The following is a 70,500-nucleotide window of genomic DNA, read 5'->3' as shown; positions in this document are numbered from 1 at the left end:
AGTCTTTGCGAAACAGTCAATGCCATTTCCTGATTGAAGGAAAAAAAAAACGGTTTTTTTTTTTTTTAAATGAGAGGATTGTTACGTGCATTGCTTAGCAGCTTACTTATACAGTGGGGAAACAATAAATTAGAATTACCAAATTATACATTAGATTAGTTTTTAAAAAAAAAGGATCAAAAATCAAAATTTTCTGTAGATAAATCAATAATTATTGGGTATTTATTAAGTTAATTATTTTTATGTGTAATTATCTATTTATTCTATATGAATCAATAATTTCTATGAAAATGTTTTTATTAATGTTTTTAGAAACGGACCAAGACCAGATATTGACTCAATGGAAAGGCTAATCTGATCTAACTGGTGATTAGATCAGTTGATCAATGATTAAATCAGTTAACTATTTAAAAATAATAGTAAATAAATTTTTATATCATTTATAATTAAATATATCATTTGAATTATTTAACATTAAAATAAGTTTAATTTAATGATATATATAAATATATGGTAAAATAAGGTCTTAGTCCAAGTTTTCAAAACGAATTTAAAAAAAAAATCAAATTTTTATATTGATTAAATTGAACCTGATTTTATATATACTCGAATCAGTTTAGTTAATGTTTGTCGATTCTATCAGTACGATCTTATTTTTAAACCTATATTTTTTACGTTTAGTATTATTCAAAGAAAAAGAGACTATGTTTAAGCAAAGTAATAAACAAGACATTGTCAAAATTAACCTTATTTATATATATTAATTACATTAAATCAAAATTTATAACTATGAACTTTGCTCCTGCAATTTGTGAATTGTGATGTCATGTTGAGAGTTTAAGGTTACCAATTAGAATTAAGTCTGAATTTCCTTATTTGCTAGATTTGGCGTGCTGCTTCTTTAGGTGTTGACTCATCAGGGATGGCTCATTCTTGGTGTCGATAGAGACAATACAAATTTTTCATACCCACACTTTTTGTCTAGTCTTTGAATGTTGCATTAATTCAATAAAATCTTGTCATGCCTAAAAAATTTCTCTTTTGTTCCTCGTTAACACGGACCTGTTACTCATCTATGTCTAATTGGACATAGTTTTTGTTGTATTTTGAATCATAACAACTTGAATTTTAGGTTTTTTCGAATGAAAAATGAATCGAATATGTTCATTTATTTGGCCTTTTGGAGGAAAATAAACCCAACAATCATCAACGTTAAATTAAAAAGATGAATTAAAAAAAATCGATAAATTAAAAAGATTTTAAGACTTACAAATAACAGTAGATGTATATAAGAATGTTTTCGGAAGAGATGAGTTTGGGGGAATTTATAATTATGGGGTTTGGAGTGGAAAGTGCAAAAAAATAATAACAAAAATAATAATTTTTTTCTTTGAATTAAAAATTGTAACCACTGGGGGGTACAATATTAATTTTCTTTTAATTTTTTATATTTTTTAATAGTTTGGGCTCATTGTTAAGGCTCCTTATTCTCGGGGCCCAGACATTGAAGACAAGGCTCATACTTTCATTTAAAACACCCAACAAACATAGTTAAGATTGATTATTTTGTTTTATTTTTAAAGTATAATGATAAAGTTTAGTATAATTTTAATAAAAAATAATAATAATTTAGTTATTTTAATAAAAAAATTTGAAAGTTTCGTCTTGTTAATAAAAATTGTAATAATTTGATTTGTTTAATAGGAAAAAATAAAATTTGATCATTTGAGTAGAAAAAAAAGTTATTGTGTTGCCGTTTTTTAAATCTCTTTTATTTGTTTAATAGGAAAAATAAAATAGTAATAAGTCTGATTAAATATTACTCCAATCTGATTATAAAAAAAAAAAAATTGAATAAAAAGTTACAGAGGCAGATAGTTTAAAAACTGAAACCAAACCCGGGTCAAGTACCCGCGTTGCCGTTTAAACGCGGTATACCGAATTAAATATTTATAATAAAGGGTCGACCCTAAACCGACAATATTTATATATATATGTATATATATAGCCGGACCCACGCCAATTCAATTCATCGAGACTACGAATCAGTCTCTCCTCTTGAGGAGAGAAAGGAAACCAAAGAATAGAAGGTAAAAGAAAGGAAGTCGTGTCGCTTGCCAGAACGCTGTCGTTTTTTGAGATGGAAACGTTAAACAATCCCGTGGAAGATTGTGGAGAGGGAGCAAAAGGAGAGAACAGCGAAGAGGAAGATGGACCTCCTGCAGATGATTGTTGCCCTATTTGCTTCGGTGATTTCACCATTCCTTGTAAGGCAAATTGCGGTCACTGGTACTGCGGTTAGTTTTTTTCCTTTCTGAAGTTAAATTGTTGAAATTTTATTTGTTGGTTTTTTGGTTTGTGTGCTATTGTGTTTGTTCGCAGCATGGTCGTGATTTTCTGTTTGGTTCCTTAGAAAATGTTGGGGAAAGGTAGTTCACATTTTATTTTTTATTAATGATTTGGGGTTTAGAGTTGTAACATTTTAAGAACCAGTTTAATTTGTGCTTTAAGTTCATAGTTTATTGACGGTGGATTCTTGTTGTTTTGAATATAATATGATTGGCATTTCCTTTGTACATGGCTTGAAGAAAAGAATGGATGCTACTTGTGGACAATGTTAAACATTTATTCTATCTCGTAGTTATTTTCTTCTTTAGTCGTTATGTTTGCTTAAGTGCTTATTCTGGCTTCTGGTTTCATGAAGTATATGACCGACCAAACTAATTGGGATAGTTTACAAATTAGAAATTTATGGAGGCTTTCTATAACTGTTAATCTGACTAGCAAAATATTTGAGATATGGCTTTTTAAAGGATTTGAGGTAGGTGTTATCAGGTTGGTGTTTACTCTACATGTGCTTGAAGCGTTATTTATTGGTAATCTTCCTATGGGTGTTTTGAATTTTTTACCAGCCTCAAGTTGGCAGAGTACCTCCAGTAAATATATATTGTGCGGAAGTTGTACTTCCTTTTCCTTTGCGATTGATATATAAGAATTCATATTGCAGAAATGGTAGCTCTTATCCTGGTTGTCATTGCATGTTGTATATGCTTGTGGTCAGCTCTTCTTGAGTTCAACTAGATTTTGAGCTCATGTGTTGACCTTGTTGTTCAGTGCTGGTCCTTCAGGTATCTTGCAAGGACTTGCATCTAGAATGAGAGAGAAAAAGTTCAAGTAGAACGTAAACTTCTCTTTTGTTGCTAAGTGCTTAGAAGTGAAAGGTCTGGCTCCTTCATAAACTAGCTATGTAAATACATTTGTGAACAGGTTTTTACTAGTCTTTTCATTCTACTATGTAATGATATTTTGGGACATGAATCATTTGTTTTAAGATAGCTGTTTCTTCTTGTACAGGCAGCTGCATTTTGCAGTTCTGGAATTATTCTTCAGCGTCAAAACCTTGCAAGTGTCCCATGTGCTCCCGCTTCATCAGGAGGTTGACACCAGAGGCATCACTATGCCACCGGCAGGAACAGGAGGTCACTGAGGTTCTGAAAAATATTCTGAGGTACAACCGCCTTTTTGTTGGAGGGGCACGAGGCCTTTTACAGGTATTTTACTTGATAAACTTTATTTCTTTTAAATATGAAAGATTTAGTTTGGATGGATTACTGTAATAGGAATCTGTTTCAGAGTTGTATCTTTAAAACTCGGCAGATGCTATCTTTTGGTTGTGTGCAAACTGTTACATAACTGTTCAATGATCTTTATGGTATTTGGACCATAAATTCTATTGTTATCAGACCCTTTTTTGGGTCAAAGGTCTTAAAGCTGTTATTTTGTTCTTAATTTTCTTTCTGTATACTGGGAATCTTTTTAAATGAGGCATCTTTCAATTTTTTTTAAAACTAATCTAGTGTTTTATTAGGAAATATATTGATCATGATACGACGCTCTTTCTTCTTTTTAGGTGCATATCAAAACTACTTGTTTCAAGCTGAAACAAGATACTGTAGAATTAAAACTATACGTTTTACTAGTGCTTGTTGCATCAATCATAAGGCTTCCTTCATGTACTTATTAATTTGTTTGTGTTTCAAGCATGCTATATAATGCTATTTTCTTCTTTATGCTGGTTTGAATTTTATCTTCGATTTTTCTTTGCAGAAAGTACTTGAGCTGCCACTTCTCATGAAAAGAATTTTTTTAGAGATGATGGATCCTGATAGAGAAGATTATCTGCATGAAATGCGCCTTTTTGCAGTACGTTGATCCGAGTTCCTTACAGTGCCTATAATATATTGTTTAACAATATAGTGTTTCCTTATGGGATTGGAAAATCTGGTGGTTTTTATTTTCTCTTAATTGTCATAATTGCATAATTTATTCTGGCACTTATTTTGAGAATCCTTTATGAACTATTTATATATGCTTTCTGTAAATTCTAGCCCGGAGTTTAAGTATATCAGAGATCTAATGCTTAAAAAAGTTCACTCATAGTAGTTTATTAGAGTACACCACTTTTACCAAGTAGTTATTCTGTGCTTGCTTCTGTATTTTTTCATTCACAATAAATTTATTCAACTCGTTTCGTGTTTCTACTAACTGACCAGCACTGACATTGTTAACAGAATTAATAATAGGAAAACGTAGAGAAATTTTCATTTCTTTCAGTAAACTCTGATTGTCTTCATATTTGCAGATGTTCCTGAGTATCCTCTATGCTGCCACTCCTTTCAACTTCATTCCAACAGGTGAGTTGATTCATTGAAAATATTAGAAATAATAGGACTCACTCAAAAGGTTTCTTGTGTAGTAATATTAGGATGCACTGATATTTTGGCTGCGCTCTTCAAATGTTAAACTTAATGGTAAACAGTTGTGCTTGGAGTTTACTGTACTCTGTCCAGTCAATTGTCTAGTAATAAACAATTGCTCTTCCGCAGGGAGTCTGGGAATTGTAAGAGTGTTCGATTATTCTGCTATTGCTCTAGTGGTTATCCTTCGTTTGATTGGCATTTATCGGAGACGTCGACTGAACCAGCGCGTTAGGCGCTTGGCTGCTGTTCAACCTGAACCTGTAAATGAATGAAAGATGGCTTTCTGTTGCCTGTCGGCACCATGGTTGTCCTAGTGTTCTAAATTTTACTCAAATTTACCACTTTCCTGAATTGGAATTCAGTACCATACCATACAACTTAAGATGATGCTCATGTATATAAAAGTTCAATTTATTTCGCTGCTTTTTGTAAATAACTCAAAGCCAACTTTAATGCAAGGTTTATTTTTTTCTTTTTTTTGTACAATTTAGATATTGTTCACGTAAAATATTTTTAAATATATTAAAAATTCTGGACCAATTTAAATTTTTTAACATTATTTTTAGACGCAAACCAATATACTATCAAAATCAAACAATACCTGATGTATCGTCGATAGGCATGGACCCCTCCAATACCGGCTGGGAGATCTCGCAGGAAGCGTTGGATGAAGCTGTGAAGGAGAACATGGAGGATCTAAAGATGGAGCCGCCAAGGCCCTACAAGACGCCATTCACTCTTTAAAGGCGTTTTTCTCTCTGGCCTTCTTCTAACTGTCCGTTTGTTTCCCGAGAAACTGATTTTCTTTGGGCTGCTTCCACTGTCATTTATTAAACCGGAATTGCTAAAACATCTGTGTAGTTATCGTTTTTAGGAAGTGTGGAAACGACTAAAGTACTTTTAATATGCAAGACGAAAATTTTTCTAAAATCTTTTTTTTTTTTTTATAACACTTAAAAGCTCTCTTCTTTACTTGAAACAATGATTATTTATATTTTAATAACTCATTTCATCGTTATAAATAAGTTTATATATTTATTTTCTCAACATAATTTAATTTTCCTCCCATATTTTGTTTTATTTGATAATATAATATTTTAAAATCAATAATTAATAAATTAATATTAATATTTAATTTTTTAAAATTATATAGAATCAAAACTTGTTATGTTAAACTTAAACTCAAATTCAGTTTTATCAAAATTTATCAAGTTCAAGCTAAACTCTATTGAATCGTGTCAAATTCGAACAAGCCAAAGTTTAAACTCAATTGGACTTGAATTTATGCTTGTTTATGACTAATTTTTGTTTTAATTTTTTGTATTTGCATGAAAAACGTAAGGCCTTTTGTAAAAATAAAATTATATAAAGCTACTTTATATAATTCAAATTTGTACTCAACATATTTTCTTAATTTTTAATACAACTGAAGAAGAATATATTAAAATCAGATAAAAATGATTAAATAAATTATTTTTGCAATCTTAATAGTAATGCAAAAATGAATTTATCACAATATTCTTATTGACATAAACAAATAAATATTCGTGGTGAATCAGGTTTATATATTTTATTTTGGCCAAAAGGCTTATTCCCACCCAAGCGTTGATGTACCCCAAAACTCCCACCCTCATATTTTCGAAAATATAAATATTTATCTGTCAATTATTAAAGTTAACAAAATCAATTAAATTTAAGAGTAAAATTAATTTTTAATTAATAATATTTAAAAAATAAAATTTTACCTCATTTTCCCACTTTAATAATAATTTTCCTTCAAACCCTAATTTTTTTTCAGTTTTACAAAACTGACCTTTCCCCCCAATTTTTAGGTTTCATGCTTCTCAGTTTGGACTTTTGTAGCTGCCCTTCAAATTAAATAAAACTTTATCTGTCACTTTCTAGTGTCCAAAGATGAAACATTATTTGCTCGCCGAAGGGATTTTCTAGTCGATCATGGAGGAACATTGATGGAGTGGTAGGAAATTGAGCTAGGCTGATGAAGAAATCACGCCCAAACAAAGCAAAACTCTGACAAAGGAGGCTTTTGTATCATTGGTGAAGAAAGCAAAGGACAACAAAGAAGGAGGTTGTAGTTTCAGATCTCTGTTTGGGTGATATTTCTTCACCAAACGTCTTCGTCTCCATGCCCCAATAGAGAGGGAGCACCAATGAACATTTAAGGTGGAAAGAGATAATCGTTAGAGAAGGAAATGGTGATTGAAAAGGGAAGAAAAAAAAATGTAATGATAAAAAAAGTTATTTTTTCAAATTAAAATAAAAATAAAAATATAAAATTATACATTTTTAATATAACTAATAGAATGGCTTTTTTATTTTTATAATTATCCATTAATATTTTTAATAAGTCTTTTTTGGAAACCGCGCAATAATAGGTTACCAATAATGTGATAAAAAACTTTGTCGACTACTTACCAAACGACAGCCTTTTTAACTAAAAACGGCAGTAGAAATGGAAGACTTTATTTAATCCAATGATACCCTCAGACGAATCACTTCTTTAATTCTTCCTCGTACAAACGCCTCGAGCCTGAGCATAATCATTTCTTCTCTATCTTCTCTCTCTCTCAGCCCGCGAAATGTCGACACCCGATAAGGGTATCCGGCTCGGACCTTGTGAAGCGGCTCCGAGAAATACTCGGGAGATCCGACCTTGACACGGCCACCGCAGCCAGTGTACGGAGGCAACTGGAGGAAGAGTTTAAAGTAGAGTTGCCAGACCGGAAGTCTTTTATGAGGGACCAAATTGATATATGTCTCCATACTATAGAGGAAGACAATAAAGAAGACAATGTGGAAGATGAAAACGATGCCTTTGAAGACAAAGAAAGGTAAGCTCTTTATACTTTTTGTTCTTTTGTTTGTTTTTCTTTTTGCTGAAAAGAAAATTAGTTGGCAGTCATTCTTGAAAATCTTTTCTGTTCATTTTTGTAGTGAATATTGCACTGCCTAATTGAGATCTTATGCTTGAAAGATTTTACAGTTTCTTTTTTATTTTGTTGTTATTTTGGCACACAGATTGCCTGATTACTGTGTAATAGCTATCAAGGAAATTTGTATGCATTATTTCTAAAGCTTAGAGTAAATGTTACCTCCTTTCTACTTTATATTGCTCTAAAAAAGAAGGAAAATTATCAGTTGTAGACTTGTTTTAATTTGGGTTTTAGTGGTTGGGAAATGAAAGTGGTGTGTCGAGTTGTCAGGCTTGTAGTTCGCTCTTTGCTAGACTTGTATCAGTATGGGTTGAATATTTAATTTGGTTCATTGCATCAAATTTTTCCTGTGTTCATTAGTGTTTTAAAATAGTTGGTGAGTTGAAGGTCTCTCAATTTTGACATTTTAGTGTTGCAAGTTTCATGCTTTTTATCCTAGGGTAGTAGCATAATGGTAACATTATCTATGAAATCAATATTATTTTTCTCTACAGAAACTTTATGGTAAAAATAACTGCTGGAGAAGTGTGGTTGGATCTTTTGTCTTTAGTTGGGTTAAGTATTTCCTCTTTGATTCATGAATAATTATTTCTGAATTGTTCTGATTGTTCATTATTTGTGAAGTGGGATGTAGAAGCCACATAAAGACACAATCCAATTGTAAATTCACACAATCAATCAATATGCAAACGGAATGAATTTTCTCCCAATTTGTGTGAACAAAAAAAAAATATGAAAGCAAACAAAAACCAAGCAACACAAAACACAAGTAATTTTAACGTGAAAACCTCCTCAATGTGAGAGAGGAAAAACCACGGGACTGTAGTACACTCAAAAGTTTCCGCTATCAACAAGATTGAGTACAAATCTCTTTAGTTAAAACTAGAGGTATAAATCAATGACTCCTCAAGAACAAATCTTCTTGGCAAATGCAACAAGTTTCCGCAACAAATACAGAAAAATCTCATAAAAAACAGAGGTGTGTTTAAGGGCTGAAGGATGACTTTCCAGAACTCCAAATCTGATCTTCACCATTCAGAATGATGATTAATGAGTCCTGAATATGCTTATGAAATTTCAGCTCAATCGGATGATAGATTGACCTTGATCGAGGCTGTTGATCAAACCTGGACGGACTGCACTTACCCATAAAAACTGCACTTTTCCTTCTCTGTTTTCTGCTGTAGAACTAATTCAACCTCACGCCTAGGGCTGGATTCGAGCAGAGCCGAGCTCGAGCTCGAGCTCGGCTCGGTTTATATGTAGTAGAGCTCGAGTTCAGCTTGAGCTCATGGAAGTCAAGCTCGAACTCGGCTCGAATTTTGCTTGGCTCGTTCTAAACTCGAGTTTTTAACTATTTTGTTATTAAAACGACGTCGTTTTAATACATATTGATCAAAATGATGTCGTTTTGTATCAAAATTTTTAATTGAAAAATTTGACGAATAGCTTGAGCTCGACCGAGCTCGTATCGAGTCCAACCCTATTCACGTCTGCTGCCTCAAACTTTTATGGGTTTTTTTTTTAATCTCTTAAATTGGTTAACAAGATTACCAATTTAACCTTCCTCCAAGTGAGAAAAAAAACTTATTTGGTTTTCACTTTTAATCAGTGAACTTTGGATCATCCTCCACATGAAGGGAAACCCAACCCAACAGCTATATGTTGTAGTACATGCTAACATAGTTATTAGTATTCTACGATATATGATATATATCTTACGATACAATATGATACAAGTAAAAAACAATATATATCCTAAAGTATATTGAATTAATAATGTATCTTATGATAAGATATGTATCCTACGATACGATAGATATTATCAATACAGATAGATACACCATTTTTTAAAAAATAAAGATGTAAGATATGAGAAATTTAAAATTTCAATAGTGTTTGTGATATTTTCTAAAATGATGACATGTCAATTGGAATTTGTTATTATTTTATTATTTTATTTTTTAAAAGACATATCCTACGATACGATACACGATATAGAAAATTTGGTTTTCGATACATGATTCAAATACCCTAGATGCTAGAGTATGGAAATATGTATTGTATTGACGTTACTGAAAATATATATTATAATTCATCTATTAGGTCAAACAGTGTGGATAAAGAAGTGAAGAAATGAGGGGGTGGCTTCAACAAATTATGTAACCTTTCTCCACAACTTCAGAAACTTCTTGGAGTGTCTGAATTGGCTAGAACACAGGTAAATCTATTTTAATTATATGTAGGTACTTTCAGTCTTACACTGGTTAGGATAGAGTATTTTAAATGACAATATAACTTTTATCTTCGATATTTCTTTGGTTCCAGGTTGTGAAAAAAGTTTGGGAATATGTCGAGGAAAATAATTTGCAGGATCCAAAAAATAAGAAAAAATACTATGTGACAAGTCATTGCAAGCCATATTTCGTGTAAACTCCATTGATATGTTTCAAATGAACAAAGCCCTGTCCAAGCATATTTGGCCATTGATTGCAGAAAATCGTACTTGCTTTGAAAGCTGTTCTTTTACAATTTTTTGTTATTGAGGCTAGAAATGTGCTTATTTGTCTTGTTTTCATGTCTAACTTTTTACCTTGTTGTCTGACTTGATGAGCCTTTTGTGGGGTGTCTCTGTGCACACGTAGTTTGTTCTTTGTTTTCCTTAGTGTTACTTGTGTTTTTCCCATTATCAGGTGAAGAAATGGTTTTAAAGGTGTAAATTTATTGAAGCTAACAAATGGGTTCTATGGCTTTAGTTTATCTTTCAACATTTTGTGTAATACATCCTCTGTAGACTAAGGATGAGAAAAGACCATGCAGATTTAATATGATTAAATATGTAATATTACAGAAATAACTAGAGACACTAAATATGGAGAATGTTTTGGCTTTGCAAGCCCTCAATTGGGAGGCCAAATAAGGGTGGGATTGAACAGTTAAATTGGTTGTATATCTATTTCTTTCTTGTATAAAGACTACTTTAGTAAAAAATAATAATAATAATAATAATAAGGATAGAAAATTTTATGTAATGAAATACAGCTATTGATTTTCTGGTTTAGGACAAATTTGCACTTAGTAGAATAAGTGCTGTATTTTTGTAAGTAAATAGTATTTTAGCAATGCATATATACTTATTAATGGGTACAAGGAATTACTTTGCTATACCGTTATTTGTTTGTTATTTAGGAAAAATTGTTGGTTATTAATATATGATACTTAACTGGCTCATATCTTCTGAATATGAGTTTTCTTGTTTATTATTTCTGCACCTTTTCTTTTTAACGGATATGGTATAGTACTAAATTTTTTTTTTTGATATAATCTAATTAATTTTTCCAGTACTTGGATAACCATATGATGTTTACATTTTTCTGCAATTACAACTTCAACTCCCACAACACAAACTGAATTCGTCAATGAAATTCTGATTTATTTCATTACGGCATATACTATAAGCATGCTCAGCCATTCTTCTTTGGAGGAATCGCACCACAGCTGCATGCAATAGATATTTGGTTAAAATATTAATGCCAAGGTATTGATGAAAATCAGAAAAGGTAGAGCAGAAAATACGAGATCATAATAATCATGGTTCTGTGTCAGAGGATAACAAGCCAGAGGAAGAAGAGAAAGAATTAGAAGTAGGTAAAGAAGATGAAGACCAGAATGGTGATGATGAAGAAGAAGAAGAGAAAGAGGAAAAGAGTAATAAGAAATGAAGGAAGAAAAAAAGGTCAGTTCTTGGAGCACTTAAAATAGATTTTAGTAGTTGTTATCAATTTGAGAATAAATTATGCATTTTGAATTTATTAAGTCAATGTCACATATTCTTGGTCAAATAGGTGCATTCTTAAATTTGATTCTCTCAGAGATGCTGATGGCTTAGAAAATTGAACATAATTGATGTTGTTCTTTGAGTATGGATTGGAAAGGGATCATCTCTCATATTGACACTCATAATCCATAGAAGAATTTAAGATACTGAGAGCAGCTACTTCTTGTGGTTTGTTGGTTCTGCTTAGTGTATCAACCTTTCAATCTAACGAATAGAGGAGTGTGGGACACATCTGTTAGATTGATCTTTGATGTTTAGATTCCATCTCTTGAATTGATTTATGCAAATGAGTGCCTAAAAAATGAAGCCACTCTTTGAGAAAATGATCAAACTCAAGTGGTAAGGGGTAGGATAGGATCGAATATTTTACACTAACCTTTTTCCGATAGGGAAGAAACATATTTGGAACATCATTTTAGATGCATTTTCTTAAGCTTGTTGTCTGAAATTGATCCCATCATTCTTTTACATAAACTGCTTAAACTACATAGGCTATCCACGCATTTGACTTTTGGGTTGATTGGTTGCTGCTTGAGTTAGTGATTTGTCACTGCAGTATTTTTACCATCTATTTATCCTTGCTGTTAATTTCTGATATATTTTTAGTCAAGCTTTAGAACCAATAATTAATTATTCTTTTTATTTATTGTCAGAGTTTTAGATTTCATGTCCTTAAGGATTGATCGTAGTCTATTAGATATATCTGAGAATGTACTACATATGCTGACATAGGAAATTCGAAGAATAGATGAATGTCTGTTGTGTGATGTTACTCTGATCCACAGCCTGTTGGTGTTGATGCTTCTGAACTAAACCAATCTGTTCTGTTTACTAGATCAACTGAGGTGGATAAAGATGTCAAGAAAAGAGGTGGCTTTACCAAGTTGTGTAGTCTTTCTCCAAAGCTTCAGACATTGGTTGGAGAATCTGAATTGGCCAGAACAGAGGTATGTAAATAGTACTTCAGAAAATTCACTTGCAATTTTTTTTAGCTCATGTTTCTAATGTTGGATTTCTTCAAACTGTAATTTCAGAACTTGCTCTTTCAGTGTTTCTAAATCCCTGCTGTCTTTTGGTTGTAGGTTGTCAAGAAAGTCTGGGGTTGTATTAAGGACAACCAACTGCAGGATCCAAAGAATAAGCAAAACATATTATGTGATGAATCTTTACTCGCTCTTTTCCATGTTAGTTCTATCAACATGTTTCAAATGAATAAAGCTCTCTCCAAACACATATGGCCGTTAGACAAGGAAGATGGTATTTTTTTATTATCAATCATCTGCTTTTATCTTTATAAATCATGAATAATGAGACTAGAAATAAGACATAATTGTATTTGTTGGAAGATCCCTGCTTCATTCATTTCATTCATGTTGAGTACCTTACTTTGACATCACTGTTGTCCCTCTTGCATGAATATATTCTCAATCTCAATATATATTGTTTTAAAATGATCTTGTATCTTTCTTGGTTTGAGATATTTGGCTATGTTTGATTACATCAAGGTAGGTTTTAAACTTTCTCATTCAAGGAAGTTGGTCATAAATATGGATTGAGAAGTCCCTTTGGAAAAATCGAATGCATAAAAAGATATTGACTTGGGTTACGTAATTGATTCTTGATCAGACTTGGTAAAATTACCTAAAAGTACAAATATGTTACACAAACACTGAGCATTGGATTACCTTTATACAGCTAGAGTGCTCTACGCATATACTTCATACTCGAGTCCTTCTTGTGTCTAGTTAACACCATTTAAAGCGAGAATGCCGTATATATTTGCCTCAGGCCCAAGTCTTTGCTGTTTCTAGTCTAACATCTGGTATTGCATGTCTTATAGTGCTTACATGCATGTAAGAGGCTACTTCCTGCTTGTCATTTTTTATTTACTTTTTATTAATTTTAAGTACTTTTACCAAAATGTTCATCTGAATGATATACTATTTGATAGAACATCTAGCTAATAGATACCGCTAAGTTTTTTTATTATGTCTTAAACTTGTCATTTAAGCTTCTAATTGATGTTAAAACTATGATGTTTTAAAATTTTCTTACCCAAGAAACCGTAAAATTGTCTTAATATATCTTTTAGTCTCTTGAATAAATTGTTCAATTACTAATTTTACAGCAGCAGCAGACTCCACCAAAAAGAAATGCGGTGCAAGCAGGAGGCAGAAGGTGAGATCAATAACTTAAATTTTATGCTTTATGCATGTTGGTTGTTTTGGTCTACATCAAATCCTCACACGATTTGCTATTTTGATAACCTACGATGTAGACAATCAACAATAAACTAGGGTGGTTTTGACTCATTTTGTGTAAAATGGGAAATTTTTTTCTATTCAGGTGCAGATGAGCCACATCAGAAGGAAAAACGCCTGAAAAAAGGAGGTACTATAACATATTAGGCTGATAAACAATATTTATTTCGTCTTTAAGCTAGTGTCATTTTTCAGCCAAATTCAATTTTACTGATATTATACCTAGTATAAGGCAACAATCGATTTTGACCCTTGCCCAGCAAGCAAATCTAAGCTACATATAGTTGGGTTGCCTTGGCTTTGTCAAAACTTAATGTTTTTCTGTTCTTGCTTCTCTCAACTTTTCAAGTTGTGAAACTGATGCTTTTTGTGCTTGTTAAGCTTTAGGTTAGTTTCTATTCCTCTCTACTAACTGCATGCATATTGTTTGTTTCAAATTTGTGTAGTTATGGCACCTCAATTGATCTATTCTTGCGGTTTTCTGCTTTTTTCATGAAGGACTAAAATCATAGGAGAGATTTGTGTGTCATGTTAAGCTGAAAGAACTTTCTGAGGTTGACTCTTTCTGGTGCTTCTCAAGAGGAATGCTACTGACTACTCAATTTTTTCAAGATGGGAAGCTCAATGCTTGTGACTAAGTTTTTTCAATATGGGAGAGTAAATTGGTTGTCTGTACATAATATAAGCCCAGTAGAAGTGGGCAATTTTTCGCTCAAGTTCTACTTCTGCTTTTAGGGTGGTAAGTTGTATGCATCTAACATCTTAAACAAAACATCTTCAGTTAAGTTATTTTACTGTTCCTGTTATGATCCAACGTGTGAAGTATGAATTCTACATTAGAAAATATGAGTTTCTAGTGTGTGGTTAATATTGTTTTGGGTTTTTCAGTCTCAACAATTAGATTTTGGAGTGTGGTTCTTCTAATGTTTGTATCATTTGGTGTCGGAAACGCTATCGTAGTATCATGTCTTCTAGTTATAATTGTGCAATGTGAGTGGTAATGCCGACATTGCAATATTTACTCGGGGCTAGTACAAAGCTAGCCCGCGTGGGCTTTAGAGTTGTAGAGTGCGGTGACATATTATGATCCCAAGTGCAAAGCATGGGGTTTGAAACTTACATAGGAAAGTATGAATTCTAGTGTAAGGTTTATATAGCTTTAGGTGCTCCAATCTCTAGAACTAGCTTTTGATATATAGATCTCCCAATATTCGGATCATGTATTTACTTTTTTGAACTTTATACTTGATTTTCATGTGGAGGTGTAGAAAGATAAGACCTGGCCATCTGAAAACCAAGGTAAATAAAACTCTGATAGCACTCCATGAATTTCATCTGCCAAAATTGTTAGGACATTGATAATGTACTTTGTGCATCCAACCAGTGGGCTTTAAAATATTTTTCAGATCTAAAGATTTATGCAGGCACCATTCTGGGCTGAGAAGGGACAAAATTCTGTTCTAGGTTTGGTGTGGTTGCATGTGTGACACTTATAATCTTAACAAGCTTCTGTGATCTATTCATGTGCCATGCCTACCACATTTATTACTATCAACGCATGAATCACTCTTATTATTGCTTTACAGGTCAAAATGAGATGACAAACATCTATTGCTTTACCGGTGAGATGAAATGAATTACGCTTAAGCATGTCATGTGTTGTAGAAACCACTTATTATGAATGATTTCTCCTATTTTGTAGGTGTATTCTGCTGCTCAAAATCATCTGCTGCCTGTTTTTGGAAACATTTACCCAGATTATGAACCAGTGTCATAATTCCTGGTAAGTAAAATGATTATTGTGCCTGCTTTTCCTTGCATTCTATCTGTTAAATGTAGATGAGATTTCATTTGTTGAACATTTAAGGAAGAATAATTTTTTTCACAATACCAAAATGGCATCATATGGTCCAGCAATGGAGTAGCTTTCACATTGAATGTTCACATGTCAAAAATCTCATTCTGTGAAATGTGTTGTGCGTGCAAACAAAAGTCCAAGTAGCAGTAATGGTAATGGTAGAGGGTCAGTGGGCCTTTATTAAATTCGGCTTTTATCATAAAAAGAGTGGACCATAACCATTCATTTCTTTCAAGTGAACTTTCACCAAAGTTCATTTCAGTGATACATGTCAAACTGTTTGGTTGATTTTAGGTGTAAATAAATAAGCATTGCAGAGAAGGGTCTTCTCTTTTAATCATAAAGAAAGGAAGATTAAAACTTATAGGAAAAATCTTATTTAAATTAGATGAGTTATTTTTTTTTTTTAAATAATTGAACTTTGCTTATATTGGTTAGATGATAAATTCGAGTAAACACTCAAATCCAGACGTTCTTATTAAACGTTTTAATATTTTATTAGTTTTGTTAACTCTTGGAGTCTAGTCGAGTTACTATTGGATCACACTGAAAATAATAATTTGTGGCAAATTTTCAATGGTGATATTATGACAAGTCCAATAAGATTTGAAGGGATAGGCTTGAAAGAGATTGAGATGAGTGGACAAATTTGAAAGCTACTTGTTTTTCTGTTTTTGTGATTGCAGAAAAATTAGAAAATAAATAAATATTTATTTATGGGAGAATGAGGAGACGTTTATGAAAAGAGTGATATGAAAATGTGAAAAAAAATAAAGGGAGAATCTTTCCGTAGTGGGACCCCCCTCCGACAAAACTAATTCCATAAATTGTTTTTTGTAAAAAGGACCGCCGTTTCATATGCGGCGACCCGAACCGACTCCTCTGCCACCGCTACTCAACCCATCCCTTTTTCGTCTTTTCCACTTTTATCACAACTTGGAATTTATTTTCTATTTCTCTTTACCCTTTCTAAGTCAATTATTTAACTTTGTGAGTCCCCCTTTTTGTCATGTATTTTGTCTAAATATAATTTTGAATGTTTTAAATCACAAAATTTTATTTTATTTTTTTAATCCGTTGAATAAAATTTGATAAAATGAAACAATTGGTAGAAAAAAATTTATACTTATAACTCTAAATTGTATCATATCATAAGAAGAAACTTAAGTATTCAAAATAATGTTCTACTCTTTAGTTTTATTAATTTTATAAAAATATAATTTTTTGTGTTCAGACCCAATGACAGATCTAAGATGGGTAAACGATAGTCATGCCCACCTCGAGCCCTCTAAATTTTTCTGTAGGTGTGTCACTATATCTAATTTGAATGTTTCAAAATGAATGAATTCAATAAAAAATGGTTTTGTTTAACTTGAGAATTGGAATTTAAACAGTGTAAGATGTGAAAAGAGAAAAGAAAGGAGTAGAAAAAGTTAAAAAAATGATGATGTTAGAATAAAGGAGAGGGGAGGGCAGGAAAGGGAATTCATGTTAAAGAACTTACCAGGCACTAACAATAATGCCACTCAACAACTCCTCAAAGTAGACAAAGACACCCAATACGCTAAATGACAATAATACCCTCAACAATTACCAAAAACTCAAAAAAAAAAAAGAGATTCCATCCATCTTGACAATAGCAAAAGGATAAAATATATGAAAATAAGAAACAAAAGCAATAATAATGGGACAAAAAGACACCTTAAGGCAAATGGTCTCTCTCTCTCTCTCTCACAGTCACATAAATGCCATCAACATGAGCTTATCATCACGTGAAAGAAGGTTTTCAATCTGAAATGATAAGGATTGTATTTTATGTCCTCTTTCTTCTTCTTCTCAAAACTGAGTATCTTTTTTCGTTGTTTTGGATTCGATAGAGTTGGTTTGTATCTTTCTTGAAAGTGAAAGGGCATGGCATGGCCTAACCTCCCTCTCTTCATTCATTGAATTGAGTCATATGTAAGATTTTTATATTACGTTTTTGTTGTAAGTAAAAACTTATATATTAACTACTCTTAAAATTTCGACAAATTAGTCAAAAACTACCGTCATTAACGTATGTTATTAATTGAAAATTATATTTTGAAGTTTTCAAAATTGTTAGGTAGGTAATAATTTTAAGATTTTTAACTAACAAATCACTCTTATTAACATATTCTAACGGTTGATTGTTATAATTCAAACTCTTGAAAATTATCCATTTGAGAATAAGTTAGACGAGTTTATTTTATTTTTTAGGTCAATTGACTAATTCCCACCTAAGTTTTGATGAAATAATATATTCTTACAAATTATGTTAACTTTTTTATAAAATTACTCAAAAGACCCAAAAAAATAACTCTTAAGTTAAATAACACTGTACTACGGAAATTTTATTAAATAATTTTATCTTTAATTTATATTAATTTTAATTAAAAATAATTTTAAAAATTGATACAAATATGGATATGGGTGTTAATAGCGTATTATCATATGTTTGAGGATAAATTATAATTTTTTAAAAAATATTAGAAATGTTAAAAAAAAATTAACGGTTTTTTTAGTTTGAAAATTTTTGGGGTGTTTTGGAAATGTTTAAAATTTTAATATGTCCCTTAATAATTTCAGAATTGATAGTTACATCTATAAAATGCACAATAAATAAGGAATATAAATGTCATATTTTAAACTATTGAGATTATATTATATTTTTAAAATATATGAAGTGAATATGTAATTTCTTAAATAAAATAGGGTGAATATTCATTTACCCCTTTAATAAATTTTTAAAAATAACACTGACACCCATCATGCACTTTTATTATAATATTTGAATAAAATTACATAAGTATTTTTTTACTATTAAAAATTAACAATTGATTTTGATATATAAATGAGACATTTACTTTTTCAAACTTAACAGGTAAGAATTTTTCATTTAATCAAACCTTTAGTGGGAAATAGTTGTTTGGCCAATTTTTTTATATATTTTTGGTGGGTTTGTATATATTTAGATTCTGGTTGCACTATGTGTGTCAAAAGATGAAAATGTCTTACATTTGTTTTCACTTTGATATTCGAATTCTCGTCTTATTTGTCTTTTACTTATGAAAATTTCAATTGGGGTTTTTAATTTTTAGAAGATTGAGATACACTAATTTTTATGTTTTGGTTTAAGTGACATTATATCATAATTAGGGTTACTCTTTTATTTTTGGAGGGGAAAATATAAATGTTACCTAAATTTAATATAATGGGTTACAATACAAATAGACCTTCTAAAAAATAACATATAAAAAGCATATGCTTGGTAAATGAAAATTTAGTATTTAAAAAAAAAAAATAGTGCAAAGAATGACAACTAAGATCATAGAACATTTTATCTATTAAACATATTTTTTATTAAATAATTTTCTTATTTTGTGTGGTGTGAAATTTAACAATAACATAGGTCTTGCCCATATCATATCTAGAATCAACTATTAAATCACATAATATTTAAATTAAAAAAATTATGATTGAACATACAACCTTACTCAATTGTTAGCCTTGTGTGGAGTGTAAGTATCATTCCTTATATTATTGTAAGAGCATACACTTTTATTAAAGAAATAATAATAATATTACATATATCTAGTTTTTAGTACTTAATTAAATATTCAGATGATGTGTATCTTCATGTAATTAAATATTATTTTATTTTTAATTAAAAATTACTTAATCATATGGGTCTTCTTTAAATGTAATTTATGAAGTTAAATTTAAAAAAATGGCAATTAAAAAAACATTTTACTGGGAGGGGTTGTTGAAAAGATAAGAAAGAACAAAAGCAACTTGGGTGGGAAAAGATACCAAGTCTTGGATTCCAAGAGAGTAAGTAAGTATCCTTCAAACAATCCCAATAAAAAAGAGATGCTTTTTTTTTTTTTAAAATTTTATTTCTTTACTTTTGGCATCAAATTAATTGGTTGGCTTTCATTTGGTTTTGGTCAAGTCAAGCCCCTCTTTTCCCCTTTCTTGCAAGAGTAAATTCCACACCTCCCCTTTTATTTTTCTTTTTTCTAGAATTTGACCCAATTATTTAATTTTTAGGTATAAAAGGAGACTCATTCTCCCATCTCCATCTTCAAAATGACCTGCCTACTTTCTATTCCATGTTATCATCACTTTGAGGATTAAGGGAATCTTATTCCCTTTGACCCTTTTTATTTCTTGCTTCCCAAACAGCAATGCCATTCATCTGGATCTACCTAACTTTCCCCTTCTTTCTTCCTATAAAATTATTCTAACCCACAATTTGAGTTTTACTTTTTTAGGTTGACTGACCTCACACCAATCCCATTCACATTAACCTTAGAAATTTAATAGTACAGTTGACAATTTTCAAAACAATTTGTTAATATGATATACTAAAATGCAAAAAAATTAAATTAAGGTTGAATTTTTATGATACAAAATTCAGTTTAAAACAATTTAATATGGTTCGAAACTAAATTGGGTCAACTTAAAACAACTTAAAACTAAATTGGGTTGTGTTTGAATTGACGCAAGACAACTTTGAATTAACTCGAATTGATCCAAATGTTATTGTAAATATTAAAGAACAAACACCAATAGTAACTAAAATCCTTGCATATTGTATATAGTTTTCTTTACTATGATTATTTTTTATTTTTATTGAAAATTTTATTTTATTTTTGGATAATGATAATGAGATTTGGTTATTAAAATTGTTGATTTATCTTTAAGGATACTGGTGTGTAATTTTTTGAGTAATGTATCAAAAAGGCAAAGTGTTATATTATATGTTTTGTTAATAGTAGATTTGGTTAATTTGAAAAAGAAATTGAAATGCTAAAACACTTAGGAAATTGGATACAATGAATGATTTCGGGGCAATTGAAGTTGTGTGAGATTAACCTGAATATAATTAAAATGAGAATAGAGTTATGAAATTTTGGTACGATTTTAATTCAAGTCGTGTTAGGGTTGAGGGTCTTTGACCTGAAACCCAAACTGACATAATATGAATATAATTCAGTGATACAAAATATTGAATTTATTTAACATCAATGCCCTAAAAAGTATATGTTATACTTCTTTTTTTTTTATAATTTACAAGATTCTTACAAATATGGAATAATTAGGACAAGATCAACACTAATATTTAAATTTGACACGTCCATTATCCTTAAGCTATAGTATATTTTACAGAAGACTGACTAAAACAGAAGCTTTGTACCTTATGTTAAATTTTTTAATCCCAAATCCAACAACTAGAAAAAAAAAAAATTAAACTTTTAGTGGAAAAAATTATTAATTTTTGAAATTAAAAAAGGGAGGGTGGGAATGAGATAAAATTTTAATTTATTAATTTTTTTGATAAATGATAATTTTATCTTTAATCCTAACTAAAAATTTTAATAGAATGAAGGATATTTTGAGTTTTTTAAACTTAATATATGACAATTTGGACATACGCCAAATCTTGGGTGGGAATAAGTCTTTTGGCCAAAAAAATAAAAAATTAATTTATCAAATAAAAGGATTTTGTTAAGACATAGTAATAGAAAATGTTGTATTAATCCCTTAAAGAGTCACCCTTTAATTATTCTTAAAGGATCAATAATGCTATTAATTTCCTAATCTGGTGTAATCAATGTAATGGTTTTTATTTATCCATTTAATCATTTTGAAAAGAGCAATATTTTATGTATATCTATATAAGTATACAAATAAAAACATAATTTTATATATCATTATGTAATTAGGTGTTATTTTATCTTTAATTTAAAATCATCAAATCACGTGTAACACATAGGTCTGACAATTCGTGTCATCGGATCGTATTCGTATTTGTCAATTCATATTTCGTGTTAAAGACCTTCAATTCTAATTAGACCGATTTAAAATCGTGTCAAATTTTTTAATCTTAACTAAACCTTTTAATATTCTAGTTGACCCGATCCGACCCAAATTGATCCGAAATTCTCTATTTTTTTCACTCTCCAATGTGTTTTTATTATTTTAATTTTTTCACTAAATTACTTTAATCTACTATTAACAAAACACACAATATAAAATTTGTCTTATTGACAAACGCTCTAAAATTTATATGGTATGACTTTTAATACACGTTAATAATTTAACTAATTAAATTAATTTTTTACTATTTAATAATAAAATAAAATATTTAAATAAAAATAAAAAAATAATATGAGTAATTATAATTATACAAAGATACAACTATATGCAATTTATAAATATTTAAAATTTTGACTATAAAGAAATAACATGTAATTATAATATGAATAAGATCTTTAAAATATATTTATAATTTTACTAACTAAATTAATTTTTTTCTACTTAATAATAAAATAAAATATTTAAATAAAAATAAATAATAATATGAGTAATTATAATTATATATAAATAAAATTATATGCAATCTATAAAGATTTCAACTATTGTTAATATTGTTTTTCAAAATTTCTATAATTTATCTCTAATAAATTCTATTAAAATAATATTTCTCTAAAATATTCAAATTAATACGTGTCATATCGAGTTACTTTTATATGAACCATAACACTATCTGATTTATTTTCGAATTGTATCAGATTGACCAGAAATAAATTTTATATAAAAAAACTCAATCCTAACTTGATATTTTTCGTATCATATCATATCAAGTTAACAAATGGTATTAAATATTATTAATTTTAATAACACATATTAACATATATTTATTCATATACTCAAAATGGATACGTATAGTATTATGTTATGCAAAACTAAATTTGAGAACCAAGAAGCAAATAAAATACTAAAAATTCCTCCTCTTATCGCATATTCATTTAACAAGATATTTATACAATAAGTATTGTCACATTATAACATACTGTCAAAATTCATCACAACCGTTTATCTAAACATACGATTAAACTGAAAATTGAATCTAGTTTGATTGTCCAACGAGGGAAGATCACTTCCATCTCCAGTTTTAGTAGAAAGAAGGCATAGCACATGAGAGAATCAAAGCAACCTTAATCTCTTACGATTTTTCTTGATCTAGAAACAATGAAAAGATTTTTTTTTTTAATTTGAAATGAATATTAAAGTGAAACGGTGTGATTTGTGTTTTATAAAAACGCACCGTTTATACTTAACACCTTAACAAAATTTAGTGAAAGTTCTCATATACATACACTCTTATTCTTCTAAAATTTGAAGTCCTATTTCTAATGACATTATATAGGAAGAGTTCCATTTCAAGTGAATTGTCATGTTTTTCGAACTAAAAATTTGATGTTTGCATTAAAAAAAGAAAAAAGAAAATACAACAGAAAATCAGTATTAATTTAGTATTGAACGATTTGAAAGTGTAAAAATAAATTATATCTATAATTATAAAAATTAAAACTTATATTATATAAAATTAATTAACCTGTGTTAAGATCTAATCTATCATACTTATATACCACAAGTACAACCATTATATTCTTCTATCAGAGTATCCTCTTTTAAATACACCCACTATAGATTGTTAGAGTGGTCTTATAAATATAAAAATTGAATTATACAAAACTAATTGGTTTGTGTTAAGATTCAATCTATCACACTTATATTTTTCTATTAGACTACCATCTTTCAAGCATAATCATCATAGACTGTCAAGTCTGTTCAATAAATATAATAATCGAAATTCATATTACACAAAATTAATTAATTAATATTAAAATTTAATTTATCATATTTATATATAATTTATTTATATTATTTTTATTTAATGTGAGACGGTTTAATCCCTACCAGAAAAATGGGTATTGTTGTTAATATTCCAAATCTATCCAAACACGTAAATAATTATTTTTAAATGATAATTAAAGGGGTATTTATTACAAATTTGTGCAATAAAAATCAAAATTCTTTGATTATAAATTACGACAAGAAAAAAAAAATCATGGAGATGCGAAAAATTGGGTGGATCCAATCCGTTCTACACGTTTGAGAGACAGAATAAACGCTTCTTTAAGACATTGAAAAAAAATTGGATCCCATAAAAACAAATAATAATATAATTTAAATAATTAAGAATTTGGTGGAGATGAGAAGAGATTCTCAATTATAATAAAGAGGAATGGAATCTAACGGCTGTAAAAGGTTGTCTTTTTAAAAAAAAAAAAAAAATTCAGTTATTATTATTATTAATTTTTTTTGAAAAATGAAAAGGCATCTTTTCAACTGTCTTGCTACAACTCCAAATCTCAAATGGGTCCCCCAAGATTCTTTATCTCTATTGAAACCACTCATCGTGTTCATTTCTTGGAATTTTCCGATTCCACTCCACGCGCTTTTCGGGTGTGTGTTTCACCTTCCAATCGGAGAAATCACGGGTTAGGGCTGGATTCGAACCGAGTCAGCTCGGGCTCGAGCTCGGCTCGGCTCGGTTCGAGCCCGAAACGAGCCGGGCAGAGCCCGGCTCGATCGAGCTCGAGCCGAGCCCGAGCTGGCTCGGGTTGGCTCGGTATATTTTTTTAAAAATTTTTTATACAAAACGACGTCGTTTTGATCCTCATATATACACAAAACGGTGCCGTTTTGATATGAAAAACGAGCCGAGCCGAGCCGTTACCGAGCCGAACCCAAAACGAGCCGAACTCGAGCCGAGCCGAATCCGGCTCGAGTCGAGCTCGAGCCGAACTCGAGCCGGCCATTAAAAAACCGAGCCGAGCCCGAGCTGGCTGCGAGCCGAGCTCGGCTCGGCTCGAATCCAGCCCTATCGCGGGTCAATTCAGACATTCTGCTTTCTAAGTTCGGCATCGTAGTCTAATTTTTTACTCTTTGATTAATTTTCAATGCCTCATTATTATTATTATTATTATTAAATCACTTTATCTAATTTTCTTCTTTAACATGAAGGCTTTTATTTTTTTATTTTTAAAAACAATAATTTTGAGTTTATCAGAAAAAAATTTATATTATATATTCAGACTCTATATTACCATATTACGTGTAGTTTTATTATCTTCTTACATTTTTTCTTTTTTATAAAATCATAAAAATACAATAAAATTTTATTCATCCTAGATATAAAAAAGATTAAAATTATATAATTTAGGGATGCATAGTTTGAGATAATTTTTAATTATCCAATTATTTGATTCGTCAGATAGTAAAAGATTTTATAATATTTCATTATTAAAGTTAGTTTGATAGATATATAGTAGATCGGACTATCATCTTGTAGTAAAATATTATCAATATAATTTTAATTTTTTTTATAATTTAGTTTTTATTAATTAAATTTTTTAAATAAAAATATTCTTATTTTCAATTAAAATAACAAAATAGAAAAAGTAGTTTAGAAAGACAAAATATATTAATAGTATGACAACTTAAAAATATAACCCAATTAATTTATTTCATACTTTATAATATGAACAAAATTTTATATATTATTAACATAATGAATATTTTAAAAAATACACATAATAAATACTTTAACATAAAACACGTTAGTTTTACCAAATATAATAATAAATAATATGATATTTTGATATTATTTTATTATTGTTAATCAAATATAATAATTATATATACATATTAATTTTATCAAATTTTCTGTTTTTTATAAAAATTATTCGAATCAAATACTATACTACTATGAATCATTTTACGAGGATAAATTACAGACCAAGAATATATATTGAGTCTTGTTTTTAAAAAGAATATTGACACAACAAAAAAAAAATTGAGGAATTCATTGACCAAAGACTAAAAAATGAGGAGGATTAGACTTAGAAGATAAAAGATGCCAAAATAGAATTGATTTTCCAATTAGGGTCATTAGATAGTGAGAGCTCAGAAGACAAAGTCTTCAAATTACAAGAACCCTAATTGCGTATAGGCGGCATGGCGTGTGGCCGTTGATTTTGCCAAGATAACAGAAAATAATAAAAAGGTAAATAAACTCAATAAAACTATATATTAAAAATAAAATAATATTTAATTACATGATGACATATTATTATATACTTAAAATATATACACATATTATTATTAAAATAAAATGAGTTCTTGGAATCAACAAAAGGACCCAATTTTCTAATTCACCCAATAACCCACAAGCTTTGAAAATTTTGCCATTTTGATTCCCTTTGAAATTGGCAAAACATCATTAAGCCGTTTCAACAAGAGCAAAGAAGAATCTTTGCCAAATTGTAAACAAACAAATAGATATAATTAAAAATCATAATTGAAGTACACGTGTTGGAATCTCAATGGTCCTCCATCCCTCTCAACATTCCATCTTGGTGGCCTTCCTCTTTTTCCCATCAACCAAACCAAATTGATTCTTGACCGATCTCATTTTTGTTGGCTCTTTCTATTATAATATTTTTCTTTAATTTTGACTGCAATCTTTTAATATTACCCATTAAAAAAAATAAAAATTGTCAATTGGGTAAGTCGGATTTGACTAATCTAGAACCTCCGTCTCAGAAAAATAAAACAAACTTCAGAATTTTATATATTAAAGTAGGTCTAAAACCACAAGGTTGTTGATAAAAATTACTGTATTTTCACATGGGTTCATTTTTAAACTATTTAATTTAATTTATTTGATTTAAGATAATCTAAACATAATTAAACTTAGTATTTTTAAAATTAAACTAAATCGATCGATTTGATCAGTTAAATCATAAACCAATATATAATCTAGTTAAATTTTACAATTCAATCCGGTCAATATATGAATATTAATTTGCTTGAAATTCAATTAAACCCATTAAAATGAAAAAAAAACTATTTAAAACAAATAATTTGTAATTGATTTTTCTTTATTCGTGTAACAGAGTGTCAATTATTAATTAATATATTTAAAATTATATTTTATATTTAAAAAGTGTCATAAATATTTGATATTATTAAAAAAATATATAATAATTTGATAATAAATTAAAGTAATTAATTATCTTATTAAATCATATATTAGTGAAATAACCATTTCAATCATTAATTAATACGGTTTTAAAAATATATTTAGACTACCATGGCATTATCTTCTTAAGTGAAAATATAAAATTATTATTTATTAATATGAATTAGTTATAATTTGATAATTTTTCAAAGAGGGTATAGGTAATTACTATTAGGTTGACATGGTGTAATTAGTCATTCGAAAGAAGTTGAGGGCAATTTGGGAAAAGGAAATATAGGTGTAAAATTCCACCGCATGATTTTTTTTTTTTTAAATTAAAAAGCCAACTAACAGTAAATAGCAACTGCGAGAATCTGATTCTTGTGAACCGAAATTAATTAATTAATTAATTAAAATATTTAATGTTAAAATGCGGCAAAGGGACAGTACTCAATGTACCATAACAAGATTCCGATTCCATGTCATTCAACTCGTCCGAGTCTTCCCGAGTTGATTGGGTAAAGTAAAACTCAGCTAATCAGTTAATGCTCTACAATATTAACTCATCTTATAGACTTATTAGAAGAGGTAATATTTTATATTTATATTTATATATATTTATATATAAATAATATATATAATTAAATATTATTTTATATTTAATTTAAAATTATTTATTATATAATTATATATTATTTATATATTTAAATTATGTATAAAAATATGTATGTGTAATTTTATTGTGCAAGATTAACACAAAGCAATGATTTAATGGCTAGAGTGAGTTGGGGGAGCGAGTTGACTCAGAGTTTTGGATAGAAGACGCGGAGACGCGAATGTGACTTTAAAAGAGAGGAACACCGGCAGAATCTTAGCGTTTCCAAAATTTCTTTTAGCAGTCCTCTTGAGGATTTTTTTTCTTTCTCTCCAAACAAACAAAAATCAAAACAAAACAAAATTACTTTTCTCTCTTCTCACCTCAATCTCATATCATTTCAACAAATACATATTGCTTTTTTTCTTTTTTTTTAATTTTATTTTTCAATCCATCTCTCTTTCTATACATTTTCTTCTATCTGTCCTTCTCTATATGTACAGATAGATCTCCGCATTCGTTTTCTCTCTTATTTCTCTATCAGCTTCATTACCCAGGCCCTGACCAAACCTAAACGAATATTAGAGAGGAGAAAAAGATTTTGATTTACTTTTTGTACCAAAGAAGGGATTTTTCAGATATGGGTTCGGCTCCACCTGAACTCAGCTTGGATGTTAGACCAACTTTTCTACCCAAAACCGTCACTGATTTTCTTAAGGAGGTTTCGATGATCGAAAACGTTTCTGATAAGGTTTCTAAACTTGATGCATTTGTCAAGGGATTAGAAGAAGAAATGAAAAAGATCGACGCTTTTAAACGCGAGCTTCCTCTTTGCATGCTCCTCTTAAATGATGGTTCGTTTTTTGTTCTTTTATTTTTTCTAATTTAAATCCTTTTTTTACTTTTTTCGTCTCGATTTTTGTTTTTTATATGGTATTGTGTGAATTTTTTGTTTTTGAATAAAAAATTTATGATCACTGTAGTTTCTGATGATTTTGTTGTTGTTTGGTGGCGATTGTTGCAGCAATTGTAGCATTGAAGGAAGAATCAATGCAATGTATATCATCAAAGAATGTGAAGCCAGTTTTGGAGGAATTTATTCCCTTGAAGAGTAGTTCTAAGGATGAAGATAAAGAGACTCCAAAAGTTAAAAAGGAAAAAGATTCTACTAAAGATAACAAGAAAAATTGGATGAGCTCTGTGCAGCTCTGGAACACTGATGATTATCAAACTACTGATCCCATTGTTGATCTAAAACAAAATACCAATCTAAAATTTCAGGTACAAAACTTAGATAAATCTTATTAAGTTTGTAGTTGTGAAGCCAAGCAAAGGAACTTATGAAAGATTAAAAATTTGATGGTTGATTAACTTATTAATTCTTGATGTGGCAGAAAAATGAGGAAGAGAATCCATTCCAGGCATGTAAAAGCAGGACTGAAGCCAGGGCGTTTATGCCACTTAAAGCGTGTCATGGTTTTCTAAGGAAGGATGACAAAGAGGAATTGCCTGTTAATGGGTTGTCCCTTGGAATAAAAAATCCGAGGGACGATACAGGTTCTAGTTGTTCAAGAACGAGTGGTAACAAATCGATTTCGTCTTCCATCCCTAATGCAAGGACAACTGGGCTGCAGCCACCACACCAGCAACCTAACAGGAAGCAGAGGAGATGCTGGTCGCCTGAATTGCATCGGCGATTTGTTAATGCCTTGCAGCAACTTGGAGGCTCACAAGGTTAGCTAATGAACGAATTTCTGAATCAAGTTGATAATTGTGCTGTGATGCATTATACTGTTGTTTTAGTCTTGTGGTTGAGGAGTTAAGATGTTGTAATTAATTGAACTGGATTCCTTCAATGTTTGTCTTTCCATTGTATGGTAAAGGAAAATGGAAACTGTGGCACTGATATATTGATGTACTTTCTGTTCAAGATTGAAATTGTTATAGACATGGTTAGAAATTGTACAACACTAGTAATCTATGTTCAAAGCAAGAAACTCCTGTTTATAATGATTCCTTTTTCTTGGCCCTGTAATATAATTTGATTTACTTTTTTTTCACTGTCAACCATGTAACATGATCTATTCTGATCATTTGCAGCTGCCACTCCAAAGCAGATTCGAGAACTTATGCAAGTTGATGGCTTGACCAATGACGAAGTGAAGAGCCATTTGCAGGTGAGTTCTAAATCTCTACCATCAGGTATACTTTTAAGTAGAATGAGTAAGACAGTAAACATCTAAAGTGCATAGGAAAAGGAAGTCACTTCTAGATAGAAAGAACTTTTCAGATTTTTCTCCTCTGAAATCTGAATGTATGAAGGTTAATAGAAGTTTTTCTTTTTGTGTCATTCTAGAAATACCGACTTCATACTCGTAGAGTACCTCCTACTACAACAGCTGCTCCTGCAAACCAATCCGTAGTTGTTTTGGGGAGTTTGTGGATCTCCCAGGATCAGTATGGTGACTCCTCAAAGGCAAGCAGTTCTCAGTCTGGTTCTCCTCAAGGTCCTCTCCAGTTAGCCGGAAACACAGGAGGGACCTCTACAACAGGAGGCGATAGCATGGAAGATGATGAAGATGCGAAATCTGAGGGCTATAGCTGGAGAAGTCATATTAACAAACCCGGAAAAGATGATGTATAAACTGTATCCACCATGAATTTTGCAGATAAAAAGTATACATGGGAGGAATTTATGACTATATAACAATAATTATATAATATATAAAAAGGAGAAGGATCTTTTGAGAGTGAGAGAGGCTGTTAAATTTTGCAGGATTAGCTTTCTGATGTATTGAATCTGAGTTTGTTTTCCCGGAATTGTTAGGGGGATTCTAAAATGCTTCATGTTTCCATGGATGAAACTGATACCATCTTCTTTCCATGTCATAATGCTTCTAGTTTGCCTTTTAATTTCTTTGTTATTCCCCATGAATTTGAGCTTTGGAAGAATGATGACGGTTTTGCTAGAACTCACATCAGGAAAACCACAATAAATGCTTCCATGTGCCTGACCGTATACGCAGGGAAGGACAAGATAGAAAAAGGTTGAATTGAATTCTGTCGTAATTGCCATCCATTTGGGTAACTATACAGTTGTAGTTAGGATTCTTTCTTTTTCAGTGTTAGTGAACTTCTTGGTTGTCAATCAGATTTGACATTAGAATCAACAAAGAATCACATAACTCTTGGTATACATTCTTGAAAATCAGTCTACTTATCCAGAAAGATAATATCGCAGAGAAATAGATATTTCTCAGATGCCTTGAGGGCCTTCATGCCCTTTCACCCTAAGCCAAACCTTTGACACCCCACTAAGTAAAAAAGAATGCAAAACCAAATTTCAGCCTTTTACAGTTGAAAATGGAGACAAACCGTTTTTCACTCACAACTTTTGCTAAATGGTATTGTGTTTATCAGAACTAAAATTTCTTAAATTGTTTCAAAATTCGAGTTCCATCTGAGCACTGTAATGGTACTGTAGTATTTACCAAGATTAGAAGAAACATGTCATGAAGAATAATTATAATTCAATGTTCAATTAAGTGGGTGAGACTTGTGTTGGCTATACAGATGATCAGGACAAGATCTGAACTTTTTATCTTTGTGAGAATTTATTAATACAGACTTCTTTTTATTCCTTTTAAAATCATATGGTTATATTCTATCTCAATCATTCTAAATGAGATTCCTCTTGTTTTTTCAATGACTTTTCAGAGGATAAACTAAATGAATCAGTAGTTGACATTATTCCTCCAAATTTATCTAACAAACCAGTCACTCTACCAGTCTCCATTGAATGACTGCTAGCTTGGGAAAGAGAATTCATTTCTAACCATATTTGATAATGACTTAGGGCCTAATTTTTTTTTCTTACAATTTAAAGATCCAGAAATTTATTTTACCTTGTTTTATTTTATGAATCTGATTCCAAAACTAGAGCCTCATTGAACCCTTGTAATCTCTATTTTTCATTTGATCACATAAGTGTCTATATGGGGATTTGAGTTATTACCTTTGGGAAACAAAAAAAAAAACAATCACCATTGAAGTTTGGTAGCTTGAGTGGTAAAGAATTAGATTTTAAACATAATAGAAAGGTTCAAATCCACTCCAATAATATGTGAAACTAATCGCTAGATCTAGGGTTTAACGTCGATAGTTTGATGTGAAAACAAATAATTGATTGATAAGGATTTAAGCATAATAAAAAGGTTCAAATCAATTCTAACGATATGTAAGACCGATCATTAGATCCAGGGTTTAAAGTTGAAAGTTTGATGTGAAAACAAATAATTGATTGGTGAAGATCCAAGTATAATAGAAAGGTTCAAATCCATCTAATAATATGTGAGACCAACCACTAGATCTAAAGTTTAAAACTGATAGTTAAGTGTGAAAACAAGTAATTGATCAGAGCCCTAGATTATATCCTTTCTACCTAACCCAGTCATATCCCACTTGAAAAACACAATCACTAGTTATGCTTATTTGGGTGCATGACAAAACTGTCACGGGCAAAATAATAGAGAGAATCTTATGCACCAGATATCATGGCTTGAGTTGAGCCCACTCTTGATAGCTCCACCTTTTTCATTTTTTCTGAAAATTATGGACCATCTCATTAAATTCTCTTTCTAATTTCGGCTTCATTTCATATTGATTAATCTGTTTGCTAATTAAGATCACTAAATTCTAATTGGAGATTAGAGGATAGAATATTATGCAGCTAAGCAAGGATTGGCAGCTTCATTGAACTATAATTAAATGTTCAGAAACTTTGGCCCTACAAATTGCATTATTAAAACCAAAGTTATATTCCTTCACACACCAGCCTGAAATGGTGATTGATTCCCTATTTTCTTTATATTATTGCTATGATTATTATTATGGCTTTAAATTGGGAAACCTGCCCAATTGGGTAATGCCCAAAAGCTTATTTGCCAAAACAGCAAAATTAGTAACATGTTTAACTTATAATCAAGTAGTTTATTGTGATTATGTCGTAGCAAAGCAAACTCCTTTAACTTCATCTTTAAATTGTTAATAAATTTAAGTAGTTATTAGGAAAAAAAAAAATGTTGAAAGCGTTTGAGTTGTGATAAAGCAATTAACGTTTTGTACCTTAAGAAAATTAATTTTTTCTAATGAAATTATTAATAAGAAAAGCAAAGCCAAAAGGCTTATTCCCACCCAAGGTTTGTTGAATCCTCAAATTGGATCTTTTCGTTGTCGGATCTCTTCATTTTTTACAAAGAGATTTACTCTAGATAGTTTCTTATACACTAATTAACGATTTAAGGTGAAGAGAAGAGGTCGTCGACGTCGGAGGGGTGAAGAAAAAATTTTGGTGGGGGGAGAATATAACTTTTTAAAGTTAAAAAATTTTCGACAAGCATAAAATTGTTAGTTTTTAAAACTTTAAGGGAAAAATATAATAAATTTTATATTTTTTAAATATTATTAGTAAAACAACAATTTTATCATTTTCTCTAATAGAAAATTCTAACAACAATTAATCTATCAGTAAGACTTTAAGTTTTTTCAACTCTGTAAATATGATTTTAAAAATGCATTAAAACTTAGGCGGGATATACTTTGGCCTTGTAAGGATTATATCTTCTTTAGTTACATCATACATCACTTGTTGCTCACTTGGATAAGTAAGGAAGACATTAATAGACATTCCATCAGTATACTAAACTTGTCAAAACTATTCACTCAGTTATGCAATTATTCAAATTAATTAAGCCATTCATACAAAATAAAGATGTCATCGATATACTTGATTTTGCTTAAAACTTACTATTGCGATTATCACGGTTAATTGACATTTGAATTATTCATGATATTGACATGTTCTTGACGATAAGCAAACCATTCATAGAAGCAGTGTCCATTGTTGGATACTTCTCCATCTTTGAACGTTTTACATTTAAGTTCATTAATACTTCTTCTTAAAATAGATAGATTAATCGTTTGAATATCTTAGATATTATTGTTTCTGATACCTTAAGATGATGAATATTTTCTAACCACTTTACAAGATTTCATTGTTTTTAGTTAGGGTTTAATTTTTTCATTTTACACAACTCAATACGAATACTTTTGGTCAGTTGAGTTTGTGTATTAACTTCAGATAATAAATCTGATTTGCTAGGAAAAAATGAAATGAAAGGTATCACTTGAATTAATTGATGATTAATAGGCATACCATGTATTTATAAAATTCAAAATGAAAAAAAAAAAATACATATACTAGTTTTTTTAAATTATGTTTATTGTTTATGGTTAAGTCAAAATAAGAAATTATGTGACAATACCTCTATTAAATTATATAAACTAACACTTTTGGCCCAAAAAAATCCTAATTTGGGCCTGAACAATTGACCAAAATGGATATTGAGCCCCTAAGGCCTAGGTCAGATGGGCCGAGAAATGAATACTTAAGTTTTTAATTGAAAATTTTATTGAAAGGTAGTTTAATTATTATTCATGAAAATTATAAAATATTATATTAAATAATTAAAAATTAAAGATAAAATAATATTTAATTATTTAATAATATATCGTTATTTATGTATAAATTATAAATTATGTGTATAATATTATTATAAGAAGAAATATTATTTAAGGAAAGGAATCTGATGACCCTTTCTTAAGAAATGAAATTGCATGAATTTATATATATTTGTCTTGGCAAAATCCAAACCTTAAAAAACCGGTCAAAGCCACAAGCAACGGTCAAGTGTTAGAAGAATGCCCATATTTGCGCGCCAAATGTGGATTCAATATCAAGTTTACAGTTACTAAAGTTGAGGAGAGAAAGAGAGAGAAACCAAAATCAATTAAACAACATTTCTCAGACTCAGATTTACTCAACATCGAAATCAAACACCAAAGAATGGCTCAAGCACAGGCACAAGCCCAGAGAATTGAAGAAAAGACTACTACGCAAGAGAAAGAAGGAACAGCCCCGATGAAGAACACAACAAATGGGAGTACTAGCGGTGGGAGTATGCCCTTCAAATTCAATGCTCAGGCGCCTGAATTTGTGCCCAGATCGCAAACCCAGATGCCCTTTTCGGGATATTACTATCCTTGTTTTCATTATCTGGGTGGGACTGTTGGTGCCTCTGATTGGATCTTTGTTGGGGATCAAGAGCCTGTTTATGTCTTCTCAAACCCTAATGTTACTCTCCCTAATTCCTCCAAGAATGTCCTTACTGAGGATCTCAAACAAAAGATCACCAAACAGGTTACCCTAATTTTGCCTTGTGATTGTTTTTTGTATGTTTACAAGATTACACATTTATTTACATTCAAAGATTAAATTATGTTTGATTAGGATCGGCCTATGATCTGTTTAAACTTCGATTGAATTTGACCTAATCTTTAGTGCTTCAATTTTTTTAAGATAATTTAATTTGGATCAAGGGACATTTCCCCATTTAGTGTGGCATTTCAATGTTCTGAGACCTTGAAAGGGTTGCCATGATTATCTTGGCTTTGAGGGGATATTATTATAAACTGGCTTTGCAAGTGTGTCACTCTGTATTCTGACAACCCTCTTCCTGGTTCATTCTATGAGGAAGACTATTGATGCATTTAGTATTTGAGCTTTTGCTAGGATGATTTTTGATAGTATATCATAAGTTTTTCAGTTTATTTCTGGGTACCTTTTGATCTAGGGATGGCTTGTGCATTGTTACAGGTAGAATACCAGTTCAGTGACATGAGTCTTCTTGCAAATGAAACTTTATCAAAACACATGAACAAAGATCCAGAAGGTTTTGGTAAGGATCATTGCATTGTAGTTAATAGTCTCCATCTCAAGCTGCTGTTTCTTATACTTCCAAATGAAACAATTTTGGTTCATGATTGTTGGCTCTTCAACAGTGCCTATATCTGTTCTTGCTTCCATGAAGAAAATCAAGTCTCTTGTTGGTAATAACCAGATGCTTGCCCAAGCGCTGCAGTCCTCTTCAAAGCTTGTAAGTTTTTCTTTTAGATTACACAATCATAGCTTCTTATGACAGTAAAAGTAGGAAATTCACTATTATTTCCCCAGTTTGATCTATAAATATTGACAATGTTTTCCTTTCTATGATGCCTTCAAAGGTTCTAAGTGATGATGGAAAGAAGGTTAGGCGTAAACACCCTTTCACTGAGAAAGAGAAAGAGGAATTGCAAGTAAAGAGGCCTGAACCTTTTACATTACATGGTTATCCTAAAGTTGTTCTATGAAACCTTTTGGTGCAATGCAATTTTCTGTTATGTTTTGCAGTCTTGTACTGTTGTAGCAGAGAATTTGCCTGAAGACCACTCTCACCAAAACTTGGAGAAAATATTTAGTGCGGTTGGAAGGTTTTTTTTTTTTTTTTTTTACTTAGTTACAACTTTCTCTACCTAATTTCTTACACATGCCAATGATCAAGAATGTCTTTGGTGCATACTAATTGTTCCTATTACCAACAGAGTGAAAACCATCCGCATATGTCATCCTCTTGAATCCAATTCTTCACGCTCTAAAAGTGATTTTTTTGTAAGTAACAAGGTATGACAAAGAATGAGTTAAGCTTATTTTGTTTATCAAAGCTAGATATCATGACAAATTTTTTTTTTTATGTGACTTTAATTGTTTCTATTTCTTAAGCTACATGCACTTGTGGAGTATGAGAATTCTAATATAGCTGAGAAAGCGGTATGTTAAACACTAGATCTAGTAGTGTTTGTTTTCACATTCTTTTTAACTTATTTTAACAGTATATGAGAACTCGTTATTTTCATCAGGTTGATCAGTTAAACGATGAAAGGAATTGGAGGAAAGGGCTTCGAGTAAGGCCATTGCTTAGATGCTCGGTATGTGTAATCACATTGGCACTATTCAGTATTAACATTGTCATTTTGTTATTATGCTTGTGCTTTATAGAACATTTATAATTTCCAATTTATGATTGCATAGCCAAAATCTGTTCTTAAGAACAAAAAGTCAGATTTCGATGGCGTTTTAGATGATGACGAAGACATTGAAGATACATATCAGCCAAACCACCCAGATTTTCTCATTGAGAATAATGTAAGTGTCCTAATCACATAATGTAGCATTTGGCTTATGAAAAATGGAATTATGATAATTGTTCTGTTGTGAACATGGGAAATATGTAGACCCAGAGGAAAAGAATGTTACAATCTCTTGTAAGGTGTTTTGGCAGGCTGAAGAACATTCAATGGGATCAACGAAGGGATGGGCTAGAGGACGTGGAAAGGGGCGTGGACGTGGCCAAACCTACATCGGACGTGGGCTGCTAGCTCCATCGCCTCAATCAAACAGTGCAATGCAATCTGAAGCATTTGCTAAACAAACTTCTAAGGGTCCTAGAATGCCAGATGGAACCAAGGGCTTCGTCATGGGGCGAGGCAAGCCATCAAGTCCAACAGGTCTAGTCGCTTTACCTTAATTTTGTCACAAGTGAGCTGTGCTCTATAGCTATTAGTCACCAGATCGCTCTTCAATCCCTAAATACAGCAAATGAGTAAATCTAGGTAATAATAATATGTAGTAAATTGATCTATAATTTTATATTCAGTCAATTATTCATTTATATTCTTTTTAATAACTCAAAGTGTATAGTTATGGTTTGTCACAATTTTGATGTAAATTAAAGATTTACATCAACTTTAACAATCATAGTTCCTATTTGCTTAAATATTTTATAGCATAAGATTGAGGCATATGTCTTCTTGTATTTGTGTTTTGTTTAAAAACAGAGCATTAATAAAAGCTCTATCAAAAGATTAAAAGATTCTTCAAGTTTAAGTTGACGAAATACTATGTGGGATGTATAATAATATTACTAAATTAAATATATAATTAATTATTAAATGTGCTCAACATCAATTGGCCTATTAGCTCAGTTGGTTAGAGCATCGTGCTAATAACGCGAAGGTCGCAGGTTCGAGACCTGCATGGGCCACAAATTATTATTATTATTTTCATCCTTTCTTTTATGGAAGATGTAGCCTGCCTTAAATGGAAGATGACCAACTCTTTCAAGTCAGGCCTTTCCGCTATGAATTCCTAGTCATGCTACAGGGTTTGGTTTTTCTAAGATATGGGAGCAAACTGGTGTCTTTCTCAGCTTTATTGGGACATATATAATGATGAGTTCAGATCATCAAAATATCAGATTTCTGATGCAGAATTTTCTCATAACCTTCAAATGGTTGCTGCAATATTAATTATGCATTATAAAAAGTTAGTTGTGTAATTATATTATTTACAAAGCATGTGTCCCAATCAAGACTCATCAAACACCGACCTTGCTCCTCTCGACACCGTAAGTAGTTACAGATTCGACAATGGATATTACACGAACCTCATGCAAAACAGAGGGCTTCTTGAATCTGATCAGGCATTAATGGGAGACTCAACCACTACCACATTGGTTAGGGCCTATAGTTTAAACCCATATCTTTTCCTAAGTGATTTTGCAGTATCAATGGCTAAGATGGGAAATATTGGTGTGCTCACAGGGCAAGATGGAAAGATTAGGAAGACTTGTAGGCCTGTCAATAACTGAGATGGGAAGATTAGTCTCTTTATTTTGTTGGAACTTGTGTAGTTTGAGCAAGGAATGCCATCAGCATAAAAATAATCTTGTTCTGGAGTGTGCTAAACTAATGTTGCTATTGATCAGATAAGTAAATGCAAAGAATAAATGCCTTTGAGACAGATCTGCACTCCATTTACATAAAAAATGCAATAAAGATAGGGTTGTTTCAATGGCATAGTGGCAGCCCACATTGGCCTGCCTGCAGAAATTTGGGTACTCTCCAGTCAAACATACAAATTTTTTTAACAAAGAAATTGATTCCCACTATGAAATAAGAGCAGGAAAAAGTGAAACTAGAGAGAGGGAATTGAATTGCACATAGGTCCAAAAAAGCAGCCGACAAGTAAATGCATGAATTCAGAAAAGAATGAAAAGAGAAAGCTGGTAGATGCCTGAGGGCCGTGGCAGCTGAACCCATTGAGATCTTTGTCAATGTCTCAAAAAGCGCTTATAATCGGATCTGCCAAAACTATTCCATTACATCAACTATCAGAATCACCATCATCATCAACATCATCATTCGACACACATGTTCTCTGCTATTCAAAGTCACTTCCAATTGGCCTTCTGCTATTCAAAGTCACTTCCAATTGGCCATCTGCTATTCAAGTTCCATTTCAATGTAATTTTTTTGTATGTAACTGAACTAAGTTCCCCCACAATAGAGTTGTAGCTACCAGAAGAGAGTGTTGCGGCCATGTTTTTTGTTTTTTTCTCTGTTTGTCATCTCAAATAATTCTTTAAACTTTAAAGCTTTACAATGATTACATACTCTTTTTGGAATTAATTAAACTTGAAACTATTTCCAGAAGTACTAAATATCCCATATATAATGTGAAGGTTTAAATAGTATGAGTGAAAGAAAATACTTTTTATAAATAAAATTTACATCTATTAGTTTGGGATCAAATAATTATAATGCAAGACAAATTCTTGATGAATTTGGGGTAATAATTATAAATCTAATTATTATGTTTAAAGTTTACTGATTCAATAAATTAGATCAAATTCCTTGATTACCAATATATATATATAATTTTTATTATTAACATTAATTTGGTTTATATGATTATCGTCTCTATTTTAAATATTAAAAATAATTTTAATTTATAACTTAAACAAAAACACCCCATTCTTTTTTTCAAATCTAGATCTCTCAATCAAGTTGCTCTCATTGCTTTCTGCTCCAGCATTGGCCGTCACACTATTCTTTAAAACATCTCTCAATTGAGTCTCTGCGATTGGGTTAACATTCTTTGTGAACAAAACCATGTCATGGCTCTTAGAACACACCATTTTCCATCACTTGAAGAGTTGCATCCCTCCTCTCTTCAAACCCATTGGTTAGGTGTTTGATGAGAAGCTATGATGTGATCATGTAACTCCATTGGCTTCAATTACAGCTTTACTAGGCAGAGCCACAACAAAAAGAATAAGCAAATGTTATTTGCAGTCTGTAGAGGATCATAAGGAATTCCGTGAGCAATGCACCACTGCATAATCAAATTCCCCAAAGATGGATTAGGAATAAGACGATAATGGACAAACATTTTGCCTTGTCTTTGGAAAAGAAAACCCTTTCTTTTAGCACAATCCTTGTACACCAAAGCGGAGTAGTGCAATCAGTAGCTTAATCAATAAGATTTGCAAAGAAAAATAACCCTGAAATTGAGTAAAAGCTCAGATTTTACGATAGAAATTTGAGTAATATTATACATATTTTTTTTGAGTATACAAACGAATACATATTTATGTGTGTTATTATGTGATTGAATATTATTTTATCTTTAATTCAAAATTATCTAATCACGTAATGATATATATCAAATGTATATCCATTTATATACTTAAAATGATATATATAGGTTTTTAAGAAAATTTCAAAAGTGGGTTTCTGCTAAAATGTCTATGCAAAATTACATTTTTGTTAGCATTTTTTTTTATAAAAGAAATAAATTTTTTAAATTTAAAAGAGAAAAAATTATTACATCATCAACAATTTGGGTGGAAAAATTATTAAACATTCGTTAAATTATGGCCAAGCCTTGTGCTTTAATTCCACTCATTGGAGAGATGACATGAGTGACAGGGCAAAATTAAGTATTAAAATTAGAAGGATTACGATTAGAATTACGATAAAATATAAAAATTAAGATTAAAATTTATTTAATAGATATTTTGAGTGATTGTTAAGTACAATTATAACTAGAGTCATTAAGATTATTTCCCACCCAAGGTGTATGAAAAGGATGAATTTTTACCTTTTAAATTAAAAAAAAAATTATACATTATTTATTTTTGTTAATAAACATGTTAAAGGGACTAAATTGACTCGTGGCACAATTTAATCCCTTCAATTTTGGTATGATCCATGGGGTCACGGCTTTCAAAATTGCGGACAATGTCTGGCTCATAAAGTCGTATTGTAAGTCTTAAGGTTTAATCTGCAAAAAAAAAAAAAAAAAAAAAAGAAGTTTTAATTAAAAATTAAATATATATAATAGCAATCCGACTCATTAAAGACCCAAAGAGGCATTGGGGGTCTTGGGTTGTACCCTGGGCCTTGCTATGTAGCAAGCTAACATGCTCGCAAGTAAGGTTGGATACGAGCCGAACCGAGCCCGAACAGGACCCAGCTCGTTTTTGGCTCGTTTTCAGTGAGCCCAAGCTCAGGCTCCTGCTTGGGCTCGCCGAGCTCGCTAAACATGTGTTCGTGTTCGATTCGTTTCATAATTTTAGTGTTCGGGTTCGTGTGTTCAGGCTCGGGTTCGCTTTAGGCTCGTATTTCCAAGAAAAAGCGGTGTCGTTTCTTCTTTGAAATAAATGTTTTTTTTGAGTGCTCGGCTCGCTTAATCGGTGTTCGTGTTCGGACTCGTATTCGTTTTTACTTAAAATTCAAGCTCGTGTTCGGGTTCGGGCTTGTTCAAGGCAAGCTCGGGTTCGGGCTCGTTCGAGCAAAGCTCATTTCGAGCCCGAACAAGCTCGTTTCGAATCCACCCCTACTCGCAAGGTTGCTAGTCACAACTTGTTCGCAAGGTTGTGAGCACAATGGATCGCATTGATTACAAGCTAGCACAATCCATTGTCATATATGTTCGTTAATAAATTTCATTAAGTGAAAGGATATGATGATTATTTTACATAAACGTTTTTATTTTTTCTTGTCCAAATGACGTAATTTAGGAGAAAAATTGTAATTTTTGAATGGATTAAGGATACTAAGGACACTTTCCAAAGGGTTTTGGAAATGTAAAAAAGGGTTACTATATTTTTTAAAATTTTAAATTTTTAATATACCCCATGATAGTTTTAAAAATGACAATTATATCATTAAATAATTAAACAAAGTGTAATATTTTAAAGTTTGTTAGAGTTTTAATATTTTAGGGGTTTAGGTAATAAATTTTTAAATTGGTAATGATATATTGATAATTTGATATTTATACTAAGTGTTAATGATGACTTTGCAATTTTAATTAAAAAGTTTAAAACAATAATTTTCAAGAATACCAAATAAAATTTAGTAATGGTAATAAATGATATATCAAAATTTGACTTTTTAAAACTTAAAAGATGAAAATTTATCATTTTAAACTGTGGATATGAAATATGAAATAATTATTTAATTTTTTAATAAATATCAATTATAATACCAATGATGGTATATTATTATATAAAATTGGATAATAAAATAAAATTTAACTTAAAAATACTAATTTAAATTAATCATATCCCGTATTACTTAAATTAATTATAAGTATACATAAAATTATAAACAATATTATTTATATATATTTTTAATATATAATTTAAATAAATATAAATAATATATTATTAAATAATTAAATATTATTTTATATTTATTTAAAATTATTTAATTATTTAATAATACTTCATAAATACATTGTTAAATTATTGTCCTTTCATGTAATATTGAAACAGCAAAAAGCAGTTGCTTTTCCAGTGCAATTTGCTGCTTTGAAAAATAAAAAGACAACAGTACCTTTAATAAAGGCAAAGCAAGCTTATCTGCAGTGCCTAAAAAGCTAATTTAATTACAGGGAAAAAAAAAAAAGAAAAAGCTAATCTTAAAAATCAAATGCAATGAAAATAATGATTAAAGCCTCAGGTTTTATATTAATTTTTTTAAAGAAGACAAAAAGAGAAGATGAACATGACAACATTCATTCAAGTTTCAGCCACCATAACTACAAGTAATTTACTTTAATAATAATAATAATAATAGCAATTTGATTACTCCCAATACACAAAAAAGAAAAAAATGGGTGGATTCTGAAAATTTAAAAACCTGAAATTCCTGATGAAAGAAATTCTGAATACTCTTGTAAATCTCCAAGCTTCAGTAGGTCAAACTGTGATCATTCGATTTCTCCATTGCTATAAAGCTGTAGCTTTACTATTATTAAGTCATCTATAAACAGTTTCTTTCAGGAGGACTGCATGATCTGAAAGATGGAAACCAGTTTCTTTCTTCGTTTCAAAAAGTGTTTTTGTTTCTGTTTTAGCTTTACCCTTCGGTAACTTGACACACTCTCTCTCTTTTCCTTTACTTTCCTCCCCCACTGTTCACCCAACATTTCGGCAAACTCCATTATTCATTTCTTAGCACTTAATATTTCTTCTTTTTTGGCCATTTTAAGTCGCTAAACGGACTGAACCCATCTCCAAGATATGATTTTTACATGCTAATATCTCTGAAAAATCCTGCAGCTTTTGCAAATATTACATTAGTTGGTGGGTTGTTGTTATTTACATGTCTACGCCGCCTCTGCTGGATCAACAGCCACCGCCTATGGCGATGATGCAGCAAGCCTACACGGCCCGTTCGGGTCACGGATCGGTTGGGCCTGTTATTGCTGTGCTGGCGGTGATAACTATTCTCGGAGTGATAGCGGGCATGATTGGGAGGCTGTGTTCGGGTCGTCGGGTTATGGGTCGTCGAGAATATGATTTTGAAGGATGGGTTGAAAGGAAATGCTCTTCTTGTCTTGACGGTAACATCGACCCGCATCCGACACGACCCGAAATCCCAGTGGCGGAGCCGGTAATTCAAGCGGCACCACCTCAAGAGATAAAGGCAGAAGAACAAGAACAGAAGTCTCACGGCGCACAACCAAGTAATGAATCTTGATTTTGTTCATGAATGATTATAGCTTCAATTGTTGGCTTTTGTTTGTATTTTTTTTAATTTTAACTTTCATTCTTCTGCTGGGTTTCTTCTGTGATTAACATTGGAGGTTCATGGTAGAAAGATTAGTAAAAATAATATATAAAAAAAAAGAGAATATACCTTATTGTTTTTGGACGTGGGATAAATTTATTTATTGGTGTTGGTTTCATTGGATCCTTTATTCCTTTTTAGGCAGTACAGAAGAGACAATATTAGGGTTTATGACTCTGGGGTTTTGGTTTCCCAAGACAGATATTTGCCATTGTTGCAACAAGATCAGTATTTTAAAGTAACCCTTTTGAATGATTCTTCAAAATCTTCTGGAAGAATTTCGATCTAATTGATTTAACAGTTGTTAACATCTCTGCTAATAAATTCAGTCTTTAATGGCAAGATGTCTACAGAGTAGCTATTGGTTTATTTCCTTGAGACCAGAACAGGAAGATATAAATTTTCACTGGAAAGTGAAAGCATAAACCAATCATTCTGATAGATTGTTGAATTGAAATGAATTTTCAACTGTACTTTGTTCACATGTAAGCATGTTTATTCAGTCAAAATCTTGAATGGGACATCTATCCACCGTCTAGCAGTCAGCAGTTCCTTTATGGTTACATTGTTGATCTTTGCTTAGCTTTTCTTCATCATCAAGTTTCAGTGTATATATCAATGATGAACCACACCAATCCACCACCACAGAAAGGTCATCTTTTTCTTTTTGAGAAAGATTTTTTAATGGAAAACAGACAGAGAAAAAAAAAGAAATGGAGAAGTGCACTGAGGGTGGCTTTGGCTTAGCTGCTAGCTCTTGAGACTTTGTCTCTCTGACCTGAAAAAGCTAGTGCGATTTCCCGAAGAAATGTAAGTTGATAGCTACATTGACCAATGTCGAGAGGCGTCATGATGAGTTGATGACATGGGTCTGAGGGCTGCGAGGCTCATCATAATACTAATTCTCAGTTATTGATTCTTGAAAAGCCACGTGAAGAGGGCAGATTTTGTCTCTATATATATCAACTCAAAACTCAAAGATAAAAGGTGAGTAACCCAAGGGCTCTGGCTTTGTGTACAAAATATGTAATCTTCTTTTTGGGATTTTTCTCTTCCTTCCCGGTTACCTTCGATTCTTTTGTTAGTCACTCTATGGAATATTTCAATTTCATTTCGGAGGTAATCAGACAGCAAGCTTTGTTGAATTGAAACATTGGTTGATCGGTTGGACGAGCAAGGTGCAGAGCCTATCTCTCTGGTTGAGGAGGAATAAGCATTGAGGTATAGTCAAAAACCTTCTCTGGAGAGGTCTAACAAGAAGTCAAGTGATCATGCGTTGGTGGTTTTGGGGTTAGGCAAGCTTGGATGTTTATCCGTCGATATCTAAAGTCAAAGCACTACTACGTTTGTAAACTTTGGGATTACTAGTGTTTGTAAGATTGAATTTGAATCAAGTTGGTTCAATTTATTCAAATTCATTTAATTTAAATTCAAATTAAGTTTGAGTCAAAAGGTTTGACACATTTTGAAACTAAGTTAAATTCGAGTTAAAAAAAAGTTTGCCTTGGTTTGACTCATAAGTTAGATGAATAGTTTAATTCAGTTTGAACATGACTCACGACTAGATTCAAATTATATTAAACAATTATTAAATTGATATTGTTTTTTCTATTACTAGATAAAATGATATTATTTTGTCAATGAGTCATAAATTTAAATAATAAATTTGAACCACAAATTTGAATTATAAATTTAAGTTAAATTCGAATCGAATTTTTTTTATTCGAGCCTAATTCGAACCATTTTAAATTTTGATTTGATAAATTTAAATCGAATTTGAATTGAATTATTTTTTATTCAAATCCAATTCGATTTAAAGGACATTCAAATTCGGGTCAATTCATGTCCACCCTGATTGTTTTGTGTAAAGTCTTATTTTGAGTGCCAACTTTTGGTTCAGGTGAAACTAACTAATCTTTAACTATAAATTCACTGTGCTAATGAGCCGCTGGTTTCCTCTGACAATTATTAAAGTGGATTCCAAATCACTCTAGACCGTTCTATAAAATGCAGATCCATTTTATTTTGTAATGGGTAGACCAACCCAGCTCAAAATGTGGCCTGGGCTGGGCTAAATTTAGACTCCAAAAACTTCATTGCTTATGAAGAAGAGTGGCACCAAAACACAAACCTTCTCTTAACCAATTCATCGTAACCCACTTTATAAAACCCCATCTTGACCCACTTTATAAACACCACAGTGTCACTTTTCTATCCACCTCGCCAAGTAGGGCTTCCATCACGAAAATTCTTATCCAACTCTTTTGGTAGGGTTTGGATTTTTTTTCTCATCCACCTCTTTTTAGTAATGAGTAATGTGTCTTCCAATTCAAACTTAGATTTATCTTTTCAAACAAGTCAAAATAATCAATTGGGCAAGACATAGGAGATGTCACTATAAAGAATGCGCGGAATTGGGGAGGTTTTGTGGGGTTTGCGACAAATAGTAATTTTTTTTTTTTTTACAATGAATTTTTATACAACAATATTCGATAAAGAGGCTACAAGTACTTGATATGGTTGAGATTGAAGTAGGGCAAATATTAGATTTGCTTACTTTTTTATATTTTAAGTATTAGTGACCCAATTTGCCCGATCATTCATATTTCAACACCAAGATTCAGAAAATTCAATGTAACTAGCTTACTTTCGAGCCACAATTGCATCATCAAAACGCCCCATTTTCCCAATTAAATATAAGAAATATTAAACATCAGTGCTAATACAAGTGCCCCCACTTTGCCCCAAAACATCACTATTTATGAGTCAGCTTTACGTGGACTGAATGTTGCAGGTGGGTATTTTCTATTGATTTACCCTATCAAATGGGCTCAATTTCCACTGACATGGCCACATCAATTGTCCGGGTTCCTTGATTGCCACAACATTTTTATGTATAGCAAGATAAATGCACGAGCAGGTTAAATGAGGCAAGCCAATTGCTGGTTTCTAGTGGCTTCCATTGCATTATTAACTAGAACAATATTTGTATTTTTCTATGGAGATTATTGGTGGTGACTTAACGTGTAATGTTAGGAGGACCCCTTTTTAATTTGGATGTGACATTGATTTTGGCCTTTTGGGCATAGATTATGCCGTAAAATATATTGTTGTTGGCTTACATAATACAAAGAGAGTAAAGACAAATTAAATTTAAATTGGTTCAAACACGATTAAGTTATTAATTAGAACAAATAAACTTAATTAAGGTAATCCTAATTTAAATTCAAATCAAATCAATTTTAAATCAAATAAGTCTATTAAAATTTGTTGATAAATTCATTTTTTCTAACTATTTTCATCTTTTATTACCATTTTTCAACTTCTTTTATGTGTGCGTTTGTACTAATTCAAACTAAAATTTGTTGAGGGAGTTGAGCTCAAATTGAGCTTGAATAAATCCACCTCCATTTGGGACATCTCTTGAGCAAGTTAAGCTAGAAAAAATACTAACCAAACTTTAATTTTTAAAGAATATCAATGTTATACATAGTTATGATAAGTATCGATTAAACAGTAATATATTTTATAATTAATTCAAAATTATTTAATAATGTGATAACAAATGTTATTATGATTTAATTTAATATTCTTTTTAAAATATAATTTTTCAACAAAAAACTCGAATGGGATTGTTCTTCAAAATTAAATAAATTATTATATCATATAAATTAAGAATTTAATTTAAAAATATTATTAAAAAAATTTAAATTTATATATTTTTATATATAAAAACTCCTGACCAATCACTTAAATTATTTATTAGGAGCCTTTACATATGTATAATAATTGACCTTTTATTTTTATATATTATCTTTTACCTTCCAAAAATGTGATTTTTGTCAATGATGATGTTGAAAATACATAAAATATATAAAATGGCTTTTCAGGCCTCCTTTTGATGTAAAAAAATACCCTCACTTTATCAGACAGAAACTGCACATTTTGTACCGTCTCATCTCATGACTTCCAAAATTAATATATAATTTTTAATAAAATTATTTATTAGATAATATTTTATTATTTAATTAAGTAATTTTAAATTAAAATAATATTTAATCCTATAAAAATATATTTTATATATATATATATATATATTAAACAATTATATTGTTACAACATTATTCATATTTTTTTTATTTCTCAATCAAATAATTGCGTGATAATTGAACACGTGTACTTTGACCATTGTATGTCTAATCTCTTATCCACAATTTCTTCTAGAACACTCCTAATTAATGTTGATTAATTGAGATTAACAAGTTAATACAAGTTGATTATTGTTATTATCTTGCGTCAGAGGGAGCTGAGAAAAGTCCATGAAAAAGTTTGAAATTACTGAAAAGAGACCAAAAGTTCTTAACAATAGCGGAGAGCAGAGACTTTAAGAGGCAAAGAAGAAAGCGTCCATTTCAAACTATAAATAATAGCGGGACTAGGGTTTGTTTTCTTTTGTTTTGTTTCTTCTTCACAGAAAAGAAGCCTCTAGAATATTTGCAAAGAAACAAGACAGTCTTAGAAACAAAGAAAGAAGAAGATGATGAGGCCCAGGTGTTTCTTGGACATAAGTATTGGAGGAGAACTCGAGGGAAGAGTCGTTGTGGAGCTGTACAACGATGTCGTTCCGAAAACAGCAGAGAATTTCAGGGCGCTTTGTACTGGGGAGAAGGGCATTGGTCCTAACACTTCTGCTCCTCTCCATTTCAAGGTATCTTTGGTTCATGACTCGTTGATTATTGTTTTTCACTTGCATTTGAAGGGTATCAGTGTTTTCAAGTTATTGTTGTTTGTAGAAATGAAGGATTTACTGTGATGGCTTTCTGAGAAGATGATATCTTAAGTCATTGTTTCTTCTTCTTCTTCTTCTGCTTCTTCTTCTTCTTCTTCTTCTTCTTCTTCTTTTTGATGTGAATGAATGCAGTGTTGATTTTAGTCTTTGAATCTTGTCATGGGTGATTTTGATTATGTGACATAATTGTTTTATTGAGTTTTGGTGATTGGCAAGCCATTAATGTTTAGTTCTGCTTTAGTTAGAGGTTTTCGTTTCCTTTTTTGGTTTATATATATATTTTTGGGTAGTATTTTGATTATTTTTGCATTGGGAAGGATGTAGTACTTTTTCTAACTGATAGCAATGATGTAGTAGTCTGTGGCTGGTTTAAATTTTGGAGGGTGGGGAATATATCGGCCAAATTATCATCATTGTTTATTTATTTACTTGTTGAGGAATAATTTGGATGAAGAAACGATTGAATGCAATAGCTGTGTTTTAATCTTTGATTGTCTGTGTTAGTGGTGTGGTTAGGAAATATTGATGCATTGTTTGAATGTTTGTATTTCTACTGGTGTTTTCTTTTCGATGGAATTGCAATTATGGTATTTCTTCTTCGGGAAAAAAATGTTTAATATTAGTTTAATTAATCAGGAGGGAAATTTGATTTCTGCATTTGATCGTTTGGTATTTGTAAATCATCTGAGCTCCAAGTCATGCTAGCTATTCCTCATTTATGTCCTCTTTTTTTAGCTGTGATCAGTTTTGTGCTTGTATGTATTAGCATTAATAGAATTTATCTTTTCTTTCTGATAAAACAGTGACATGCACTGAATTTATTCTGAATATTTACTATTAAATTAGGGTGATGCTTTTCCTAATGGTAATTAAGTTTTTGTTTTAGGGTGTCCGCTTTCATCGTGTCATTAAAGGGTTCATGATACAAGGAGGAGATATTTCTGCTGGAGATGGCACTGGTGGAGAATCAATCTATGGGTTGAAGTTTGAAGATGAGAATTTTGAATTGAAACATGAACGAAAAGGAATGTTATCCATGGCTAATGCTGGCCCTAACACAAATGGCTCTCAGTTCTTCATCACAACAACTCGTACTTCTCACTTAGATGGAAAACATGTTGTGTTTGGGAAGGTCGTTAAAGGAATGGGAGTTGTTCGTTCAGTTGAGCATGTCACAACTGGTGAAAATGATTGCCCCACTGTTGATGTTATAGTTACTGATTGTGGAGAGATTCCTGAGGGAGCTGATGATGGGATATCTAATTTTTTCAAAGATGGTGACGTTTATCCTGATTGGCCAGCTGATCTTGATAAGAGTCCCAGTGAACTTTCTTGGTGGATGGATGCTGTTGACTCTATTAAAGCTTTTGGAAATGAATATTACAAGGTAATGAGTGCCATGATGGATTTATCACCCATCGACTTATTTGGTGAACCTAATTGAATATGTGAAACATGGTTCAAGTATGTGGAAGCTAACGTAGGAATGCCATCTATTTGGGCATTTGATTTATTCTTATGGTTATTTTTCCTATAGCCTTTCATTTCTTTGGTTTTCTTTTTACTCTTTTTAATGCATCATTTGTGATAAGGCTGATTATTATTTTGCTTAGAAACAAGATTATAAGATGGCTCTTAGAAAGTACCGGAAGGCTTTGCGTTATTTGGATATCTGCTGGGAGAAAGAAGGAATTGATGAAGGTTAGTTATCTCTTTATGGAATTATATTGTGTATTGCCTATTTCACCTAGCCTCAGTTATACTGACTTTGTATGTATATTACTCTTGTGGCTCTGCAGAGAAGAGTTCAACTTTAAGAAAGACAAAGTCACAGATCTTCACAAACAGCTCTGTAAGATCTCTCTCTGTTTTTCAAGTTTAAGGGACATTTGAGCATGGAGTATTTTATAGTTTAAGTTATTGCTATATGGATTGACACATCTTCACATATTGTGTTGTATATGTTGAGAGTTTAAACAGAATGTAAGAAGGCTTAGCAAGTGGTGGAATGATTTTTTGTTAGAAAATAGCTAGTGCTTCTATTGTAGTTTGACTCTTGTTTGGATTCTTTTCAGTTGATATTTCTTTGTGTCATTTCCTCACTCAACGTTAGAGTTCTTGGACTTTGTCATGGGATTGTATTCAAGTCCTAGTGTGGTGCAGACCTTTATAAATTCATTACCTATTGCCTCAATATTTGACCACTATGAAGATAACTTTTGTACAATTATTCTTCTTAAGCTTAACTTTCTTTGATAATTGGTGCTTTATATCTTGCTATAGGCTTGTAAATTGAAAATGGGGGATCTTAAAGGGGCATTATTGGATACAGAGTTTGCAATGCGTGATGGAGATAACAATGTGAAAGCTTTGTTTCGTCAAGGTCAGGTTAGTATCATCCACAAGCAAGAAATTCAATCACTGGTTGGTGGGATCAATTTTATATAGTTTTCCTGGGTAGGTTTCACTTAGTCAACATTTGGAAAATTTTTCCCCTTTGGATGTGTAATAGAAGCTTTATATCACCATGGAATCTATCGCTTTCAGCTGCTTTGGTTTTTTGCTTGTTCAAATCTGTTTAATTTATACAAGTTATGCTTACACAATTCTTCTATCCTAGCTTGGTGGCTTGTAAAAATTTAAACTCATATTAATGCACCAGCTGGCTATTTTAAGTGCTTTTAGCTCCTTGGGTTTTTTTGTATGGTTTACACCTGCTTGCAAATTTGTTCTGTTGTGTTCTGCATTTTGAAGTTTCACATTCTAATGGTTGTGTTCTTATCTGTCAGGCTTACATGGCCCTTAATGATGTTGATGCGGCTGTTGAAAGCTTTGAGAAGGCACTGAAATTGGAGCCAAATGATGGTACGTGGTAGACTTTGACTTTGCCTCTTGCATAAAATTAGTGCTGGAATGAACTACTTGACTTAAAGGTGTATGTTGAATTTTAACATTATATCTTCAGAGGATATTCAGCTTTTTTTTTTTTTTTTTTTTGGATTTATGATTTGTTTGAGTCATAATTGTCAACAAGATTCTATTTTGGAACAAGGTCAAGGACAATTATTAATTTGGAAACATTTATAAATACACACCCACACAAGCATGTCAATGTGTACTGTAATGGTATGTCTTTTAACTTTGAATGGAATAGAGTCATCTGTTAGAGTGATGCTTTCTTACATACATCCATTAGTAGTGAATTGAAGTTGGTAAACATACCTGTTGAACCTCGGATATGCAGTCCATTATAAGTTGTTCATTACTCATTATCTTGTGCTATTCAGGTGGAATAAAGAAGGAGCTTGCAGCTGCTAAGAAGAAGGTAGATTGATTAAACCTATCTTGTCATATTCTTTTTGATGATTATTAGTTACAATTAAATGTGTGTTAAATAATTAAACTTTTACAGATTCATAATAGACGCGAGCAAGAGAAAAGACAATATCGCAAGATGTTTCAATAGCACTTTAGCCATCAACTGGTATGTTAATCACCTTCTGAGAGTTGTTTTCTGCCCTTCTTATTGTCAGCCCTCTGGGATTTTCTAATGCAGGCTGCCAATACCTTAATGTTCAAAATAGTTGGATGGAGTTAACTGGTTCAGGCTTTTTCTTTTTGCCATTAAAAGCTCAGATAATTTGGTGGGAGTATATCAGGTAATAAAATGTGAAACTCTGGACTCTTAATTCTTATTTGTTTCTACAGCTATAATATTTTCTGATATCGGTATTCTTTCTTTTTTTCAGGTCTTGTTTTACAGCAAATTCAACTGTACAAATTTGATGCTTGAACCAATTTTTAATAAGAGTTATTATACAAATTTATTTTGGACTGTAGCATTTAGTAATATAGAACCTTCAGAAGCTGTCGAACTTTTACCAAATTACATTTCATTTTGTTCCATTTGAAGTTGGCTATAAAACGGATAATTTTGGTGGACCTAACTTTTTGTTGGATTCATATTTTTACAATGATCCGACCCATAACTATTATAGTAAAGTGAATTTGGAACTTTTATTTTAGAAAGTTTTAATATCTCATTAATTTTGTTAGCCTTTACAGTCTTTTACATTATTAGCTTGCTATCATAAAATGCTTATACTAACCAAAATCAATCAAACTCTATGTATATAATTTTTAGTGCAAAATTGACCTTATTTGTATATTTAATTATATAATAAAAACTATATATATATATATATATCAAATATTGTTTAATCAAAATATCGCAATTCAGGCTAGTTCGCATTAAATAACACAAGGAAATTTGATATTTTATCGATTTGGACAGCCTACGTCGACAGCAATGGCTGTCGTCACAGAGCTAGTACCAACAGCGTTAGCTGTGGCAAGCCATTCAGCTAAGAGCCCTTGCAATTCCAATCTTCGTTTACAAAATAGTTCTGAATTCCAGATTACTTGAGGACCTCAATTTTGCACAAAAAGATATGCATAGTGAACAGCAATTCTCTGTACATACATTTTTAAACATATAGCCGATACTATTAAATATATAATTAGGTACAAGGATGATATATTCTTATATAATTATATGTTACTTTATTTTTAATTCAAAATCTTCATACATTAATTATATAATTTAAACATGTGTATACATAACATTGGTAATTGTAATCATGCATATCTTTTAGCTCTCTTGAACAATATAATATGAGAGCACAATGATGGAAAATCTGTTACAATGAAATAACCGGTTCTATCATTCAACTGATAACAAAAGTCCTCTGCAATTATAAATAATGAACCTCCATCTTAGAATAAAAAGAAAATGTAAATGTAAAGGCAATAAATATTTAGGGTGGTAAATGACTAGTTTCAGAACAAACAAGTTATTCAGCATGCAATGTTGTATGTACAAAAGCTGCGCAGGGTGAGTTTGGTTCAGGAATCCTAAATTTCAAGAATCATTGATCCGGCACTTAGCCGCCCATGAACCAATCTTCATAGATGAAACTACTCAAACATAATACATAAAATACAAGCTCTACAAATTTTCTTCGTCGCTGTGATTGGAACTATCAGCGTCAGATCCACTATGGGAGTCGGTATCTTCAGTTTCTTCTGTTATATTAACTGGGATCTCTCCGCCTTCATTGAGAAGTACACCTTCTTTGAAGTCATCCAAAACATAAGGTTCTATTAGTTTCCAAAACCATAAAGAATTGCTTCCCAGGAAACCTATCCAAAACACTTTCCCTTTCTTCTTTACTCTGCAATCAAGAGATTTAGATTTCAAAGCTCTGAGAACCTTATCAACACCCTCACTGTTTCCCTTCAGCTTTAATATGATATCACCTAATGATGTTCTATGTCCTGCATACATGTACCAGTATGCCAAAACACGTGGGGATAGCCACCGATGGATTAGCTTGGGAATCATGGGCCGACCTTTTGGCCAAAACTGGTCTGCATAAAAACCAAAGTATGAGTGTGTGATAGTGGAAAACCTATATGGTATATCCTCACAACCATCATCACTCAGCTTACAAGAAGGATGTAACCATTCATAGTACTGGTCATATATATGTCTTCTCAAAGTTGAATGCGCACCAGAATTCTCATTGAACTCAAACTGAATCATGTGATTCTTCCTCCCTTCATCTGATTCAATACACAAACCACCTAAAAGCAAACCAATTAATATCTCTCGCTGTTCTTTATTCAACTTTATGCTTACAGGTTTCTTAACAACTTTCCTGGTCAAGCTCAAGACGTAGTCAATTTTTTCCATCAAAGTGGGCTCAATATCGTACTTCTTCTGGCACATCAGATCATATATTTTTTCTGCCTTCTTATAATCTCCAGAAGAGAGGTATCCACGTAAAATGGTGTTGCATGATCTAGAATTCACACCAATAATTTCATCCTTAAGCATTTGGTTAAAAATTTGCTCACCTTGGTCTAGATTACCAACTTCAATCAAAGATTCCAAGTAAATATTGTAAATAGTTCGATTAGGTCGACATCTCTCAAGACATGCTGAGAAGGTTAAGTGTAATCTGTCATGCATGCCCAACTTGAGGTACATATATGCTAGATCAGTGTAAGAAGGCATAAGTGGTGTCATACCACTCTTTTCAAACTCTTTCATAAGGGATTCAGCAAGTTCTTTTTCCTGAGCTTTGCTTAACACCTCTATGATTTTATGATATGCTGGTACACTAGGAGAACCTAGATGCTCCTTCATCTGTCTAAATATATCGCAAGATTTCATGAACTCCCCAATCTTTGCATAAGCCTCCATTTTATAAACAAAAGCTTGAGCAGGGATGTCAATGTCACATTCAACTAGTTTGACCCAAATTCTTTCTGCTTCCTCCACATCCCCCTCCTTTGAGCAAACTCTCAAGACAGACAATAACTCTTCCTTGCCCTCCACAATTCCAGCTTGCCGCATTTCTTGCCTTAGATATTCTATTCTTTCTTTATCTATGGTGTCTTGATAGCTATGTAGCCAAATTAATCCACCATAAATAAACTTCTGTATCTCAAGTCCCGATGTCTTCAAATTGTGAAAAATGAACTCGGCTTGTTTGAGGTAATGTTTTGACAAGCCTCCAGGTTTGCTCACAAGAGCTCTGAAGAGAGAATTATGCAAACTAAGGCGTGGCTGGTAACCTCCCAACTGAATCATACGATTATAGATGCTGCATGCTTCGTCCAAGCAACCTTGAACTGGTGCACTCAAATATGCAACAACCAATATATGAAATGTTGATTCAGAAGGCACGCGTCCGTGATTAATTATGTCATCAAATATCTCCCTACATTTGGAAAACTTTCGCTCCTTGCCCATGTAATCTGCCAGCTTGGTAGCAAGAGCAAAATCATATTGAAACCAATGTTGCTGCATCATCCATTTGTACACCTGAAACATGTAACCCAACAGTTTTTCAACAAAAAAACCCTAGCATACAGTTATAAACCCACAATGCAAGGTCTAATAACCTAAAAAGGTAAAAGTTCACATTTACTTGATTTCGATTTCTCATGCAATAATAAGATAACAAGCAAAACTGAAAATGATGGACAGTCCAATCGCCAAACAAACATAAGTCATATAGAGAACTTGTAGGAAACAAGGCATGTATACGACTCAATTTTCAAGTATAAAATTCTTCTGGAATTCCAATTTTTCCAATGAGGATTGTGGATATTAGAACCACAACCATTTAAAATAGCAAGCCACATAAGTTATTCAAAGTTAACACGCCCAAATCCCAATAAAAACATAAACTTGTGCATATTAACTCAATTACCATAACTCAAAACTATAAATTCTATCAAAAATCATATCATCTAACCAAACAAGCAAATACAAAATCACGGACCCTAGACAACTGACTCAAACATTTCACAATTCAAAATTTTGCAAACACGAAACATAAGCACTGAAATGTTTATTATCACATCAGCTTAATAAAAGAAAAAAGTTTCATTAATAAGCAATCAACTACACCCTGAAGCCAGTTTCATTCTCGCGAATCCGCATACAATGAACAGCCAAGTAGGTGGCATCCTCTTGCCTCAACCACTTCTTCTGCGCGTTCAGAATCCTAACAAGTGTCCCCGCTTTATGAGCTGGTAATTCTTTACACAACCACGCCAACTTGGCCCTTCTCCACTGCTCAGGCAACTCCTCCAGCTCCTTTACCTCCACAACAGACCCACCCAAGTGCCTCATTTCACTACCAACATCAAAATCCAATGACCCTTTATTGTTAGACTCATTGAGGTAGCCAAACGCCTCGTCTTCCTGGGAAGTTTCTCGGCTGGTCGACAGGTGTTTGACGAAAGTACTGTTAGAAGGAGCAGCAGCGATAGTGCCAGATAAGTGGTGGGGTTTGGTGGTGGGGAGGCGGAGGAGCCGGTGGCAGTGTTGGTGGGGAGCGAAAGAGAGTGAACGAAAGAAAGAAAGAGAGGTGCGCATGGGCGAAGCGAGGGTATGAATTTGGCTGAATGGGTGGATTGAGAGCATGTTGGCTCGTTTAGATCAAGCGCTCAACTTTGTCAACCAAACTTCTCCTTGCCTATCTAAAAGCCAATTCTTCATACCCATTTTTGTAATAAAAAAAAATTTGTTTCACCAGATGGGATACATATTTTGGATTCCAATTTTGTCCAAAAAAAAATCAATTGTTAATCGGGTTAGTTTTGGATTCAACTTTGAACTTAGAGCGATTGGATCTAATTAAATTATTTTAATTAATAACTCATAAAAAAATATATTTTTTTTAATATATAATTTAAATATATAAATTATATATTATCAACGATTAAATAATTTTAAATTAAAATTAAAAATACTTTAATCACATTATATATATATAAAACATTACTTGTCAAGTCTTACATTGAAACAGGAATAAAGACATTCAATTTCACATTAGAACAACATAAGGTTTGACATTTAGTACTTGGATTATTATGATTAAGCTTCCATATTAAAGGAACCGACGTTCTAAGGTTTTTATTATAACCGAAATTAGAACAAACGTTCCAATTATTTCAATATGCAAGAACAAGTTTATTTTATAATGAACTATTCAGTATTTCTTTACAAAATATTCAGTATTTGTAGACTGCAAATTTTTGGAACTTTTTTGTATCCTAAAATTGAAATTACTTGAACTCGAAACTATATAAATAGGAAATAAATATCACTTTAAACTCAAACTCAAAACGACTTCTTATAAATGTTAATACTTTATAAGTTTTGTTAAATCTTTTATATAATCGGAAATAAATAATTTTAAGATGATAGAAAATGCATACTCAAATTATAATAGTATGTTATTTAATTAATAATGTTTGATGATTTATGCGTCCCGATTAATAATCCACAACACATTTGCCCTTTTATTTTTCTGTATTTTGTGGTTTTTGGTTCTTTTGTATTATGTATTTTTGTAAGGAGGAAGAAGAAGAAGAGAGATCAATCCACTTACAGAAGTTGTGTAACTTCTGTATATTAATCTCTAGCGACAGTTGATATTTCAAATTTTGATTTTCAACTGTTGTTAACTTCTATAATTGTCAAGAGTATATGAGTAATTTTAATTATAAAAGTTATTTAAATATTTTAATTTTATTATATCGAATTAACCTATTATGGATACCCCGAATTCAATACTTTATATAAATTGTTTATTGCCTTTAAGTGCAATTTTTTTAATTCAAACTTTCTTTATGTATTTTTTTTTAAATCAAATTTCCGGTATGTGTATTAAAGATAGAAATTCAGCCGTATCAACTTTTTTTTTTTTTTTACGATCATATTATTGAGTTGAGAGTAAAGTATCACAATGAGGGAACATGCTATGGCTGGATACGAGCCGTATCAACTAGCGCTAGATATGAGCTGAACCGAGCCCGAACAGGGCCCAACTTATTTTTGGCTCGTTTTCAGTGAGCTCAAGCTCAGGCTCGGGCTCGAGCTCGCTAAATATATGTTCGTGTTTGGCTCGTTTCATAATTTTAGTGTTTAGGCTCGGTTCGCACTTAGTTCGGGTTCGTATATTCGGGCTCAGGTTCACTTTGAGCTTGTATTTTAAGTTTAGTAGCTCGGTTTTAGGCTCATATTTCAAGAAATAAATGGTGTCGTTTGTTTCGAGTTAAATGTTTTTTCATTTGAGTAAACGGTTTGCGAGCTGAGCTTGACTTTCTTAACTAGTGTTCGGATTCGGGTTTGTGTTTATTTTTTGCTTAAAATTCAGGCTCGTGTTAGTATTCGGGCTGGTTCAAGGCAAGCTCGGGCTTAGGCTCGTTCGAGCAAAACTCTTTTCGAATCTGAATAAGCTCACTTCAAATTCAACCCTACTACAGACCCCACAAAAAAGAAAAAGAAAAGAAAACCATGAATAAATCTCAAATGGACATCTAAAATTCTAAATTCCATTGACACTCTAAAATTTTGAAAATAATAACGAAATAAGGGAAATGTACAGGACAATTAATTAAAATTGGTACAAAATTTTCAACCTAATTTTTTTTGGTAAATTTTAAGTGATTTTATTTTTTTTAAATAAATTTAATTTTTATTTCAATAATATCTTTTATTTTATTATTTCATATTCAAAATAGTTTTTATTGGACAATTTTTTTTTGTATCCTCATATTGAGTATATAGATTAATTTTTATGTAATTATTGATATTTACGGATTAAAAACTGATTAATTTCTTATATAAAGATTAATATTTACAAATTGTAATAAATTAATGAATATAATTATACAGAGTATATATAGGTGTGAAAAGGTACATGCCAATGCATGCAAATGCACTCGAATACATTAGAGTATATGAGGATATATACAGATATGTGTGATACATATAGTTGCATGATATAGTATATTATATATTAAATTTTTTATATATTATATATAATACACGCGCACACTTCGCTGCAACCCTTTGTTTATATATATATAAAATTTGTTTGCACTCTTTCACATTTGCGCATATCTTTTCACACTTGTTCATATTTTTTTGTATTTGCTCGCAACCTATCACATCCGTTTGCACCTTTTCATAGTCGCTTGCATTCTTTTGCACCCATGTGCACTCTTTTACACTCACGTGCACTTTTTTACACCTGCTCATACTCTTTCATATCCGTACGTATCCTTTCATATTCACATACGCTATGTGTAGTTATTATATTTATCAATTTATTATAATTTATAAATATCAATCTTTACATTAGAAATTAATTTATTTTCGATTCGTAAATATCAATAATTATACAAAAATTAATCTAAAATTAATTTATATACTCAATATAATGATATAGAAGAAAAAAAAGATTATTCAATAAAAACTATTTCGAATATAAAATAATAAGATAAACAATATTATTAGAATAAAAATTAAATTTACTTAAAAAATAAAATCGTTCAGAATTTATTCAAAAAAGGTTTAAACAGAAAATTCAGTTCATATTTTAATTAATTTCCCAAATGTACAATACCACGAAAATTAATTCGAAATCTATATCAGACCAACCAATTTAATTGGGCTCAACCTAACACAATCCAAGGGAACAGCCCAACTTGGCAAGGACAAGGGCAACTAACCCACATAAACTTTGTTTGCTTTGCAATTGCAATTTTAATGACTAACTCCCAACAGATGGCACGGCTGCAACGCACCATTTTGTTATACGGTAAAACTCCTACTTGTTGAAACTCAATAACTTATTTCATTGCACGTTTACAAGGGAATATATATATATTTTTTAATAATTAAAGAACATATAAACAAAAACAGGAGACCCTAAGGGAAGGCCTAAGAAGGGCAGCCTAAACTTATTTTTTCAGAAACGAAAGATAGTCAGAGAAACTGTAAAAAATCAGACAGACTAGACAAGACAGACAACATTAAAACACCCTCTAACAGTCTTCTTTTGAAGATCTGTCTTCGTTCCTACAGTGATTGAGTTTCAAAAGAGAATTTGTTTTTTTTTTTTTTTTAAATTACTTCTATAATTATTTAATCATTATATAAACAAAGGTAGAAAATAGAATTATCCCATAATTTCTTGAATCCTCTCCTATGCAAGACGTTATTTTGTGTAGACGAAAAATTGCATCTCCATTATATATTTTTTTTCTATGAGTAGGTCAGAGTGGTTTAGTTTCCTATCTGTGAAGGAACTACTTTCCAGCAAATCAAATGTGATACCTATAGATCTAAATACTATCAAAATCCACCACCAACATGAAAATGACACTGTTCTTACTACTTTCCATCACACACTATTAAAAGAGTAATGTAATGAACACGTATTTTTCTTTTTTTTTTTGTATACAATTCGTATATATAAATAATATGTTATTATATGATTGATTGTTATTTTATTTTTAATTTAAAATTATTTACTCATATAGTGACTAGAGATGAAAATTTTGGTTTAAATTTAGGGGTTCCAACGTTCTCCAACTCTAATGAAGAGGGGGTTGTCCGATAAAAACTAGGAAAAGGACAAAAAAACTCCATAATCGGGGACAGGAATACATATATCCCCTCTTTGTCCCCACCCCTCTCTCGTCCTTGTCTCTGTCCCCGTCCTTATCCCTATTTTATCCATTTATATTAATATATTTACTTAAAATCCTAACATAGTTTTACAGTTTTAGATTATCTATATTTTTCAAATTTATTTAAGTTTTTATTGTACATATTAAAGTGGTTAATAAATGATATTTATGACATCTGAAATTGTAGGTTAGTTTTAATTTTACTTAATTTTATTATTTAATATATTTATGTTATGTTTAGAAGGTGTGAGGAGAAGATTTTTTTTTTGCGGATATGAGAAGGAAATTGTTTTTTTTGTCAGAAGGGGATGAGAAATCTTTGTTATCCTCATAAAGAGAACGGGGATGAGAATTGAAATTCTCTACTCGCCTCTTCCTGTTGTCATTCCTAATAATAACACATTATTTATATATTCAAATTATATATAAAAAATGTATTCACATGTTTAAATTAATACTTCATAATTAATTATAGCATTCCCATAACAATTCTTCTGTCAATGTAAAAACATATAAACAAACAAATAATTATTAATTTTAAAAAAAATTTATTTGGTTTCTCTCGACAAGTAAATGGAGAAGAAGATTTCAAATTTGGATAAGCTACATTAATTTATGCCAAGTAGCAAGAATCAACGTGTTTAATTAATTAATTGATTCAATGTATTGGGTGGCCACCCCATTGAAGTTGAAGTTATGAAGGTTCCATCAACTGCTATTTTCGGTAAAGCTTTTCACATTTGAAAATAAGAAAATATGGGACTCATCCAAAATGTGCGGAGTTTGGCCAGCAAATGGTCAATTTTGCTGGATTTTTTGAAGTTCCAGGGACTTCTTTGGCAGATTGCCTTGACAATGCTATGCTAGCTAATTTTTCAAAGGGTTATGTTGATTTTTGCAATAATTTTGTCCAGATGTGGGGTATTACTTAGAAGTCGTGTTTTATGAATTTCTTTCTTTATTAGGAAAAAAAAAAGAACTATTTTTGGAAAGCATGAATATTTATTACCATTATGTCCTTAAATTATTTTTCAAATGATAGTCTAAGTTATTATAAAATACTGAGTATTTCATTCATGTCTCAAGCTCGTCAGTAAATATTTATGAAATATTAAATACTTACCTGAAAGATGCAAAAATTCGTTGTCATAAAATCTCTTAGATGACTACAAGGGGATAAGACTTTAGAACAAGTGAAATTGACCTATAAAATATTGTACTTAAAATTGGATCCAAATCGACTTAGCTTAGATTCAAAAATCGATTTTGTTTAATTCAAATTTGTTTATTTTGAATATAAATCAAATTTGAATTAAGAGGTTAGGTTCATTTTAAAATCGAATCAATCTCGAGTCATAAAGAGTTTAGATTGTGAGCTCGATAAATGACTCGATTCAAATTATATTAAATAATTATTTAACGAAGTTGTTTTGTCAATGAGTCATAGATTTAAACTATGAATTTGAGTTATAAATTCGGATCAAACTTGAACCACTTTTAATATTGATTCAACGAATTCTAGGTAAACTATTTTTTATTCAAATCAAACTCAAACTAAGAGATATTCTGACTCGATTCGATTTGTATCTACCTTTAATTGTACTACCATGTAGGATGGCAACAGGGAGGGGTGGGGAGGGGATATCAATCCCCGTCCCCGTAGGGATATTAATCCCCGTCCCTGTTACGGGGATAACAAAGAATCCATGTTTCCTCCTCGCGAAGGAAAATCCTCTCCCTTTCCCCGCGGGGAAAAATCTCCTCCCCATACCTGTAAATATAAATTTTAATTCATTAATGTATTTCAATAAATAAAATAAATCATATTTTCCCAAAATATTACTTACTACAAGAATTACAAAATATTCATTGTTATTTTAGTTCAAGTACAAAGTTTTCACAAAATCTAACAATATGTAATAATTAATCTTTTTATTAATAACTCTTCATGTTGATATCATCATTAATTCTTCATGTTGATACAAAGCAATATTTTAAAAACTAACTTGTAATAATCAATTTTAAAAGCAACTTACATAGGAAATATTAACGATGGGTGGCAATTTTGTAATAAAAAATATTTAGGTTATAATTTTTAGTAAATATGTATGTGATTTAGAGTAATTTTGTAATAACATTAAATTAACATTTTTCATTCACTTCAATTGATTTTATCAAATTTATAATTAACTTTTTTTTTTTGTAAAACTTGGTAGATTGGCTGACTAAATTTTGAAGTTGAAATGAAATTAATTTGGTGCATTTGTATTTTATGATAATGCGACTTTAAGGTTTTTTTAAATATATTAGATTAATAGTTCAGAAATTAGTAAAAGCTGATAATCGATAATTAAAAAAATTAGTAAAATTAAAGTTATAATTTTAATAAATCATAATGTAAAAGTTTCTAGAACTTAATAGTTTATAAATTATTATATTAATATATTAGATTTAGAGAAAATGAAAGGGGAGGGGTGGGGAGGGGACATATGTATCCTATCCTCGGTCTATCCCCAATTACAGAGATTTTTTTCGTCCCTATCCTTGCCCTTTTTCTTGTTTTTATTAGAGAATCTCTTCCTTATTAGGGTCGAGACCCCTAAAATTGGACCCAAATTATCATCCCTATTACCATGTTATGGGTTAGTTTGGGAGTAAAAAATTGTTTTTTTATATAAAATAAAAATAATTAATATTATTCAAACGGGAGAATGTTAAATTTTTTTTATGTGAGTTAATATTAGTTATAATTTTGGTTTTAATAAGATCAAGTAATTAAATAGTTTACTGATAATTTACATATGAGTTTAAATTATCAATAAATATAATCTTAATATGATTTAGATAAATAATATTAATGTAAACTTTAAAATTTATTAAACCTTTGAGCTATGTTCCATTTTCGAAATTATAATGTAACAACTTTACGTATTGAAGGTGTCAGAAACAAAAGACCAATCACTATAATGCACCAAAATTTTTATGGATCCAAATTATATGATATATCTTATATTTCAGTAATCCCTAATCTAATACATACATATAACATTGATATAAATCATGCAAATTAGGATTGAAATAATTTTATTTGTTTAAAAAAAATAATCATCCATAAGAAGGTTTATCGTCATTAAGTTGCAGGATTTCAAATATACGAAAGAGCCATCTTTTTGGTAAAAGTCAACATTTTAAAAAGGGAAAAGGACTATTTCCTACCCAATTTTTAGGTTATTCTCAAACTTATATCCATGGGAGATGAAAAATCTTTTTTCTCATCCATGATCAAACTGTTGTCCAAATTTTCAATTAGGGATAGAGGTAAAATCGTCATTTTACCTATAAACTTTAAAACTTTAAAAATTCATCATTTCCCCCTCCAGGTTTTAAAAACTAACACCTTAACCCATTCTCAAAGTTTCAAAAGTTTAGATTGCATCTCTAGGGTTTGCTTCTTCTCCGGCCACCACCAACGACCAATGTATTCCACCAATCTCCCATTTTCGACTACAAAGGACGACTCTTTGTCACCCAAATTTGGACGATAAAACGTCGTCTAGATCTAATAGAACAAACGAAGGATGACACTTCGTCGTCACGTTAGGATGACGTGACAAGCAATGAAGGAGGACGATCGTCGTCTGGGTGGAGCGACGAAGAGAGACCTATTCGTCGCACGATGGTGGGACGAAGAGATCTCTATCTCTTCGTCGCATCGTGTGACGAGGAGATGAAGATCTCTTCATCACACCATCGTCATCGCATCAGAAGAAAGAGGAGACCGGAGACAATGTCGAAAGATGCCGTTGAAGAATAGGGATAAAACTGCTATTTTTGAAAGATATAAAGGGCGGTTGAGTTTTAAAAAATATGAAAACCCTAGGTTTGAGGATGAAAATGTTATTTTTCAAAGTTTAAAAACTTTAAATAAAGGTAAAATGTTAGTTTCTAAAACTTGGGGATGAAGAGTAATAAACTTTATAACTTTTTAATATAAACAATAAAATGAGTATTTTACTTCTCTCTCGCCTATAGATAAAAAAAATAATTTTCTATCCCCCATGAGAATATGTTTAAAAATGATGTAAAAATTAGGTAAGACATAGTCCTTTTCCCTTTTAAAAATATTGTTTCCTTTATTAACGGTTGATAATATCTTCGAAATTTCTGGAGAATCAACGTAGACATAACATAAGCAAATAGAATGTATCAATTATTTATTTATTTTTGTATATTTTAAACAAAAGGCAATGAGAGGAGCACAGTAGAATAACTATTCTCACTCACACCAAATCGCACGCTCTCTGCGACCAATCCCAAACAAAGAAAAAAGCATCCTCGTGAATTGTGATACATGCAACCTTATCCACAAGGCAAACTCTAATTCTGTAATTTCATACGCATCCATCTATCCTCACCTAAATTCGTCAAAAACTCCCAAAACCCCACTTCCATTTCAGTTAATTTCATCTTCATCACCAAATATCTTCTTTCCCTTCGTCAACTCTTAGTCATAGTCCCTCCCCTTTTCGATCACTTTATTAAACTAACCACTTATCACCAGTATCGGTTATAAACCCACACAAAATCAGATAAACAAATTAGCCTCCGAACAGTTTTCTTTTTTTTTTTCCCCTTTTTTTAAGGGTGGAACAGAGTTTGATTTGATGATCACGAGCTCTACCTTTCACGGGCACTAAGCCATCTGTAGTCTCTTTCTTCACCCAACTATCCTACGCTTTATGTCTCGCCACGTCACCCTTCCACCACCAGCATGATCTCGTAATGTGACTGGTCGTGGTTTCTTTAACTTGTTCTTCTGGGAGAGACGGGTTTTGCTTTCTTTGCTTTTTCTTGTGGGTTTTTTTGTTTTTGAATTGGTGTATTGAGTGATGGATCGATCGGCGATCACGGCGGGTCCCGGCATGGACATGCCGATCATGCATGATAGCGATCGGTACGAGCTCGTTCGCGATATTGGGTCAGGGAATTTTGGGGTTGCTAGGTTGATGAGAGATAAACAGACTGATGAACTTGTTGCTGTTAAGTATATCGAGAGAGGTGAGAAGGTTAGTCTCTAACTTTTACTACTTTGACTTTTTGTCTGTTTTTGGTTGTTGGGCTCTTTAGTTTAGTGGCTTATTACTTGGTTTTGTTGGTGTTGGTTTGAGTTCAGGTTCATTTCAGTTGGTTAGAGTTTAGTTCACTTGGTTTTGAGTTAGAAGGCCAGTTCAGGATTAATGGGTATTTGAATTTCGAGCTTTCTTAATGGGATTTTAGTTTACTGTGTAATTATTTAGCTTTTTCGATGATTGTTTGAGTTTATGTCAGTTAGGTTGTTTTTTTGAATTGATTGTGGTTGGTTGAGAATTAATGGTTTTTTTTTTTTTTTTATCGGTGTCTAGCTTTTTTTTTTTTAATTGTCGAGTGTAACATATATTTGTCAATGCATGATATTTGATTGGTTACAGATTATAGAGTTATTTGAATTTTGAGCCATTTTGTTGGGTGTTTCTAGATATTTATTATTATTATTATTATTATTTTTGGTACAGAGAAAATGAATTGAGTTTAGCTTATTGGGTGTGCTGATTTGAGATTTTTTAGCTGGCAACACTCTGAGATTAACTTGAATTTTATGGGAAGTTGTCGTTTGTTTGAATGCCAGTTTTCATTGAAAGAAGCTATAAAGATGTCAATCTTACTAATAATGCATATGCTTGTAGTTTATTGAAGTGTGACTTTGAATTGTAATGGGATGTTTTAAATTGTAGTGGATGATTGCATGCTTCTCTCTTTGTAATAGGCAGTAGTACTAATGTTATATGCTTTATATACATGACTCTCGTTGCCTTCTCCAATTGATGTTTTTATTTCACCATTTCTGTTGTGTTTGACAGATAGATGAAAATGTACAAAGGGAAATTATCAACCACAGGTCGCTAAGGCATCCCAATATTGTCAGATTTAAGGAGGTCTGTTCAGTTGCTACAACATTATTATAATTCTTCCTCCTCAGGGGAACACATCACACTTCAGTAATTTTATGATGTAAATATAGGTCATCTTAACGCCATCCCATCTGGCTATTGTGATGGAATATGCGTCTGGAGGAGAGCTATTTGAGCGCATATGCAATGCAGGACGGTTTAGTGAGGATGAGGTTCTTATCCATCTCATTCTTTTACACTCTGGTACAGCTTGAGATTCTATACTTTGAATTCTCTTTCTTTTGTTGCAGGCACGTTTTTTCTTCCAACAACTTATATCAGGAGTGAGCTACTGTCACTCAATGGTAATAATTTTCTCCTGTCAATCACTTTTGACTATATTTTTCTGGTATACCTAGAGGATGTATCTGGTTGACATGGTTGCTTTTTTTTTTTTCTGAAGCAAGTATGCCATCGTGACTTGAAATTGGAGAACACATTATTGGATGGAAGCCCAGCTCCTCGATTGAAGATTTGTGATTTTGGTTACTCAAAGGTATAAGATGCTCTTATAGTTTTTCTGTTTTTTGTGGCTATCTTTGTCTGTTCTGTTGCTTATATATGAGACTGAACATTTGATGTTTAGGTCCAAGACCGAAAGTTGTCTATTAATGCACCTCAAGGTGATTAATTGAATGATCTTTTGGTTGTATAGAGTTTCCTTTCTCTCTTTTGTCCTATTAGTGGGAATTGATTTCTTGATTTGCTCTCACTTGGTGATACCTTTTCAACGTTTTTCCTCTCTCACTATTTGCTATACTTTGAATCTTCATATACTATCATTCTGACATGATCTGGTTCTCCCAGTCTTCGGTGCTACACTCACAACCAAAATCAACGGTTGGCACTCCTGCATACATTGCCCCTGAAGTGTTACTTAAGAAAGAATATGATGGGAAGGTAACATTCATGAGAAAGTACTACAAGAGTATTACTTTATGGAGATTTGATTTTGACTCTCTAGAATCATTAAGCTTCCAACTATTGGGTGATTCATAAAACATGCACCTGAAGTACTTTGAAAGGATTAAAAGATAATATCTGAAATCATTACTTCATTGTAACTGTGTAATTAATCAACAGCTTGATGCTAATATTATACCAATTGGATGTGCTTTTCAGATTGCAGATGTATGGTCCTGTGGAGTAACCTTATATGTCATGCTGGTGGGAGCATATCCTTTTGAGGACCCTGAGGAGCCAAAGAACTTCCGCAAGACAATACACGTAAATCATTCCGTTTTAGCAACGATTGAAGTAACTTGTTACGCCTTTGTATCAGTGAATGACAGATTTACTAATTCTCTTTAGTGACATATTTGGTTGTTTCTTGCAGCGTATTCTGAATGTTCAGTACTCAATTCCAGATTATGTTCATATATCTCCTGAGTGCCGGCATCTGATCTCCAGGATTTTTGTGGCTGATCCTGCAAAGGTTAGTTCACTCTTTCTTGACAGCTGAGTGCTATTCAGTGTATTTTGAAAGAAAATATTATTTGCCACAATGTCCATCCCATCATGTATTTTGTTATCTCACTGGACTCCTTCCCTTTCCCCCAACCTCCCCCCGCAAGAAATATCAAATGAAATTCTTAGGAAGATGCAGATGTGCAATGTTTGTGTGTTTGTATAAGTATGCCTCAATTTCTTCCTTTTCTTTGCTTGTAATGGTACTTTCCATTTCCCACTTCAAATGTCATACTTTTGATTTGATTCTCATTTTTACTGTGGCAGAGGATAACTATTCCTGAGATTAGAAACCATGAGTGGTTCTTAAAGAACCTTCCAGCTGATCTCATGGTCGAAAACACAACGAACAACCAGTTTGAAGAGCCTGATCAGCCCATGCAAAGCAATGATGAGATCATGCAAATCATTGCTGAAGCTACAATTCCAGCTGCTGGAACACAGAGTCTCAACCATTATTTGACTGGTAGCCTTGACATTGATGACGAAATGGAGGAGGACCTAGAAACTGATCCTGATCTCGACATTGATAGCAGCGGGGAGATTGTGTATGCTATGTGATTATTGCAAGACCAATGAGCGAGGAGGAATAATGATAAACCATATGTTGAATGAATTTTCATTTGTCTTGTGGGGATCCAGTTACATGGTTGTGAAGATTTAAAAAACTTTTACTGTTGCTTAGAAATATCTATCTTACATGTTAGCCTGGAATCCGCATGTGGTGCAGTTGTTTTCATCTTGCTTGTGCCATTCACCTTTTTAGTGAAATGATGTTATTTCCTGTATTCTGTGTTTTGTGCCACTTTCAGGTGGCTTTACATGTGCTATAGTGTACACTTCATACAATAATGTGTAATAAAATTGTTAGTCTTGTATCTTTTTTTAAGCTTCTATTCTCCTAAACATTTGCTATTTGTTGTGTTATAACTCAACCTACAGAAGTACTACCATATAAACCAGAAGAGTAGCAGTCCTTTAAACGAAAGAGAAAATGGGGAAACCCCATAGCAGAAAAAGCTGTAATACATGTCTTTTATTCTTTTGTTTGAATGGTTCTTTCACAGATCTACAGGTAAAGTAGAAAGGAGGAGGGTTTGAAGAGGAAAATAAGAAGAATTTAGAAAAAATGTTAAAGAGCAAAGAAGAGATTTTTGTGGAAGGAGAGGGAGAGAAAGGATCGGGAATGGATGGGTTGGCTATTAAACAAACCAAAACACTACGACAAAATAGTGAACTGGTAACCGAACTGAAAAGCTGATTTGTTCATATCTTTGACTTGGCCCTTGAGCAGCTGATATTCCAACTCTGGTATCCGTTAATTATTAACACCCCTAAGTTTGTGATTGATGCTTGGTCCTTTTTGGGAGCTCTTGCCTTTCGTTCCACTGCTTGCTGTGCTTCGCCTATTTTCTTGGTTCCCTGCTCTGTTTCCTTTTCATGGTCCAGTTCGTGGGGTTTCCTTCTGTGCTTTTTTGGTGTTTTGTTTGAGCAGAGTATTAGTTACGTGGGCTCTTCTTGTATAGCTATTGTAATTAATGCTTCTTTTGTATGATTCTTAGTTATTTTGTATAATTTAACAAAATGAGCTTAAGTTGTTCGTTTCACCATTGGCGTTCTCTTAATATACTCTTTACTTACCAAACAAAAAGCCCCTTAAGTTTGCTCATTTCCCATAGCAGGTTTTGTAGTAAACTTCAAACTTACCATGCTTTGCCTTCGCTAATGGTACGTTCTGCACGTTCTTACTACTACTACTCTTGCCGCCTCTTAAACGGCTATAACTTGTCGGGAATTTTGCTTAATTATTATATTTACAGTTGGGCCCTCATGCCAAGTGTGTGGGTGGTTATCACACTAGTCTCACACACTAGAGGTCCCACATTCAAACCCGGTTTTAGACATTTTTCAAAAATTTATTTTTAAGAAGGGGAAAGGACTATTTTCCACTCAAATTTTACGCCATTTTGAAACCAAAATGTCTTCTCCCACCCATAGTTATTTTACTGTTTATATTAAAAGGTTATAAAGTTTATTACTCTCTGTCTCTCAGGTTTTAGAAACTAATATTTTACCTTTACTTAAAGTTTTTAAACTTTGAAAAGTAATATTTTCATCAAAAAACCTGAGATTTTCATATTTTTTTAAAACTCAGTTATCCTCTATAACTTTCAAAAATAATAGTTTTACCCCCATTCTTCAATTTCAGCTTTCGATGTCATCTCCAGCGTCATCTTCGACCTCCTTCTTCTATTGTGATGACGGTGGTGCGATGAAGAGATCTCTATCTTCTTGTTGTACGGTGTGACAAAGAGACGAAGATTTCTTCATTACACCAACCAGATGTGTCATCCTTCGTCACTCATCTGGTTGTCCAGGCGCGACGACGAAAGACAACGAAACGTCATCCTTCGTTTTTTTTTCCAAATCTAGACGACGCTTCGTCGTCTTGATTTGGGTGATAAGGGTCATCCTTCGTCGTCCTTTGTAGTCAGAGAAGAGAGATCAGTGGAATGCGTTGGCTATCAGTGGTGGAAGAAGAATAAAACAAACCCTAGAGGTGAAATCTAAACTTTTTAAACTTTGAGGATGGATTGATGTGTTAGTTTTTAAAACCTGGAGGGGGAATGATAATATTTTAAAGTTTATAGATAAAATGACGATTTTTAACTAAAATTTTGGACGACAATTTAACGATGGGTGGGAGAAGAAGTTTTTTATCTTTCGTAGGTGTAGGTTTGAAAATAAACTAAAATTTGGATAAAAAACAGTCTTGTGCCCTTTTAAGAATGAAAAGGCGGAAGAAAAATTTGCGAACGGGAATTGAACCCGACGTGAATCGAACACGCAACTTCTGATCTGGAGTCAGACGCGCTACCATTGCGCCATGTATCCACTTGCGATAAATTGGTTTCTGCATTTTATATATGTTAAAGTCAGTTGCTATTTTTAACCAGTATCTGATATTTTTTCAAGGAGATAGTTAATAATTCTAAGGGGATTAATGACAATTTAGGAGTGTACATAGTACTTTTTAGAAAGATGTGGGTGCCCTAACAATTTACCATCTCTTAAAGTGCAATAGTTTTTATTTTGTGATATTCTAATAAAGTAAAATTTTCACATGATAATTATAAAATATTATTACAACTGATGTATTTTACTTTAAT

General features: G+C 31.6%; 8 protein-coding genes, 2 non-coding genes and 1 pseudogene across 13 annotated transcripts in view; 8 read left to right on the top strand and 3 right to left on the bottom strand.

Moving 5' to 3' along the window:
- Positions 1–26, bottom strand: part of LOC123214299 (blue copper protein 1b-like) — a 541-nt gene extending 515 nt beyond the window's left edge. The window contains exon 1 of the mRNA XM_044634062.1: positions 1–26. This exon is cut by the window's left edge and continues 176 nt beyond it. Coding sequence (XP_044489997.1) covers positions 1–26 — 26 coding nt within the window.
- A 1,981-nt stretch (positions 27–2,007) lies between these two features.
- Positions 2,008–5,232, top strand: LOC123212786 (E3 ubiquitin-protein ligase RNF170). 2 transcript variants are annotated; one of them, XM_044631978.1, is made up of 5 exons: positions 2,008–2,267; positions 3,355–3,551; positions 4,108–4,203; positions 4,643–4,694; positions 4,887–5,232. In XM_044631978.1, exons 1-5 carry the CDS (start codon positions 2,141–2,143, stop codon positions 5,030–5,032), a joined length of 618 nt encoding a protein of 205 aa, XP_044487913.1. In that variant the 5' UTR covers positions 2,008–2,140; the 3' UTR covers positions 5,033–5,232. The 2 variants fall into 2 exon arrangements, with proteins under 2 accessions (XP_044487913.1, XP_044487912.1); XM_044631977.1 differs by having other exon boundaries at positions 2,011–2,297.
- Positions 5,233–7,272: 2,040 nt separating this feature from the next.
- Positions 7,273–15,757, top strand: LOC123213068 (upstream activation factor subunit UAF30-like). The gene is made up of 8 exons (XM_044632408.1): positions 7,273–7,612; positions 12,388–12,499; positions 12,635–12,809; positions 13,681–13,730; positions 13,899–13,943; positions 14,312–14,552; positions 15,400–15,435; positions 15,516–15,757. Exons 1-5 carry the CDS (start codon positions 7,515–7,517, stop codon positions 13,932–13,934), a joined length of 471 nt encoding a protein of 156 aa, XP_044488343.1. The 5' UTR covers positions 7,273–7,514; the 3' UTR covers positions 13,935–13,943; positions 14,312–14,552; positions 15,400–15,435; positions 15,516–15,757.
- Positions 15,758–27,464: 11,707 nt separating this feature from the next.
- On the top strand, positions 27,465–30,079 carry LOC123213390 (transcription factor HHO6-like). The gene is made up of 5 exons (XM_044632818.1): positions 27,465–28,020; positions 28,191–28,447; positions 28,561–28,900; positions 29,267–29,343; positions 29,523–30,079. Exons 1-5 carry the CDS (start codon positions 27,807–27,809, stop codon positions 29,808–29,810), a joined length of 1,176 nt encoding a protein of 391 aa, XP_044488753.1. The 5' UTR covers positions 27,465–27,806; the 3' UTR covers positions 29,811–30,079.
- A 3,796-nt stretch (positions 30,080–33,875) lies between these two features.
- On the top strand, positions 33,876–36,878 carry LOC123213389 (annotated as a pseudogene).
- Positions 36,879–37,069: 191 nt separating this feature from the next.
- Positions 37,070–37,143, top strand: TRNAI-AAU. Its single transcript has one exon. It is a non-coding gene; the product is annotated as a tRNA-Ile (tRNA).
- Positions 37,144–42,556: 5,413 nt separating this feature from the next.
- On the top strand, positions 42,557–42,934 carry LOC123214298. Its single transcript, XM_044634061.1, has one exon. The coding sequence runs from the start codon at positions 42,557–42,559 to the stop codon at positions 42,932–42,934; it is 378 nt and encodes a 125-aa protein (XP_044489996.1).
- Positions 42,935–47,353: 4,419 nt separating this feature from the next.
- LOC123213388 (peptidyl-prolyl cis-trans isomerase CYP40) lies at positions 47,354–51,760 on the top strand. 2 transcript variants are annotated; one of them, XM_044632817.1, is made up of 10 exons: positions 47,354–47,732; positions 48,700–49,200; positions 49,427–49,514; positions 49,613–49,665; positions 50,097–50,201; positions 50,603–50,678; positions 51,101–51,138; positions 51,226–51,297; positions 51,398–51,472; positions 51,563–51,760. In XM_044632817.1, the coding sequence occupies exons 1-8, from the start codon at positions 47,562–47,564 to the stop codon at positions 51,277–51,279; spliced, it is 1,086 nt and encodes a 361-aa protein (XP_044488752.1). In that variant the 5' UTR covers positions 47,354–47,561; the 3' UTR covers positions 51,280–51,297; positions 51,398–51,472; positions 51,563–51,760. The 2 variants fall into 2 exon arrangements, with proteins under 2 accessions (XP_044488752.1, XP_044488751.1); XM_044632816.1 differs by having other exon boundaries at positions 51,370–51,472.
- Positions 51,761–52,608: 848 nt separating this feature from the next.
- LOC123213239 (pentatricopeptide repeat-containing protein At2g15820, chloroplastic-like) lies at positions 52,609–55,894 on the bottom strand. Its single transcript, XM_044632632.1, has 2 exons — positions 55,297–55,894; positions 52,609–54,705 (listed from the first exon to the last, which is right to left on the bottom strand). The coding sequence occupies exons 1-2, from the start codon at positions 55,813–55,815 to the stop codon at positions 52,822–52,824; spliced, it is 2,403 nt and encodes an 800-aa protein (XP_044488567.1). The 5' UTR covers positions 55,816–55,894; the 3' UTR covers positions 52,609–52,821.
- Positions 55,895–64,282: 8,388 nt separating this feature from the next.
- Positions 64,283–68,217, top strand: LOC123213240 (serine/threonine-protein kinase SRK2E). 2 transcript variants are annotated; one of them, XM_044632633.1, is made up of 9 exons: positions 64,283–64,942; positions 65,774–65,848; positions 65,935–66,036; positions 66,115–66,168; positions 66,267–66,359; positions 66,671–66,763; positions 66,986–67,120; positions 67,200–67,298; positions 67,598–68,217. In XM_044632633.1, exons 1-9 carry the CDS (start codon positions 64,766–64,768, stop codon positions 67,889–67,891), a joined length of 1,122 nt encoding a protein of 373 aa, XP_044488568.1. In that variant the 5' UTR covers positions 64,283–64,765; the 3' UTR covers positions 67,892–68,217. The 2 variants fall into 2 exon arrangements, with proteins under 2 accessions (XP_044488568.1, XP_044488569.1); XM_044632634.1 differs by having other exon boundaries at positions 64,292–64,942; positions 66,986–67,090.
- A 1,937-nt stretch (positions 68,218–70,154) lies between these two features.
- On the bottom strand, positions 70,155–70,225 carry TRNAW-CCA. Its single transcript has one exon. It is a non-coding gene; the product is annotated as a tRNA-Trp (tRNA).
- Positions 70,226–70,500: the final 275 nt, after the last annotated feature.

The sequence above is a fragment of the Mangifera indica genome, chromosome 4 (genome assembly GCF_011075055.1).
Source record: "Mangifera indica cultivar Alphonso chromosome 4, CATAS_Mindica_2.1, whole genome shotgun sequence".
NCBI lineage: Eukaryota > Viridiplantae > Streptophyta > Magnoliopsida > Sapindales > Anacardiaceae > Mangifera > Mangifera indica.
Note: the sequence above shows the minus strand (reverse complement) of the source record. Positions and strands in the feature narration are given on the sequence as shown.

What these genes read in the sequence shown, in the direction of transcription:
- LOC123212786 (XM_044631977.1), top strand. Translation starts at nt 2,141, where the DNA reads ATGGAAACGTTAAACAATCCCGTGGAAGATTGTGGAGAGGGAGCAAAA. An exon ending in ATGAAATGCGCCTTTTTGCA is followed by an intron (nt 4,204 to 4,642) that starts GTACGTTGATCC and finishes TCATATTTGCAG; the next exon opens with ATGTTCCTGAGTATCCTCTA. An exon ending in TTTCAACTTCATTCCAACAG is followed by an intron (nt 4,695 to 4,886) that starts GTGAGTTGATTC and finishes GCTCTTCCGCAG; the next exon opens with GGAGTCTGGGAATTGTAAGA.
- LOC123213068 (XM_044632408.1), top strand. Translation starts at nt 7,515, where the DNA reads ATGAGGGACCAAATTGATATATGTCTCCATACTATAGAGGAAGACAAT. An exon ending in GCCTTTGAAGACAAAGAAAG is followed by an intron (nt 7,613 to 12,387) that starts GTAAGCTCTTTA and finishes TCTGTTTACTAG; the next exon opens with ATCAACTGAGGTGGATAAAG. An exon ending in CTGAATTGGCCAGAACAGAG is followed by an intron (nt 12,500 to 12,634) that starts GTATGTAAATAG and finishes TTTTGGTTGTAG; the next exon opens with GTTGTCAAGAAAGTCTGGGG.
- LOC123213390 (XM_044632818.1), top strand. Translation starts at nt 27,807, where the DNA reads ATGGGTTCGGCTCCACCTGAACTCAGCTTGGATGTTAGACCAACTTTT. An exon ending in CATGCTCCTCTTAAATGATG is followed by an intron (nt 28,021 to 28,190) that starts GTTCGTTTTTTG and finishes CGATTGTTGCAG; the next exon opens with CAATTGTAGCATTGAAGGAA. An exon ending in GCAACTTGGAGGCTCACAAG is followed by an intron (nt 28,901 to 29,266) that starts GTTAGCTAATGA and finishes GATCATTTGCAG; the next exon opens with CTGCCACTCCAAAGCAGATT.
- LOC123214298 (XM_044634061.1), top strand. Translation starts at nt 42,557, where the DNA reads ATGTCTACGCCGCCTCTGCTGGATCAACAGCCACCGCCTATGGCGATG.
- LOC123213388 (XM_044632817.1), top strand. Translation starts at nt 47,562, where the DNA reads ATGATGAGGCCCAGGTGTTTCTTGGACATAAGTATTGGAGGAGAACTC. An exon ending in TTGGAAATGAATATTACAAG is followed by an intron (nt 49,201 to 49,426) that starts GTAATGAGTGCC and finishes TATTTTGCTTAG; the next exon opens with AAACAAGATTATAAGATGGC. An exon ending in GAAATTGGAGCCAAATGATG is followed by an intron (nt 50,679 to 51,100) that starts GTACGTGGTAGA and finishes TGTGCTATTCAG; the next exon opens with GTGGAATAAAGAAGGAGCTT.
- LOC123213239 (XM_044632632.1), bottom strand. Translation starts at nt 55,815, where the DNA reads ATGCTCTCAATCCACCCATTCAGCCAAATTCATACCCTCGCTTCGCCC. An exon ending in AGAATGAAACTGGCTTCAGG is followed by an intron (nt 54,706 to 55,296) that starts GTGTAGTTGATT and finishes TACATGTTTCAG; the next exon opens with GTGTACAAATGGATGATGCA.
- LOC123213240 (XM_044632633.1), top strand. Translation starts at nt 64,766, where the DNA reads ATGGATCGATCGGCGATCACGGCGGGTCCCGGCATGGACATGCCGATC. An exon ending in ATATCGAGAGAGGTGAGAAG is followed by an intron (nt 64,943 to 65,773) that starts GTTAGTCTCTAA and finishes TGTGTTTGACAG; the next exon opens with ATAGATGAAAATGTACAAAG. An exon ending in GACGGTTTAGTGAGGATGAG is followed by an intron (nt 66,037 to 66,114) that starts GTTCTTATCCAT and finishes CTTTTGTTGCAG; the next exon opens with GCACGTTTTTTCTTCCAACA.